The 72,089-nt window shown below is 35.6% G+C and overlaps 1 protein-coding gene across 1 annotated transcript; it reads left to right on the top strand.

Annotated features, from left to right (window-relative positions):
• Positions 1 to 13,031: 13,031 nt before the first annotated feature.
• Positions 13,032 to 66,645, top strand: GABRA1 (gamma-aminobutyric acid type A receptor subunit alpha1; the record flags this gene model as incomplete). The annotated part of the gene is made up of 9 exons (XM_080804420.1): positions 13,032 to 13,105; positions 16,499 to 16,611; positions 30,660 to 30,727; positions 37,693 to 37,913; positions 40,214 to 40,296; positions 47,797 to 47,940; positions 56,409 to 56,561; positions 60,594 to 60,796; positions 66,334 to 66,645. The coding sequence occupies 9 exons, from the start codon at positions 13,032 to 13,034 to the stop codon at positions 66,643 to 66,645; spliced, it is 1,371 nt and encodes a 456-aa protein (XP_080660546.1).
• Between the last annotated feature and the right edge of the window lie 5,444 nt (positions 66,646 to 72,089).

Below are 72,089 nucleotides of genomic sequence, written 5' to 3'. Positions count from 1 at the left end.
AAACAGTAATCATACTATTTATGTTTGCTTTTTGATGTAGCAGTACATGGCAAGTATCATTTTATGTGAATGGGTCAAAATTTACTTCATTTTTTAAAGTACTACATATAATTTCATGATATGAATGTACTAAAATTTATTCAATTTCTCCCCTATTTTTGGACATTTAAGATGCCTCTAATTTTAGGGGCATTTACAGATAATCCTACATTAAGCCTCCATCTGCATCTGGGCCAGAACTGTTTAGTTTATTTACTATAGTTTCTATAGTTTCTTCGTGTACATTTTTGTATCTGGTAGAACAATCTCTATCCTTAGAATTTTCTCTTAAAGTTTTTTTTGATGATTTTGTTCCTATATACTCCTCAGAAGAACTTTAAATGGATTTAAACAATTCTAAAAATAATCTGATTATTAGATTATTCAGTACATTTGTAAAGATTCTGTATGAAATAAATTCTGGAAACTCAAAGGCAGTAATACTTACAGACCTGAATTTTGCAAATGGGTATGAAAAAGTGAAAGTAGTAGGCCTGAGCAGGTGAGTCCTTTCATATAGTGTGCTGTTAAATGAGGAAATCTCAGATTTGGTTTCAGATTTGGAAACTAGATAAAAATAAAGATCTATGCAAAGGATGGTTACTGAGGCTTCTTTCAATAAAAATGGCATGAACAAATAATTACTTAATATTGTCCAGGAGTCTTTCTGTTAAGACTTATATAAAATTTTAGTTTTGCATGGTATTTGATGTGCTAAGCTCTGAAGACTATATTTCTCTTCACATCTTAATGTGCTTCAAAAGAGAAGGGAGTTTAACAACTTCAGAGTTAGCATGATTTTTCAAAGGGAAAGAATGATAAAATTGGGGATTACAATTGCAAATATTGCCAACACTTTTTCTACCTGTTCCCATATATTAGAGTAGAGGAACTGCTATACGGTTTAAACAAATTTAGTCCTAAAATATTTGGGTTTTCTCTTACATTTTTCTGGTGACTCACAAGCTCTTCTCAGGGAAAGTATTAGCCCATCTTCCATTTTTTTTTCCTTTTGTTTTTATTTATTGCTCACACAAAATCACACACTTATTTTAAAAAGTGTGAGGTGAGATATGCAAATCTTGTAATGGATTTTTTTTTTTTTTTTAATTTATGGGGCCTTCGATGAGTGTATAAATGGGAGATAGATGCTGTTTTATCTGGGGACAGGGCTTGTATTTGCATCCTCCTTAAGCCTTTGACAAAGGCTTCTGAACCTTGACTGACCTTCCCCAACCATGTTCTTCCAAAGCCACAAGGCAGTTCTCCTGAATTCGCTTTCTTGGGAGCCTGACAAAAATTTCTCCAGGCACTGAAATTATGATTTAAACATATGGCTGTCAGACTAACTTAGGACAGTTCAATCCCTAAAATAGCTAGTTTTCCTAGAGGTATCAAATCTCTCAAGGTCACCCAAATCAAGGTCACCCAGAGTAACTATAATATTTTAACATGGTTCACAGAACTAATAATGAAGGAAAAGAACAGAACAGCAATCTAGTGAAGCTGCTTTTCAAACACTTTTTTAACGTTCTGCCTTTATTCCACTTTGGCAGTTTAGAAAAGCATACTTCTAACTAAAATTAGCTTACAGAAAGAATTGTAAAACAAACAAAATGCTGTGCGTGATTTTTAATTCAGGAGTAGTTGATATTTACGTTTAATTTGAATTCTAAAATATTGATACGATTCAAATGGTCTGTTATGGAATGAACCTCCCTGATAAAATAAAATATTCCCACACAAATAAATAAAATAAAAAGCATGATACAAAAAGATGAATCTCTGCTAGACTTTTCCCTGACCCGTTCTTTGTCTAGTAAAAGTTACTTTTCAATTTCAGAATTTGCTGAATCCACAAGAAATAATTTGCCTTTTGGTGTTCCTTTCTAGAATTTCTGAACTGCTTAGTCCTTCAGGGGTGTCTACTCTGATTGTCAGAAAAAGAGTAAAACATAGTACGAATAGAACTTTTTTCTTAACTTCTAATTTGTTCATTGATTTTCATCCCATCTATTTTGTATTCCATTTTATCTGATTTTAATACTAAGCCATCCTGTATTTTGACTAAACCTACATCATCTTATTGGCAAAATAGTTGAGCAGAAGTTGGACAGAGAGAATTTTTCACCTCCTGTTGTGGGGTTATGCTTGAGTCTTGCAGTTGCTTCCGCCTTGAGCATTTTATGTCTTATGTTCTACCACCTGCTGAGTCGAATTTCTCTGAAATAATGAATTCACTTTCCTTGTAAAAGCCAGAGCTTTGTTTGCTTCAGGCAATAACTATATGATGAAAAAAAAAATCAAATGGTCAATCTGATATTTAATAAATTTTGGCTGAGTGAGTTGGTCCAACTGCAAAGCCATAACTTAATTGGTTGCTGTGTATTAAAACTTAATTTCAATATTTGAAAAGCTAAGAAATGTTCTAGGGAAAGTTACACATTATCACAATTGTTAAGGATTGTGTTAATAATAACCATAGTTACCAACTGCTGAAAATATTTTAATGTATTACCTACTTTATAACTATTATCTCATGAATATTCCACATAAAATGAAATTATTAATCCTCTGTTATAAAAAAAGAAATAGAAATTCAGAGAAATTAAGTGGCTGAACAGTAAGTAATTGACAGAGAAAGAAACTATCCAACTCCAAATTCCACTTTCTTAAATATGTTATTCTGCTTCCCCATAATAAACATTTTTTAAAAATTTTATTCATATAATTACATTTCTTCACAAATTGCAAATCTGTGGGGCACCTGGGTGGCTCAGTGGGTTAAAGCCTCTGCCTCCGGCTCAGGTCATGATCCCGGGGTCCTGCGGTCGAGCCCCACATCGGGCTCTCTGCTCAGCGGGGAGCCTGCTTCCCCTTCTCTCTCTCTGCCTGCCTCTGCCTACTTGTGATCTCTATCTGTCAAATAAATAAATAAAATCTTAAAAAAAATTGCAAATCTGTGATCAGAAATATTTTCATGAGTCTCTCATGACAGTTCTATTCCCAGCCTACAAGGAAGAAACTTACCTTCACTTACTTTATAATCATGAGTTTTTGGAAGCCACAAAATCAGTGTCTTCCTCAGGTTCAAATCTGGGCTCTGAATTATGAACCGGGTGTGTCTAGGAAAGTCCACTCTTCTTTTGAACCTAGGTTCTCTGTAAACAACATTACTGCAAGAATGCAATGGCAAAGATTATGTGGGGGGGGGCAGGAAATAAATATAGTTTCTGGTATACTTTAGCTACTAAATAGGAGATAATCTCTTTTATGGGGAGAGGGAGAGGCATTTGAGAATTCATTCTCGTTCATTCTCTCATGTCCTTAAATGAAATTTAAGAATGGTCTACTTTATGTTGAGATTCTAACACTAAATGTGAGTAGTGATGAACTGTAAGCCTGCTCTGTTGTTTTCAGAATCACTTCACCTCTTTCAAAGACAATTATGTCCTGTCATCTTTATAAGCAGATGATGTATGGAACAAGTAAATCTGTCTTCACTTGTCTTCTTGATCCTTTATGTTAAGTTGATATTGGTCTGTATGATTTCTGGTGTTTTATCTCTTTACCCATCCAATGCAATGCTTTCTGGGCTAAATCTCTAGTTCTCATGTGGAGCAGTCCACATTCCTGAGATTTGCATGGGCTGATTGTTTCATAAATGAAATTACTCAAGAGTAATTATCACTCATCTTTAAAACTCTTTTGTTACCCCCAAGCCCTGCCCAAGGCCATATATATAATTAAAATGGAAGTCGTGGAATTTTCTCCAAGAGAAAGCATGGTGAATGTTATTATAAGCAAAATTGGAAGTGAGTTAGGTTGAGATTGTTTAGCTGTAAATTACGGTGAAAAAATTAATTGGTTCTGTGTTCTACATTTAACACAGGGACATTAGATAATTTGGGATATATTTATGATCAACAATAATAAAAAATTCATCCATATCTACAAACTCATTTTCATTTCACTCCACAGAACACAATTATTGTAAACATCAAGAATTGGGAGCTACTGAACAGATGGGGCATTAGTGTCTTAATTCTTGATCTTTGTTCTAGTAAATCCTTCCATTTCATGTCCTTTCCACAAATCCTATGGCCATTCAGGGCATGATGAATGATTTTTTAAATGCTGCTTTAACGTTTGTGTCACTTTCTGTGTTTTATGATTGCAAACAGATATGTAAATGAAGCTGCCCAGCAGGATAATGAGGCCACATTAAAATCCTCAAATATTCTAAACTAGGTGTATCCTCATCATTTCAGAAGATACTGAATAAACTACATGCAATTTCTTGGTACCAACATGCCTATTTTTTAATTTTTTTTTACTGTTTCTGATAAGTCATCTTTCTAAATTGATTCCCCAACTCAGATCTTTATTTTTCCTTTCTGTATGCTAGACACTTAATAATTGATATTGACTGAAATATCTATTTATTATGTTCTCCTTAACAGAGAAAAATAAGGGCAAATGTGCATTCTAATAGGTTAGAGGAGTTTACCCAGAGACTATGTGTACATATACACACTTGAAGTTTACCAAAGAAAACATATCCTGAATGGCTTAAAGTTACCATAAAAATAGCAAATGCATGTTTCCTCAAGTCAAGTTATACAGGATATACCATTTTAAAATACCCAATCTAGAGTTGTGACAACATTGTGCTCATTTTCTTACCTCCCTCCTGACTTGCACTGCAGTCTTCACATTGCTAATGGAATCTACAGTCTAAAATCTTCTCAAAGTTTTTGATACTTGTTATTTGAAAATAAGTAATTCTTACAGCTATCAGCTTATTATCATTCCTCTGAACTCTGAATAAATCTGTTTTCCTGCCTGGGTTGATGTGTTTGACATCTGTGAAAAGAAAAGACTTTGAAAGAAAATGGGTGAATCTGGGTTACACGTGAGTTGCTGATAAACTGAAAACTGCCACAAAAGAAAACTGGATACTGTCCTACTTATGTAACTATTAAAAAGAGTCTGGCTCTCACATACATGTTTTATTCCTAAAGGGTATTTGTTGCATTTTTCTTAAATCTTATGTTGTATAATGTCTCTTGGAGGAAGGGGTGTGTAGCTGACTGTAGAAGCTGTGGTTGAAGCATGTGCTATGGTTGCTTCTATCTTGGAACTGTCTTCAAATTTCTTGGTTGAGAATATACGTAAAATACTAAGTGCTGGGGCGCCTGGGTGGCTCAATGGGTTGGGCCTCTGCCTTCTGCTCATGTCATGATCTCGGGGTCCTGGAATCGAGCCCCTCACTGGGCTCTCTGCTCGGCGGGGAGCCTGCTTTCCCCTCTCTCTCTGCCTGCCTGTCTGCCTACTTGTGATCTCTCTCTGCCAAATAAATAAATAAAATCTTAAAAAAAAAAACCAAAAACTCAGTGCCTAAGGCAGGTGTAGTCAGAAGCATTCTTCTCAGAGCACTTTAGAGATGAGTATGGGCCTAGGATTAAGCCTGGCATTTAAGCCAGCTTGTCGTGGTATCTTGTCTAATAACTGGGGGTTTTATGTTTCAGTTAAATCTAATGTGTAATAGGGATAATAGAAGCATTGTGCTATATGAATATGCTGTTAAGAGTGTACTATAGTGCTTGAAAAATAATGAATTTGTATTGAGATAGAAGAGAGAGAAGGAAAGTGGTTTTCATTGGGCGCCTACTAGGTGTATACAAGAAGACGATGTGATTCACATTTGTTTTCCCATATAACGCCACAATCAGCAAACGAGGCAGCATTACTTCATTTCATTTATTTTTAAAAAATATTTATTTATTTTAGAGAGTGAGACCGTGAGTGAGAGGAGCAGAAGGAGAGAATCTGAAGCAGACTCTGCGCTGAGCATGGAGCCCCATGTGGGGCTTGATTTCACAACCCCGAGATCACGACCTGAGCCGAAACCAAGGTCGGTCACTTAACCTTCTGTGCCACCCAGGTGCCCCTAACATTACCTCATCTTAAACCTTCAGAAAATAAGGTTCAGAAAAGTTCAGCAATATATCAGTGGTCATGAAGCTATTAGATACCAGTGACTTCATATATATATCCACGCATGACAATCACTGTGCCATGCTAACCTGAGTTCTACTTCTACAAAGATCACAGGAAAAATTACACCATCTTTGATCTGTTAAATTGGTTGGGGCAGACAATCTTTAAATCCCTCTAGAGTGCCAAACATTTATGACACAAATATGAGAAAATTTTGATTTTATTTCTATTATACATACTCTGTTTCTCACTATGCTGAGATGTCAAACTAGCCTTCTAGCATGGGCAAAAAGAATTTGTCTAAGTAACCCAGATGACAAAGGTGTCTAGGTGAAAGTACAAAAAGTACTCTTTTACTTAAGTCACAATTCTTTTTCCCACTGAGCTATTATTTCAGTACCAAATAGAATAGAAGGTATAGCGCTCTGGATATGCTCATATAGTTCATTAGCAAGATGGTCTGTATGATAAATAGGAATATTAGAAAAGGGGGACTAGTTTAGTAAGGGTAAAAATTCCATTTTAATATCCAACTGTATATGTAAATAAATGTAGGTGGTATCATGTTTAACTGCAACCTGTACATTATTGTTGCAGATTGATAACAGGCTTCCTACGTGTTAAAATGTACTTGCAGCATCCATATCTAAGCCATGCAAAGACATTTAAAAAGACCACTTTATTCTAGATTTCGGTTGATACTTATTTGATATTTCATTAGTTTGCTTCTTCTCCCTCACCCCAAATCATTTTATAAATGATAAAAAGCCACACTGAATTAATAAGAACACTCTTGCTATTTTTTTTTCTCATTTGGTTCACATTTAGTTGGAGAAAGTAAAAACATTTCTGTTGAAAAGAATCAGTACCACTTCTTCAATTAGGTCAGGGCTTCCTGCCATTTAAAATTGACAGAAAAAGCAAAATGTACCAGACTGCAACACTGGAAATAGAGCTGTTAGGCCTCCCCAGGATCTCTGGTCCTAGATTTGACCTCAAATCCCTTCTGCCTACAACCAGTGAGTGTTTGGAGGTCCTTTGAGAGAGTGGCCTTGTAAGAAGAAAAATAGCAGAAACCTCCAAAACACTGAAGTAAACCTGACCCTGTGTTGCAGTTTGAGGCACTAGACCAGCAAAAGAAGAATCTTGTCCTGAACAAATATTTTTTTTAAAGATTTTATTTATTTATTTGAGAGAGGAGGAGAGAGAGAGAGCATGAGAGGGGAGAAGGTCAGAGGGAGAAGCAGACTCCCCACAGAGCTGGGAGACTGATGTGGGACTCGATCCTGGAACTCCAGGATCATGACCTGAGCCAAAGGCAGTGGCTTAACCAACTGAGCCACGCGGGCATCCCCTGAACAAATATTTTTTTTTAAATGTTCAGAGGTAGGTTTTATGTAACTGATATGAAGATGGTAAGCATAGATGTAAGATGAATAAAACAGATTTTAATGTGAATTTACAACTGTGTAGTAATTAAGGAAATAAAGTAATTAGAAGGGTGGTTAAGAAAATAAGCTTTGAAGTCAGAAGATCTGGGTTTGCATTCTAGCACGAATATTCACTACTTATGTGACCTTTGGCAAATTTCACTCTCTCTAACCCATAATTTATTGGATGATTAGTAAAGCAGGTATATTAAGACTATCTCTCACAGACATGTTTTATAAATTAAATTGAATGGTTTATGCAAGTTTGTTAGCACATTACTTGGCACCAAGTAAACACTTTAAGAATACTAAATATCATGGTTATTACTATTATAAAAGCATTTCAATCAGATATAAGTTGCACACACTTTGAAGGAATTTATTCCCCTAGGTAGAGGAAAAAACAAGAGTGTCACCAATGATCTAAAAGATTCAATATAACAAGACAATATAAAGTAATTATTTCCTTGTCATTAATTTCTTATTTTTTTCTTGTATTTAGTCGTTGGTAATATGTGCATATGTTAATGATACCTTGATGGGAAATAATAAACACACTAATTTAGAGTTGCGATTGCTGTTTTTGGAGTAGTCAAATTATCAATATTTTAAATGGGCACTATTTATTAAATTCATTTATTTAAAACATATGTCTCAAAACAAATCAAACATAGATCATCTAGTAAAAACTGCCTTGTTTTACTTAGAAAATCATAGTATGGACATTTCCATTTCTATATGTACACTGTAGTTTTAAGATAAATCCAATCTTATTTATAAATATTTGTCTTAAAATGTATGGAAATGCTGTGCAGTTGCATCCTATTGGATAGTCACATAATATTTAATCTGAAGAAAGATGTGATTGGCATTGTTTTCAGAGATTATGGTACAAATGATAACGTTTCAGTAACTGATTGAAAAAAACATAATCAGTAGAGTGATTTGATTGTATGGCATTAGATATAGGATATAAAGTTATTTCCATTTGGAAGGAGAGTAGAAGGAGCTGTGACAGTTTTATCAGGAGGAAAAAAAAGATGAAAAGATTACATTTCTAGAACTATCTAGAAATAGTCTTTGTTGAATAGTCTTTGTTGAATCAAAGGAAAACTATGGAATTGCATTTTAAATAGATAAGAAAACAATATTTTCAAATTATTAACCCAGGGTTTCAAAATATCGCTGAAGTGAGTTTTATTCTCAGAACTGCTCAAGAAGTAAGTGATTAATGGATAAGCACATAAGTAAATAAAAATTGAGGAATCTCATATAGGGAAGCTATGATGATCCTCAATGGATATCTTTAAGAATGCATTGATCTTTGTCCTATCTGAACAGAGTAGGCAACATAAGATGGTCTTCAAATCTCTCTTCCTTGAAGATTTATTTCTGAAATAATTCCCCAGTAACATTTCCCTTTCAAAACTCATGATAACCAAGCCAAAATCTGAATGCGGTCATCATTTTTATTTTCCTTCATTTTTTTTCAATAAGATAGGTTTATTTTTAATTACCTGTCCTAAGTTTTAACCACCTAAGCTGATTGCATTGCAGCACCACGTCAAGGAAGGCTTCCAGCATCAAAAACTAGTGAGTGGTATAGACTTGCCATTTAGGGTTTTTTTCTTCTCTTTGCCAAGCTCCGCCCCTATTAAAAAAAAGAAAAAAGTCTCCTCTGCTAGAAGTCTTCGTGGTCAAAATGACTAGGGGCTCAAAGTTTGGACCTTACTCACCAGAAGAATTACCTGAAGGCACCCTATCTTTTCAGCGCCTCCCATCTAGTCTGGCACAAGTACAGAAGGGACAGTTTCCAGAGCTTCGGGTCATTTCAGAAACACCCATTTCTTCTGTGCTACAAACACCCATTCACAAAATCCGAAGAGAGAACTCAGTCGCCCCTGGCTCGTTGAAAATTTAGTTAGATTGATGTTGAAATACACCCTCCTTCCCTAAGTGTATAGTTTATTCGTGGGTGGAGAGCCACCAGGGAGGGTAACAGAAGAGGGCAGAGAGGAGGAAAAAAAAAAAAAAAAAGTAGAAGACGGTTTTGTCTTGACTTCTAAAAATCTTTTTGTTAATCTTCTCTCCTCCCCCTCTCCCATTTTCCTAATCCGGAGGATGATGGAGTTCGAGGCAAGGGAATGATTCCGGAAATGGAGCTATGACTCTCAAACCTAGAAATGATCTGGGTGCTTCATTTAAAGTTAAATACTCCTCGTCCTAGGGACCCAGCACAATTCTTACTTAAAGGAGCCCGTGTTTTCTCCTTCATAACGTAAACAGACAAACAGTTGCCTCCAGAGATTAAAAACGCGGTTCCGGAGCGCGTTTATTGCTGCCCTCCAAGCTACAGACGAAGGTGGGGTGAAAAGCGCTCACAACCTGTGAAAGTGCGAAAGCCTCGAAACGCGGTGGCCCGTTCCCTCCTGGCCAGAAACTCTTCCCCGCCATCCCTCATTATTCGTGACTCCGCAAGACACAGGGACTCAGACATGTGTGTGGGAGTGCGTGTGAGGGAGGCAGGCGAGAGGACAGTGGCTTTCCACATGTGCAACCCTGCAGCTCCCTGCATTCATTCATATGCATGCAGTGGTTGAATCTTTGATCAAAGGATTAGTTACACTGATGAGTTTTTTTTTTTTTAAATGGGCACACCTTAAAATAGTGTTCATAAATTGAAAGTATGAAAAGGTTCTGAGTGGAGTCCCTGGGTCTCTAACCCTGTCTACCCTTTGCTTCCCCATTTTTACTCCCCACCAAAAAAAAAAAAAAAAAAAGGAAAGCTTGCAGCAGATTGTAGAAGGATTTGAGTCTGCAGCCAGAGAGAAGGGGATTAGGGCCAGAGCGGTGCAAGTTAAATTGTGCTGCATATAAAAAATGGGCGGATTGGTCTCCAGATCCAGAAGCTGGTACCACCTTCCTTTCTAAAATAAAATCTCTCTGGCATGAAGTCACCGCCTATTTCACATCCGGTTTGCCCTGGGACGTATTACTACTGTCTTGGTAAAGAGAAATCTTTTGTTGTATAGCTGCAGATCGGATACTGGGAAGCAAATTTGGGTGTGAAATCTTCAGCAAAGGAGCACACAGAGTCCATGATGGCTCAGACCGAGTGAGTGAGAGGCAGAGCGAGGACGCCCCTCCGCTCCCGGCGCGCCCGGACTCGCGGACTCGCGCTGGTTCCAGGCTCTCCGCGATTTTCTCTCGCACACTTTTCCCGGGTCTTGAGCGATCCTGTGCCCAGAGGGGGCCCGAGGTAAGTGCGGCTTCAGACCGCTACACACTGAGCTTTGAACGTTGCTTTTCCTAGCTGGAGAGACAGGAATGCTAGAGAAAAAAGAGAAAGAGGAACAGGACAAGAGCCCGATCCCATAGCAGGTAGAAACAACGAATGTTTTTCTTTCAGGGTGAAAACCGCAGCGATATAGAAGCATTATTTTTGCCCCTCTGTATCTCTTCTTTTCATTCCCCCTTTCTTAGGCAGATATGAATTTATTCCGTGGGGTGGGTGGTGACATGTTGTTTTGATTTTTTTTTTTTTCAAGAGGGTGCTGGGATGAGCTGGGGAGGGGCTTTGGGGGGCATCATCTAAAGTTAAGATGCTGGGACAGAAAACCTGTCTTAATGTTCTGTCCTAGGGAAGGCACTCTCACATTCTGTCTGCAAAAATGCCTCTTTTCTCCCTTCCAGTGGACGCTGCTAAAATGCCCTCTGGTGTAGGGGTCTCTCTGGTTCTGAACATGAAAAACTCAACTTATCATTTGATATGAGTGGCATGGGATATGGGTGTTTGGAGGGTGTGTGTCTGGTGGGGGAAGGTGGAAAAGGGTAAGGAGGCAGCTTAGCATTTCTTTTAAACTATTATGTTTGTATTTGCAAGAAACTTTCTTACTCAACAACTCAAGTACCATGATAGGTTTGTTTTTCTCTTTAAAATGCCAGAGGAGGACAAAAAGCTATGGTACCTTGTCTTGGGATTTTGTTTCATTTACCCCTTTGGGAATACCCCCCCTTTTTTTTATAAAGACCAATAATTATTAATAGGGCAAGAGAAGTTGCTTTTCCTTCATAACATGTTGAAGATTAATGCAAAGGTGAATTATAAATGTGCAATTTAGATGCAGTATTTTAACATAATGATATTTATCCAATATTTCTTCTCGTCCGTGCCAAAACCAGTGACTAAATTAAGTAAAAACTATGAAGCTCACAGCTCTTATCTGTAGATCTAGACCATTTTACTCTAAACACATTAATTATGTTTCATTGCTTACATGCCTGTTTGTAATGGTTTTTACTGATATAAATGATCCCCAAGAGTGTGGAAAGCATTTGTGTAGATGTACTTAAAGGCATACCACATTAAACCATAGAGTGATTAATGAAAAACATGCTTTAAAAGACATGCAATCCATTAATCACTGTCTATACTAAGGAGTATAGATTCAGGGAAGTGCTAATAAATACCTTTAACCTTCTCATGTTATAACTGCCATTAATTATAGCACATGAAATAAAGTGTTACCATATCTGCTCCTTAACCAGGTAGTGCACTGATTTTTAAAAATTGACTCCACAAATAGAGCATGATTTTTTGAAATACTTAAGCTTTCCATACTCCTCCTTTCCTCCAGCATCCCACTATCAAGTCTAAAATTCAACAATCAGATGGTGATTGATTGCACTTTACCTAAGAGGGAAAAAAGATTCCCGTATTCATGTAAAGCAAAGCACTCCAGCTTCCATCTGTTTGAGATGAAACATTTTCTAGCAGCAACCTGGCAGAATTCAAGAGGGCTTAAAAGATATGTGTGGGAATGTTTGTATGCATTTATGTGAGTGTGGTTTGTGTGTATGAGAAAGATCAGCACATGGTTTGACTGTAAAGTATGTCCTTTAGCCTCGCAGAGGCATTAGTGAGCATATCTAACAAGGCAATCACAGGCAGAGAACATAAGCACGACTTCGGCATTCAACAGTGTGTTTCCTTTTTTTTTTTTTTTTTTTTAAAGATAAATACAGTTGCTTCTGAAATCAAGGTGCATCCAGAATTCAAAGATGAATTCAGTCATTGAAGCATATTAACCTACCCCATCTCAGCTCCAAAACATTTCTCCCTGTTACAGACACCAGCTTAAAAATTTCAATTCACAGTTTAGGCATGGAAACTCCAATCAGAAAGGTCAATATTTTCAGATCATAAACAACAAGAAGAGAGTAATTCACACTATATTGGAAATATAAAACGTAAAGGAAAAAAAAACAGTTTTTATGTTGGGCAATATTGGCACTTGAAAGCATTTCAACTTGTATTCTTTTACAGGAGAAATTAAGACACTGATATATTTCTGAATGGAGAAAAGGAAGGGATAGTGGAGAATGGATGGTCCAGGTTTCCATTGCTTCCAATGAGGTGTCATATCCCAGTGAGGTCATTTCCTGACTTCAAAGCATTCATCTGAACTGCCTCAGTCAGCCCTAGTGGTTATAACCTGATGTTTCTTGCAAGAGACATTGATCTCTACTTGTTCTACTTTTCAGCTGCACAAGCCCGCAATGAAGAAAAGTCCGGGTCTCTCTGAGTATCTTTGGGCCTGGACCCTCCTTCTGAGCACATTGACTGGAAGAAGGTGGGGGCACTTTATTTTAAATCTGCATGATAATTTCTGTAACTTTTCATTTATTCTTTCAGGGGGAAGAAAATTGTCCTTGGATGAATTCATGACTAAGGGAATTCAAAAAACTTAACGGCAATAAAATCCCAACTAAGAATAAAGAAGAGCAGTATGAAAAAATAGCCATCTTATTTGCATGATGTTTAGAATACACTTAACACGCTTTTGTTAAAGGAATGTATTAATTCAACATTTAAATCTTAAATTGAACTTTTCACTGTTCAGTTGTAACTGAATGAAATATGTAGTTTCCTAATTCATAGAGAAAGTTACCCCAATTAATATCTGCATACTCTATGAGTTGATTTTCCAACAAGAAAATTTCTAGCCAACTGTAAAGATCATAGAGTAACTTGTGACTGCATCAAAGTGGAAAGTTTAAAATAATATTTGTAATTTGAAAGTCCTAAGTCTCCATAAATGTGTGTGCATATTATGTTTTGAAACCATTCTTTGTATAATCGATAGAGGTAGAATATACTAAACAAACATTTAAGAACATTACATAAAATTGAACTTCTCTGAGCGTGACTACTGTGGGAAAAGTTATGAGAAAAATTTAAACATGCTTAACCATATTTGAAAATTTGCTGATGATCAAATCAAGCATGTAAACATATTGTAGTAGCAGTGATGTAAGTGACCAAAAATTATCAGATTCTTCTTTATCTGCTTTTATACTTCTTGCATGGTCTACTCCTGTGGCCCTTAAGACAGTCTTAGACATAAAAACCCAAGGTTCTTTGAGATGTAATGGAAGGTAAACTCTTAAAAAGTTAAGGTGGAGAGAAGGAATAATCTGGAAAGATGTGAATTTAGGAATTTTTTTTTAATTAAGACTTTGTTTTTATTTTTTGCTATTGTGTGTGGTAAGTAATGACTATCAGATGAAGAGGAGATCCACTATTGCCAGATACTCTTAATCCGAGGAGTTAAATGTTTTCCATTTCTTTTGAAAAATTATATGAAGTGTTACTATTGTAATGACCTGTAGATGGAGTTAGTGCACAGTGTTTTATTATAGAGTGGTTCATTCGGAATCAAAATCAGGTACTGTAACTGACATTTCTCTTCAAATTATATATTCTGTTTAGGAAACCTTACATTGGCATAAGTGTTTAAGAGCAATAAACAATCTTGATCTTTATCCTGGGGTTATTCTTTGACAGTTATAACTGGACATAGTAAATTAGAAGTGGAGATGAAAAATAACCTGATTAGAAAATCACAGGAAATAAAGATTACTATTCCAGCTGGGATAGCAGAACTAGTTTTCTGGAGGGATGGAAAAGTCTCTTTTGGCATTTGCATTCTGATGCATACAATTGGTGGAAACGGCACTTATAAAACCAGGGATGAAAGTTTTTCCTGAATTTGGTATAAGCTTCAACACACAGAAAATGCAGGAAAAGGTAATAGACAACTGCATATTCTAGGAATTGTATCCAGAATCGAATTGTGCTCTGTCACTTACCCCATCTCATCTTTACCCTTCTTATTTTGCTGCTTTCTTCCTTAGACTACTTGATCAGGCCCTCCTCACAATTTAAAGTGGACTAGCATTTCTTTTCCACCTTTATCAAGATGACCTTCCAATATCCTTGAAAGATGCATGCATGTGTGACAGTTCGTTTTGTGAAGACTTTTTATAAGTAATTACATTTAGACAACTATTTTTGCTTTACTGGTATCATCTGCTAATGAGACAACCTGGAAGGCTTAGTGAAAATTTGATTTCAAAAACTAGTAAGATGTTTAATTTTGCCAAAGGAGAATAAACTATCAAGCTGTGTGGTATTAATGTTGAATTTAGGAGAATGGGAAATTGTTCCATACAGTTGAATTTCATATATTTAACATCATGAAGAGCCTTTAGTTATAATAGTTTTAATTTTTAAATTAAAATTTTATCAGAAAGATGGCCATTGAATTTTGACAATATAAAACTAATTACCTTTTTAAAAATAGTGTTTGTTTTTGAAATGATACTTTCTTTATATTTCTTATTCCTGTCAAATAAGTGAATCCTGGTTTCGGATGTTACTATTTTTTTCGTTGATCAGTAATATAAACACACAAGAGTGAAGCCAAAAGCATATTAAACAGAGAGTATGAAAGTGATATTTTTGTGGCGTTTCTTAGTTTACACTCTCCATTTTTTTTTTTTTTTTTTTTTACTCAAGGTCAGAGCTGTCATTGAAATGTATCAGTGAGTGTGATCCACTGAGATAAAAAAACTTCTCTCAAAGGATTTTGGAGGTGTCATCCTAATCATTACATAAAGTATGATTCAACAACCATAAATGATAATGTGATTGTTATAAGAAATGCGCAGTATTTGAACTATGGTCACTATGTGGTTGAAACTCAAAGACTAGTAATGATAAGGGGTAGAAACGATAGCTGAAGCTAGAAAGATTTAAATAGGAACAATTAATCCATTATAGAAGAATAGAACTAAAGTTTTAGACTAAAAGTTGAAGAAAACAGGGTTCTAGTTCAAGCTCTGCTCACAGATTGCTATGTTTTCTTAAAACACTAATCTCACACTACAGTTCAATAAACCATAAATTAAGAATATTGGACCATATCTTTTCCAAGGTATCTCTTACTTTAAGACAGAAATGACAAAAATTCATTTAATTAGAGATTTGAATAGGCACATTGTAGAAATCAGTTCATAAAACTTAAGGGGAATGGAAATTACACACTTATTTGACTATAATTATCCTAAGAAACAAGTTTTAACTTTTTTTCTCATCTAAATATCCTAAAGGAACATCAAAAGAATAAATACAGATATATGTAGCTATTTCTACCTTTATATCTATATATATAGATATAAAGTGGATGAAAGAAGTAAATGTTGGTAGGTGAAATCTTAGGCTAATGCTATACGTTACATTAAATGAAAGCAAAACTACTAATTTGATAGCTCATAAATACGTTTTCTTTTTTTTTTTTTTTTTTTTTTTTCAGAAGTTTGCCAGAATTTTTTTTTTCTCCTTAGCATGCATTAACCTTCTTGCCCAGGGAAACATGCATTATAGCATTGTATACATGCTGAGATTTATACAGGTAAAGAGACAGAACTCATTTCCTATAATTCCCCTTCCATATTTAGAAATATTAGAATAAAGAGTTTATCATGTGTGATAACAAATATGAGAAAATGGTAAAAATTAAAATATGACTTTTTTTTTTTTTTTTTACTTTGCCGGAAGGAATTTTCAAATTAATATTCAATAGGAAAGAAGATAGGAAAATCTAGGGAAGGCTTTATTTGGAAAAAAGGTTTTAATAGAATTATATAATTTAGATTATTACCTGCCTTTATGTCTTTTTCAGCTATGGACAACCCTCATTACAAGATGAACTTAAAGACAACACTACTGTCTTCACCAGAATTTTGGACCGACTCCTAGATGGTTATGACAATCGTCTGAGACCAGGATTGGGAGGTGGGTTGCATTTATTGTGCTTTTATTTAAGAGAACAGTATCAAATCTTTACTAATGAAGCCTTGCTTTCCTTCTAAATGTAAAGTGGTAAGAATAGTAGCATGTAGTTTAAGGACTAATCCTATTTTTAATAGATTGCTCAATGTTAGTTCAATTTACTATGGTATTTCTGTGCACATACCTATATGTAGAAAAAGGCAGATACAAACATCTCATAATTACATTAAAAAATGTTACATTTACTTGGAAATCATAATGTTTTCTGTGTAATGATTTTATTATCCAGGGAATAAATGAAGTTAATATTCTCCCTGCTAGCCCAAAGAGTACATCTACTTCATTTGGCATTGCTATGTTTACACTGAATTCAAATAGATTATCTCTGAGCCTAATGCTCTAAACATTTATTTTGAATTTTACGTATTGATCCATTGTTTTGCATTAGATTAGTACCAACTCTGGGATAAAAAGTGAATGAGATAGATGGTAATTTTTTTAACCATGCATTTGAACTTAAACCCTAATTTTCTATAGTAAAAATTTGTTTTTCTTTATATACCAATTAATTATACTAATGGATTTCTACTTAGGAAGAAAAAAGCGCTAAATAATACAATATTTATTACAATAAGAATAAATAGTGCTAGATATTACTCACATATTTGAATAACCTTTGAATAAGATAATCCACCAATCTTATTTACTTAAGCAGAGACTAATAAAGCCAAAACAAAATACTGATCTCAGACTAAAACAAGGGAAGAAAGGAAATAAATTATTGTTTAAAGTCACACAGGAAACCAAGGTGAGAATCTATGATTCCCAACTATAGCTAATGCTGCACCTTCTCTGAAGCATTTGTTAAAAACTATTTGATAGCAATATTTAAATTCCAATTAAATAGCAATATTAAGAAAGTCAGCTCTCCTTCACTTAGGTAGCAAATATATACAAAAAAGAAGAAGCTTAGGAATCCAAATTTTGATTTTAAAACTGAACAGTAGCATGAATTTAGTCTTTATATATATATAGAGAGAGAGAGTAGTGTAATCACATGGATGTGGATCATAGGTCTGTTTTGAGGCTAACAAACACCATTAGTGCCTCAGAGGTTTAAGAGGAACTGCTTTGTCAAAGACACAATTCAAATATACATCAGAGGCCTTACCAGGTGTCCTTTCTTGTCAATTTCAAATGTCCATTCTTGGACATGCTATACAAATTCCTTCAGGTTTGAATTCCGCCTAGTGTTCCTTTACTACATTCTGAGAAAAAAAAATCTTAAGGAACAATGTTTTGGTCATTAAATGGAATGCATAATTGGGTATGCGATGTATTGCAGTAATATTTGTGTATATCTAAATGTTTAAATTGGCTTCAAGAAAATTGTTCTTAATTCATAAAATTTGAAATAAGTTGCAAAGATTTCAGGTAGGGAAGGAATGTACAAAAGGAAGAAACAGGATAGTGATACAACTTTTAAAAAATAAGGCTTTCCAAAGTACTAATGGGCATGCATCTGATTCCTTTACTTCCTACTCCATGATATCAGTCCTTACTAATCAACAGAATTTTATAATGCGTCTAGGAAACACTGTTTCCATTCTAGTTTAGGAAATCCCTTTTAATACTTTAACATGTGAATATGAGTAACCTCTATAAGCTTTATACATAATTTTCAGTTTGTTGAAGAATTTTAAACACACACACACACACACACACACATACCTTTAATGATCAGCTGTCTTGTTTGGAGTGTAAGTAACAAACCCAGAACTGCTCCTTGACATTTAATTATATATAATAATTTTTAAATAAATGTGTGTGTTAACTCTTTAATCAAATAGAGTGTAAACAGGAATCATTTTACCTACTTTTCATCTGCATACCTGGACCTTAGAGAGCCATAGAATTTGGGGATGTATAATGTAGGCTAAGAATGAATTGAAAAGCTAATTTTCAAGAAATGAGATAATGCTAGATATGTTAACAGAAACAACTGCATTGATTGAACCTGCACCATTACTGTTTTGGTAGAATCTACTTTTAATATCTATTTAATCCCCCCAAGTAAGAAAAAATAGACATGTGTTTAAAGAACAGAAATAGTAGTTGCCCAAATATAGTCGAAGTATATTCTTTTAAATTGAAATGGATATAATGTGCTATGATAATAGATAATTCAAGGACTCAAGAAAAGTTAAAGGAATGGGTGTGCTTTAATCTTTGCTAAAGATGACTTGTCTGATACCGGTGACTCCTAGAAACATTGATTTTGAGGATATGGTATACAAAACAAATTAAAAAGTAGCTCAAATATTTACCTCTGTTTCTATTTTATGTATCATCCTGGAGTGTACTACAATTAAATCTGATAAATTTGACAGTTATGAGGAAGCTTTAATACTAACTTAATTTTCATTAAATTTTTTTGGAGTGCATCTTATAACCTTAAGGGATATACTAACATATTTATTACATGTATCTCCAGAGTCATCAGTACTTTTATGTACATTTTGAGAATGTCTATCTTTAGAAAACTATACCTTAAAATATTAAATACAGTTTTTAGATATTTTCCAAAGCATTATCATCTATAGAATTAGAAAAATATTACCACAATGCTTTCTGAGTGCTATAAACTGAAATTACTTAATAAATATTTCTCTGTAGTTACTTAATTTCATTTCTTTACCATAGATTTCTCTTAAGTATGACATACATTCCAGTAGATCTTCATTGCAGAAATGGACCTTTCTTATTGTTGTTGTTGTTGTTGTTACAAGATCCATTTGCTTTTTTATCTATCTATTTTCATAGATGAAAAGCCCATGTAGAGCAAATACTTGAAATATTATCATTAGTTTATAAGAGGGTAAAAGTTTCCTTTTAATTGCTTCATGATCACCACTGAGTTAATCTTCTCTTATGAGAGAAATGGGCCCACTCTCTTCTCTATTATGACAAAAGTCTGTTTTTTTTTTTTTTTAAGAATAATGTTATGCAGAAGGAAGGGATATTTTGTTCTGAATGTCCTCAGAAGGTATAGAAATATGATAAGCTGAGACTCAAAACTAATGGAAGAAACTCTTTATGTGCAAATTCATCATGACCTGTTTTTCAGAAAAACATACTGCCACCCGAAGGCATAGCAATACTCTTTGGAGATATACACCATGGGTCCAATAACTAAGAAACAATATATATTAACTTGGTTCATCTAGTTGATAGAAACCAGTATGCAGATATTGTCTACCTTTTGAGAGCCCAGAGAGCAATCCTGAGAAGGTGAAAATGAAGGGTAACGTAAAGAGAGATATCCAGGAAGGGACTTGTTTTTCTGTTTCTTTTTCCTTTTCTTTTTTTTTCTTTTTCTTTTTTTTTTTCATTTTCTTTTTTCTTTTCTTTCTTTTTCTCTTTCTAGATAGGAGAGATGAAAAGGAATACAATATGTGGAATTCTAATGATGCAATGTCCTCTATTCAAGAACAAAAGAGAACAGTAATTTGGCCATGTTCATATTTTAAATACAAAGTTAATGAAGGAACCTTTATATAGACTTGAATTTAAATAATCAGTAGACGGAAAATACAAATCAAAATTGTCAGAAGTTGTGGAATTCATTCTCATTTAAAAGTCTCTTTTTTTGAGGGCGAGGTGTAGAGGGCTACTTCTCCCTTGCAACCAAGAACTAAAGAATGTTTTTGAAAGGCTTTTGCCTAAAGCCTGGTCAGTACAGAGGAATAAAATGGTAGGAGGAGGGGAAAAGGTAAAAGCCAGAAAGAACGGCAAGATAGGAAAGAGCAGGTTAGAGAAGAACAGAGAACAAAAGGGGGCATTGAAGATGAGGAGAGGGAAGTGAGAGGGATAGAGAATGTGAAAGGAGAGCAACACAGAGAAAGTGGTAAAGGAGAGGGATCTGTGATCTACAGATGAGTAGACTCAGGTGTTCCTTGATTAATCAAGATTCCTCTTCTCATTTTAAATCAGGACCAAACCAAGCACATTCTGAAATGATTCACTTTCTGAAGGTTTCTCCTTAACTGAATTTTCTTGAACTTCCTAAAAAGTTAAATGATACAGCCCCTGAACTGCAACCATCTAAGTTAAATTTTGGCCACCATCACATTGGTTCCCCCTGCGCTCTCGGTGGGGGCAAAAACAGCCTCTAAACACAGATCCCAAACTTAATTCTGAAGGGAGGTTTCAGGTTTTTAAAGATAAGTAATGCCCTTCCAGTGACATCTTACCCTTTCCTTTTGCCCAACCTTATGTACAGGCTACATTTAATCAATGATATGACACAATCCCAGGGTGAACCAGGTTGACATGTACAGTTTATTGTCTGGAACATACCAGCAAGCTGAGGGGTTACTGTCCCTCCCGTTCACAGGATTCTTCTTAAGCATCTTGCTTACAAAAGACCTTTTCTTCTATAAACAATTTTATTTTACTCCTTGGAAAACTGATTAGGGTAAAACCATTTTTAAATAGAAATCAAACAGGATAGTGTCAAAGGAATGAGATCTTGGTTGAGCCGCATTTTCAAGGGACTACAGAACTTTTCACTTGCTCCCTCCCTGCTAATGATAGTTTCTGGAAATATTTTTCTAAATTTCTAAATATTGCCTTAGGTTTAATCTCAGTAAGTAATATATAGGAGGATGGATGCCTCTCAAAGATTGTATCATCAAACCATAAAGATGAAGATGGTAAAGTTAAGAGAGTGAATTCATAATCATCATGTGACAAACCCAGGAGATGGGAGGAGAAGTAAATCAGTAAATGAGTAGATAGGAATGTAGGTAGACAATGGACTTTATTTATCCCTACCATACTCTTAACAGATAATTAGTTAAGATTTTCTTCTTTTTTCTGTAAGTCATACAGAGTTAGGATTTTTATTTATTTGTGTCATTTTTTACTCGAATGTATCAGTTAGATGAATAGTTGTAAGTGGAATATAATTGGGGTTTTCTCTCTAGTTATTTTAGCACTAACTGATGTTTAACAAACAATCATACGTCAAAGCAGACTTTCTCCTTATCTTCCTAATTTTCCCAATTTGGGATTCGTAATGCTATATAAGGCCTTTTAGACTTCCTTTAGCTTAATTATTGCAAGAGACCTCAGCGTTAAGATGTAAACATCTCCAGCTAAGCAAGGTGACTGGGTTGGATATGCATGCAGTTGGCAAAGTGGTGTTAACTCCTGGGGGAGTTAGCTTGGGATCTTTGGTTATGGGTTTTTGTTTTATTGTTTTTTTTTGTTTTTTTGGTTTTTTTACATCAGAAGAAGTAAAGGTGGAAAATTAAGCACTCTGGAAAAAAAGCAGATTAACTTTTGGGAAGTTTTTTGTGGCTTTGTAAAATTTAGGTGACTAGGGGCTGGAGAAAGAAGCATCATTTAATTCTTTTTCAAAATTCAACTTTGTTCTATCTCAGGATTCCAACGCATCCAATATTCATGTAATTTTTAAAATTATTAATTTATAATTTATTTATCCTATTATTATTATTATTATTTGTATCCTGTGTGATTCTGAGATCAGAGACAACCATTTTATTCATGTTCAACTGAAGTTAACACATACATTTTATATTTCTATTAAACAGCCAGAATTTCAAAACTTAAGAGGATGAGATATTAAGAGGACAATGTGATGGCTTTTGACAGAATGAAAAGATTCTAAATTAATAACAACATCCAAAAAATTTGAAAGGTTAGATTCGTCTAATATTTTTTGTTGGTGGAAGGGGTGTTATATTTCCTTTACCAGATCATGGCTTTAGTATTACCTTTTGAAATGTGACTCTGGAATCCTTCATTCTGAATTTGCTGTAGCCTTATCTGGTGCATTTAATGTGAGCTGTGGAGCGGATACTCAGACTCTGGCATAATGTAATCCATTTTCACAGAAATATTATATCTAGACATTCCCAAATTCAGTTGAAGTTTTGAGAAAAAGCAGTTACTAAAAACCCAAGAGGAACTGTTAAAATGAACAGAGAGCACCTTTTAACCTTCACTGGCTGGGATCTCTAGTCAGCTCCTGAAGCCAGCTTGTCTAATGAATCCAAACTAGATACCCAAAGGAATGTTGTAGCATGTTTAGAAACTTTCTACTCTCATCGTTTCCTGTTGTGTATAAATCATCGACTGATCAGTGCCAAGAATTTCCTGAGGTAAAATGTAGCCACTGAGACTATGCTCAAGTTATAAAGACCAAATTATTAGTAACAGCTTCAGTGTATTTTCTGTGCAGTTACTTTTGAACTTTTTATAGTTTTCACTTCCCATCTTGATTCTAGAAGCAATGTAGAATATTTTTTTAAAAGTTTTCTGTAATTTTTTTTTTCCAGGTAGAATCTGAATTCCTTGCTTGAAAAATAATGTTCTAGTGTTTCTGAGATGAGAAACTCTGCCGTTTTGGAAAACTTAAGAGAAAACACAGTCCTAAATAGATCCCATATTCCTCCAAAGATTGCTTTAGTGTTAGTCTTATGTAACTAAAATGCTGTGATGGGAACAGGAAGTATAATGCCTCAAAGCTATTACAGGTTATACATTTTTAAAAATATTTTATTTATTTATTTGACAGAGAGATCACAAGTGGGCAGAGAGACACGCAGAGAGAGAGGGGGAAGCAGGCTCTCTGCTGAGCAGAGAGCTCAATGTGGGGCTCGATCCCAAGACCCGGAGATCATGACCCAAGCCAAAGGCAGATGCCTAACTGACTGAGCCATCCAGGTGCCCCAGCTATACAATTTTGATCAAGACTTACATAGACCAAAAGAAACCCATTCTTCCAACACAGCCAACTCTCTATAGGTTACCACCTCTCAATAGAAATTGCCTATAACATAAGGAGGGAAGGAGGGAAATTCTCAATGGAAAATGAGATTCCTCTCTGCCATGGTAAACTTTCCCTTTTTTCCCCCCGGAAGATGCTTGTATCATTTGAGTACTTAGAATCTGAAAACACAAAAGGATCAGGGATTGTTTAGTTACCTCGAAATGTGGGTTTCTACCCCATATCCAGATTTAGTAGCTGAACACAGCCACAATTAAGTAGCTCTACATATCAGCTAGAGAAAGTTGACAATTATTTTAAAGAATTTAGGGAACGGAAATGAAGGACAGGGAGCAAAAATGTTGCCCCAGGCAGATTGGCAGGGAGCTGAAACATTGTCCATTCCAGGAGTACACACTGACAGTTATGTAGGGAGCCCAGAACATTTTCAGTTTCCAAACAGGACCATTTCCAAGTGGGGTTTTAAGATATACTTTATTATGATGACTAATATTAGTCCATTTAGTCTCCATACAGTGACTGCTTCTTTGAATTAACAGATAAAAATAACATAAACGAGACAATAAACCCCCTTCATAAGCTATAAGTCTACAGAATAGGGTCTAGTGAATATTACTCTGAGTTCCTCAGTAGACAGCATTTCCAGTGAAAATATGGCCAATACCATATTAAATAAATTGTTGTGATAGGCATTCTTAATAAAAACACCATCTTTAATTCTTCATTGTTGATTCCCTATTCCATTTTTTATGACACTCTTACAACGCATTATTCACACAGCATCAGCTATCTTCTTAAACCGTAAGTAACATCATTTCACTTCATTACCCAAAGGCTCTTTATTGCATTAGAATAAAGGTCAGCTGCGTAGTGAAATGCAGAATGCTCTTTAGGTGTGGTCCCACTCGCATCCAGAGTGTCGTCTTGTACCATGATCATTGGCATAACCAGGCTCCAGATATATTATCAGACTTTCTGTTTCTTTTTTTAAGATTTTATTTATTTGAGAGAGAGACAGAGCACAAATGAGCGAAGGGGTAGAGGGAGAAACAGGCTTTCCACTGAACAGGGAGACCAGTACAGGGCTCAATCTCAGGGACCCTGGGATCACGACCTGAGCCAAAGGAAGATGCTTATCTGACTGAGCCACCCAGGTGCCCCCTGGCTTTTTGTGTCTTAAATATCACACATTTGTTCTCACCTCAGATCTTGTTCTTTCCTCTCTTCCTTTAATCGTCTTTCTCTTTCTGCTCCTCCCTGAATTTTTTTCATCATTGAGGTCTCAGTTCAAATTTATCTCTTCAAAAGACATCCTTTCAGAGTACTTACAGAATTAGTATAATTCGTGTATGTGTTTGGATATAATTATATATGTAATTATATCTATCACCTTCCTGTCATCTACTACCAATTTGTGTGTCTAATCTATCATCTATTTATCTCTCCTATTTATGTTTCTAACCTATCTAAAATAGTTTTTCCCCAAGACTGTAAGATGTGCTACAGAATAGGAACATTTGCACTTTTGTTCACCAACCCATTATTATTACTTAGAGCCATGCCTGTGTGGCGTGTAGAAAATGCTCAGTAAACATTTGTTGGTTAAACTAACATACCCAACAAATATATTTCACAGTGTTTTTAGCATCTAATCTTATTCCACCCTTACTCTAGTGTGATGTACTCAACTTTGCAGGTGTTATTTCTTCACTGAAAAGGGGAAAAAACAGGCTCAGAAAGATTAAAGGCTTGTACCTAAAATCACACAGCTTGTTCTCCAGGAGAATCAGAGTTAAAATCTGAGTGTTTTGACTTTTAATCCAATGTGCTTACTACTTACTATACTATACTGCTTTTCTCATTTCTGCCTCAAGCACTAATCATCTTTTTGAATTATCACTTCAAAACATCTGTTATTTCAATACTTATCAGCAGGATATCCACATTATAAGAAATCTCTGTTAAAAACAGATTTAGTACTGTCTAACAGCTAAAGAGTATATAATACAGTATGTGTATGTGTGTGTATATATAGATATACATTTGTGTGTATATATATAAAAACATTTAAATATACACAAATCATATATATAAGCACATTAAGCATTTATATATGTCTATAAAGTATATGTTTGAAGGATATCTTCTTTAAAGACTGATTTTAATTGGTTTATTTATCATCAAAAATTTTGCTGACATTGATGTACTATTTTAAGGTATCCAAATTACTATAATAATAATCACCATCATTATAATTTCATTTTACAGAACTATTCCGTGATTATCCCTGTGACAGTCTAACATGTATATAAATTTATACAAATTTTAAAGACTATTGATTTTTTTTTATAATGGACAGGGAAGGATTACTCTGAAGAAAATACTTCAAAAATTATTTGTTAATTAATCTGCTCTTTGAACATTTCCTCTGAGTTATTTTAATTGATTTCCATTTTCAGACAATTTCCTAATTTCATAAGGGGTTCATTGATGTTTACCTTTGACTAACTGTAAAATCACTCTAGCTAAACTTCATTAGAAGTTCCTGACTCATGTTGTGTGGTCTTAAATAGAATATTTTAGAACATTAAAGTATCTTCACTTTTCCTCATGTGATCTGTAGAAAGGCCTTGAGTACTTTCTAGGTATTTCTAATAACACTAGAGCCCAGTGCTGAATCAATAAAGTCTGGTATTAGAGCATACACTTTGGATTTTAATGTTCTAATGTTCCTTAAATAATAAATAATTCCTTAAATAATAAATAACATCCTAAAATTATGTATCTATATATTTCTCCCCTTAATGGGGATTTGTGGGAATTTCAAGTTGGAAAGGAGGGGGGGAAAGATGACTAAATCTTCCCAGATTTGGAAAAAAGAAGGTTCCTCAACAATTCTCTTGAGATATCAGCCCAAGCACATACATATGAACATATCTTCCATTTAAGCCTGATCCTAGACCTAAATGGGTCTGGATTTCAGATAATCATTTCTTTACTGAAAAGGCAAGTTAACTTTTTATAATTTGACTAAAGTACATTCATAACAGTCCTCTATCTTGAACCTTTGCACTCTGAATTATAAATCTTCTGTCTAAAGAATGACTTCACATATCACTAAGGAAATTGCCTGTGAGTTGTAAGGAAAAACATAGTTTTGGTCAAAGGAACCTATTTCTTGTCACTGAAATTGTACTCAACTGAATTAGAATGTGGTTTAAGGATAGTTATTTGAATAGGAAAAAAAAAGGAGGAAAGGAATACATCAAGATATTAGCAGTAGATGTATGTGAATGAAGGTATTCTAAGGGGGTTAATTTTCTACATATTTTTCTTTTTGAAATTTCTGAACATACTTTCAAGTTAAAAAAATTTAAATAAACAACATGATAAATAACATTAGCCTTATGTTTACCATAAGGCTTTTGCAACATTTTAGAGTAACATTCCCAGATAAGTTTGGGAAATACAGGGATAAAAAAGGTTGATGACATTTATTTAAAACATGATTTCTTAGAGACATTGACATGCTAATTTTCATGATGAATCTTCCAGAGACACACATAATACGCAGAGTTTTTCAGCAGTGGAAACTGGCCACTCACAAACAGCTGATGACAAATCAAAGAAAACCGTTTGGGTATGTGGCAAGGAAAATACGTTAGAGGGAAAAATACAGAAATTGTTGTTCCCTTTCTTTAATTACCTTATCCCAAGTTCCAGATGGCTTCCTGGATGTCGTTGCACCATCGTCCTTTCTCTTCTGGTGCCATCACCCACCTCTTACGTTTAGTAGTTGAGTGTCCCTGCACCCCTCCCAACCCCCACCAGGTAACCTTCAGTTTGGAAATTTTGCTACCTTAACCTTAGGGTTTGTGAATATGTTTGGAGGAGAAACAGGATGAACAGAGAGCACAAATCAGAAACTCTTTAAGGATATCTGTATGATTAGAGTGCATGGTGAGAAGGTTGTCTGAAGGACTCAGGTGAGGGCTCTCAGTCAGGGTACATGCCTTGGAATATTACAGTGGTGATGTTTGGGAAGTATCAGAGGGAGAGAACTAGTAGAAAATAAGGTCAAGCACTTGAAGATGATGAACTGGTATGGTAAATATACTTAGGGGCAAGGATAGATAAAGGATTAAAGAAATAGATTTTTAAAGTGTGATTATAGCCATTTGTGTGAACTGCTTTGCATTTATTCCTAATCTTTCTATATGGCACACTAACAATTATGTTTGGCAGTTAATGTGTATAAACTTAACCATGTTTTACATTCCATTTTATTGGTACAGTAATCTTTATAAATAGGCTTTTTGGTCTTTATAATTTGTTAGTTATATGGCAACATCATTTACTAACAATTTAAAAACAGCAGAGGGAAATAGCCCATATATTTGGCAAGTGGGTATCTCATTTCTTTAGAGCACTTTATCATGCTAGATAAAACAGATTGGTTGCTCCTAAAACATCCACTAAGCCAATTTTTGTTAAGTTAGCTACCTTGGAGAGTTACCTTGAAGTGTAAAAATTATGCCCTCCCTACACTCAAGAAATAGATAATGGTGATAAAGGAGCTCAGGAAAGCTGTCCCAAACTGCAAAGCACTTGCAAGTATGCAGACAGGGATTCATACGTATTTCCCAAATGAACATGCATTTAATAGTAGATCCCTACCACAAAAATAAAAATGAAAGAATGGACATAGTTTTAATTCTGTAGATGTTACCCAGATCTGTAAGATATTCACCATAAGTCTTACAGTTTAAAATCTGCAGAGAATCAAAACTCAACCTTAGAAACAAAATTAGGTTGAATCAATCACTTAGAAAAATAAATAAAATAACAAGAGGATCCAACTATTTGAAGATTTTTGTAGAAAGAAAATATAAATATTAATTATCCTTGATCACATAATATAGGGTACTTTTAAAAGAAAGAATTAATCTACATAAATAACAAGAAATAAAATTATTACCAATAAGGAGCATACCTGGGATACTAGTAATTAGGATGAAAATGTACCCAATTCTCTATTACCTGATATCTTTCTTTTTGTACTATTTTCATGGCAATAAGTTCATTTTTTTTTTCATATCAAATGCTCCTTTGCTTAAACTAGAAAGGAAAATGCTGAAAAAGAAAGGACAAAAATGAGCTCAATTAATAAAATAAATTCCAGCTTTTGGGAATAGATAACATGCATTTTCTTTTTATTATTGTCTTAATTGAAAGTCAGTCCTGGTATTCTAATAAAGTGTGAGCTCTAGATGGAATCTTAAGAAATAACAGATGTTTAAACTAAGAAAAAGAGTTAATTGAATAAAGAATACATATGGAAAGAGGGTGCAGGAGAGAAAAAGATGTAAGCACTGGGCAAATACAGACAGAAAGAGGATGGAGACAGCCAGAACAGGCCAATGGTTACTCCAGCTAAGACATTGCTGATGGCTGTTCCTTTCAAGCTATTTAGTTGCTATAGAAGGTTAACACTGACTTTGGAAGGAAATGAGCTCTACAATTTTTTTTTTAATTTTCTTTATTTATTTGACAGAGATCACAAGTAGGCAGAGAGACAGGCAGAGAGAGAGGGGAAAGCAGGCTCCCTGCTGAGCAGAGAGCCCCATGTGGGGCTGGATCCCAGAACCCTGAGATCATGACCTGAAGGAAGGCAGAGGCTTAAGCCACTGAGCCACCCAGGTGCCCTAGGAAGTGAGTTCTAAAAACACAGCTCTATTTTCTTTGTCTTAAACTATGTCCTCCATTTTCAAGTTTTTTAAAGAGTAAATCTCAGGTAATTCTTACGTCAAGGGGCTCATTTAAACATTTTGAAGCCAATGAAATTGTTAGGGAGAAAAAAGGAAGAAAAGAAAGAAAGGGGGGAAGGGAAATGAGCCAAAAAATATTATATTGGTTATTGGAGGAATTATCTCTACCTCCAAGTTATATTCTCATTTGTGGTACACATTATGTACAGTATACAACATGACCTTCTTGAGAGAAATTTATACTGGAAGTATTAACTGTTTACAAGTGAATTGCTGAGAGATAAAATTCTTGATTTTCAAAAGAATTCATTACCGCATATACTGGATCACCTTTTTAATGTCCTACCTCAGAGATATAAATGTCCTGATAAATAAAATGAATTGCTTAAGATACTGGACCATTATTTCTCAGAGCTACAGTTTAAAATTACAAAGCCATCTTTTTCACTCTCACCTCTAAACAAATTGTGTCCTTTTATGAAAGCAGCATTTTTCTGTCATTTTTTTTGGGGGGGGGACTGAATTTCCTTGAAAATGCCTGTGTTGGGAACCTGGGTGGCTCAGTGGGTTAAAGCCTCTGCTTTCGGCTCAGGTCATGATCCCAGGGTCCTGGGATCGAGTCCCGCATCGGGCTCTCTGCTCAGCAGGGAGCCTGCTTCCTCCTCTCTCTCTCTCTTGGCCTGCCTCTCTGCCTACTTGTGATCTCTGTCTGTCAAATAAATAAATAAAATCTTTAAAAAAAAAAAAAAAAAAAAAAGAAAATGCCTGTGTTGAGTTGTCACCAGACTATAATGAATATGTTTTATTGGTTGATATATATGCCTCAGAGACTAATAAAATAAAATCGCATTGAACTTGAAATGGAATCTACTAAACTAACTTTTTCTGTGCCATAATATATTCTTCTCGTCCTCAAAATTGCAAGTATTGATATAGGTTGTCAGATTTTTCCTGGGGAGTAATTTGGATGATTCAGTTATGATTTAATGCCAGAAACCATCATTTACAAAACATGCCCTTGAGCCCTTAAGGAGTTAATAAAGCTTGCTACAGTATACTGTATACTTCCCAGAAGTATCCGAAATAGCTAGAGGATCTGTGAGCTCTGTAAGAGTATTTAAGCTTAAATGACACCCATATGCCAACATATTTTTTTATGACAATGTGAAATGGCTTGGTATCATTAGGAAAGTGTGCCCATTCTTGAGGAATTCGTTAAGCAACAGCTGACTTCTCCATAAAGTCAGCCTCCCAAAGTGGCATATTTAGGCTCCATTCTCCATTGAAAAATATTAACTGTGAAATTTCATGTGTAAGCAGTAAATTATCAGGACTACACAGTGGACCAATTTTAGAAATAGCTAATCAAAGCCAATAAATTTCCCATTTGGGTGTGAGTATGTGGTAGTGAGATCTAATAAGGACTGTTGATAGACATTCACTGTCCCAATTTCCTGCTTCATCAGAGCGTGTAACTGAAGTGAAGACTGACATCTTCGTCACCAGTTTCGGACCTGTTTCAGACCATGATATGGTAAGTGACACTGCATTTTTGGTTTTCTTGGTGTATTTCCTAAGTTTAACTTTTGAAAGGAAAATATAAACCAAGTACTTAGAGAACAACTTGAAATAGCTTAGCTATATCTTTGTGTTTTTCTGTATGCATAATATACAACATATACTAACATATAATATTTATATCATAGAAAATACCCGCTTACTTTCCAGACCAAACCCATTTATGATATCAACCACTGCAGTCTTCTTTTTTTCTACCCCTGAAATGATTGCTTTGACTTGGGTTATGTTCTGTAAGCCAAATAGTGTAATCTGCCTTACATTTTATTTAGGAGGGCATGTTGATTGAAAGATGCTATGTCTCTAGATAGCCAGCATTCTTATACAATAGCCATGAACATCATGATTTCTGAATTATTCTTGGCTAGAAAGGGGGATGTGAATATAAAAGCTGAGTGAGTAGTTGACCAGAATTAGAGAAATAGTTCAAATAAAACACATTGGTGGGAAATGTTTAGCTTCACTGCAAAAGAAATTCATTAATTATTACCAAGAATGAAAATAAAATTAGTGCATACCTGTTCTTTCTTTTCCCAACCCAATAAGCTAACATGAATTTCTCTTCTATCTGATGGCAATTGGTATAAGAGTAGAACTCTGATGTAATATTTGCATACTCATAATAGCCAATCTCCTATGTAATAAAAAAAAATCATAGAGTCCATGAAGACACACTGTTATGAAATATTTCAAAGATATATTTATTGAATATTATTTTTGAAATGCCTTTCTGTTGACACCATCTTTACATAAAAGTTCTCTGATTTCATAATAATTCAAGGGATTGAGAATAAAAGTTACAAAAAATATCAGTTGAAACCAGCATTTTTCAAAGTGTGGAAATTCACAAGTGTACCCACTTTGGCAGCTCTGACAAGTCCTGAAGTAAGGAAACCTGTTTAACTACATTTAATCTAGTGTTTTCCAGTCATATTTGTCTAAACCTTTAATATGGTACCTGTTGACATTCTGTAGAGCTAATCCTCTGCGAGCCAAACACTGGGAAATGCTGGCTCAGGATAATTAGATAGGTTAAATCTTAACATAGGTTATGAAATGTACGAACTATGCAAATCAGAGTCACCAAGCATAAGAGAGTGTTAGGTAAGAATATAGATTTCTGAACCAGAATGCTGTCTGCTGGCTGTCAACTTCTGTGCCTATAAGGGTGTGTTAAGTTCCTTAACATCTCTTTGCCTCAGTTTCTTCATGTGTAACATGGGAGTGATGATAATACCTCATGGGGTTATCATAAATATTAAATGAATTCATACATGAAAAGCTTGTAAAAGTTCTTAGCATATAGGAAGCACTCAATGAATGTCAGCCATTATTACTATGCAAGAAATAGAAATATAATAATTAGCCATAAGTGTGTATTTATTTCTTTGGCAACTTATTATAGTGGTTGATCTGTAGACCACTTTCTTGAAATATTGTTATACACTATTTTTTGCTAAACTATTCACCCCGAGGACTTCTTGTGATTCTCCCATGTTGGAATTCTGTCTTAAAGCACTATTCTCTCGTGCTACTTTTCTAATTAAGAACATTTAATAGATCCCAGTTAGGTTTAAGGTCAAATTTAAATTCCTCTGCCTGTATTCCATACAGTTCACAGATGATGTTACCACCTGTCCTCTCTTGTTCCTAATATTGACAATTTACTTTAGTCATTTGCTTAAGTACTACTTTCTGTGAGGCCATAGCACTTGGGGGTGAGCTGAACTTGTCTAGGATCCAGGCTGGCTGAATTTACATCTCACCACTGTTGATAGCATGACCTTGGGCAAATCACTAAAGTGTGTAAGCCTCAAAGTCTCTACAATGGCTGTATTATTGTAATAACCTCTCCTTGTAAGATAGTTAGGAATTTTAAATGAGCAATGTAAATAAAGTGTTTATAGATAGTGCTCAATAAACTCAATAAACTCTCAGTAAACTCAATAGTTATTACTTTTGCCTCTGAACTCCTTATCATGCTGTGTATCCTTCATGGAAAATTCCCTCTGTTTCCCACCCATCTAAATTCTACATTTCCACAAAGGCCCAAATCAAGACCCAAAAGCTTAGTGAAAACCTTTTTTTTTTTTTTTGATTAATCCGATAATGGATGAGGTTTACCTTTCTGTATTCTAGTCACATTTGTTGTCTATAAAATAATAGCTTAGCTTTTGGCGTCATTTATAACACTGCTTTGTAAAGTTATTTCTCTTATATAAATGTCTTATTTTCCTAAAGTAATGCCGAAAAATGTAAAGATACATTTGCCTCACATCCCTCAGAGTATCAGCGCATGGTTGCCTTATAGTAAGTGTTGAATTACTACTTACTTAATGATAGGTTTAGGTGTCTCTATTGTCTTTACAACAAAGTCTTGTGAGACTCAACAAATAATACCCTCTTTCCTGAGTTCTGAACCTTTTGAGAAATAAGATAATAAAATAAGGGATTTAGAAATTGAGAATAATCATCTTCATTACTAATTATTAAGGTCCTGTGAAAGGTGCTTTATTTCTGTAGACAAGTGAGTTTCCAGAGAGTAAACATCAGAATCGATCTGATTAACCCACCCAGTCACCTGGCAAGACTTTGGCCTCCATTTGTTAGGGCAGAGACTGTCCATATAAAACTTCTAGCATGGAGAATCAACAGAATTTGTGAGTCTTGTGAACAGAGCAGCAAGAAGAGGCTGAGATAGGCAAGATTGATTTCTCCTTCCAGATTTACCCATCAAATGAAATTATTCTTCCCTCTTCCCCTCCCTAAATAATAGGGATTGGAGAGCATTCAGAAGTTTTGCACCAGTGAAGCTCTCTTCTCATAAATGGAAACATCAAGAGGGGATGAAGCATTACAAACATCACACATTGATAATGATATTATTCCTCCTCCTCATTATCATTATTATCATTATCATCATCATAATTAAAAATGAATATTCTCTATCGGTGGCATCTTTCATAATGCCTCACATAGATTAGATGCTCAATACGAGTTGTTACAGGACAGTGCTCAAATAAAGGCATATTTTCTCTTGACAATATTTGGCATACCTTTGAGTTATTTGCTTAGATTGTCATTTAAGGAAACACTGATTTTTTTTTTCTTGGACTAAAGGTGTATGTTGGGGTTTTTGATACACCATTAAGTCTATGACTTGTGCATTACTTTTCATAAATGGCCTTTGGTCGAAAATCAGATAGGAAGAAGGAATAGAGTGTCTAAGCCAGTTATACTTCCTGGTGCCTAAAATTTCTGAACAAGATAATGTTTGAATTGTTCTTTCAGAGGACCAAATTACCCAGGTCTACAACTGATATGCTAAGTGGCTACCTGGCCAATTCATTGAAGATTACTCATTTAAACCACATTATGGGTGAATTACAAATAAAGAGCAGTATGATTTAGAGTCTATCAAAATTAGAAGGCCAATGACAAAGCTATTTTTCAAGACAAAAGCTTTGTAGTTTTTAAAGTGATAACTAATAAAATATCTAATAAGGATAACCGTAATAACAGAATTCAATAGTAATGAATGCTTACAATACGTCAAGCACCATGCTAATAGGTTTATAGAACATATTTCATCTAGTACTCATGATTTTACCTAGGCATTGTTATTATCCGCATTTTCCAGAGGAGGAAAGTGACCTAGCTAAGTAGCAACTTGAACTCAGGCTGTGTGCCCCTAGAGGTTCCACAGCTCCCAAGGCATCTGACTTCATCTGGAATAGAAAACAAAATTAGGGCAACTCCTTAACTTTATTTTAAAAACCATTAATTGGCAATCAAACGGCACAATCCCAGGGCACTAGGTTCTGACAGAAATATCCAGGTAGCACAATTGCAGAGCCCTGTTTTCCATGCTGGTGAAAACGTATGAAGTCAAAGCACACAGAGATGATAGTAGATGATGCAAGTGGGAACACTTCAAAACAATATTTATTTAGGAACATAATGAATGTTTTGTCCAGTCTTCAGAGTAAGACTCACATTCTCTAGCGGCCTACTGTATTGAACAAGGTAACGTGGAGAGACTTGTCACTTGAATGGTGGCCGCTAGAACACTGAACCTTGAACAGCATCTTTGTCAGAGCTTCCTACTTGTTCAGTCTTCTGTAGAGTCTTTTCCTTTGCCTTCAGATTTTACTTAACTTGGTTATGACCACCTCACTTTCCTGAGGTTTCCTATCCTGCTACCAGTCCAAACAAAGAGCACTTTTATCATTCTCAGCTACATTGAAATCTAATATAAATTTGTGTTGATAAGCAAAGAAGTGGGGAGACAAATAACTTCTAATGTTTACTGAGAACTTCCTGTGTTTCAGACATTCTTGTAAACTGTTCACTTGCATCATTAACTCTCTTCTTACAATAGGCAAGTGAAATCACTGCTGTCTGATCCCCACTTTATAGAGTGGAAACTGGAGTATAGAGAATGACCTAAGGTCACACATCTGGCAGACAGACAATTCAGTTCTAGTTAGCAGGTTTAGAACTTACATCCATAACCATTATGTTGTGGCTTCTGCTCTCCTTCCTCATATTCCAGCTTCCTAAAGAAGGAGCTCTGACCCATCCTGGTCTAGTGCACTATGACCCCAAGGGTGAGGTCATGCTGAGAACCTCCTGCTGCTACCATGGCAATGTTGCAAGGGCAGTTCTTAGAAAATGGGACACCAAAGATTTACACTCTTGCTTAGATAGGATCTAATCGTTATTGTTTCACTTTTCATTTCCACTTCCAGCTGAAGGCAACATGGAAATGAAAGCTTATCCAGTTAGTTTTGCAGTGTGTGTGTGCATGCTTGTGTGGCCAGTATAGTATTTGGAGGGAGAATATCATATGAATTTGGGAATTTCAGTGTCTGCCATTAGCGCAGGTAAGTAAAGCTGGTTGTAAACATGACAAATATGTAAATATGAAGAATTTGGCGAGTTTTGACATAATTTTTGGAATCACTGACTTTGGGATGTATCTTATCAAAGATTTGATAATAAATCTATTTTAAGGTTTTTAAAATATTTAACATTTACTTCATTTTCAAAAATCTCCTTGGAGCAAATGAACAAATCAACCAAATAAAATTTTTGGATTCATAGGTATATGGTCAGTTGGGCATCTTGATTTAACAAGTGACTGTTCTTCTACTATTTGACAGGCTAAAGTAGTTCAGTTGGATAGAAAATAGAGTTTATGTGGCTGATTCCTGAGTAATAGAAATGTCCTGACTATCATACCCATATCTCATAAGCCTGTCATCCAGAGAAGAGAACATACAGAGCTCAGGGTAAATCCATCCCTTTGCTTCCTGGCAAAGCACTGCTCCTGTGTATCATTTCCCAGTGTAGTCCATAGGTTCCCACCCCATCTCTCCCCTCATGGAAAATACCATTGTATGCCCAACCTACTCCATGAGTTTTCTTTACAGCATCCAAGTTTAAGCAATTTCTCCCTCTGCTAAATTTAAAGATGCTTAACACATGTTTCCTGGTGAGTAAATTCCTATGTCATGTGTCTCAGTGCCTTTTCATGTCACACTTCCAGACAAGAGACGCTTTCCTAAGCAACAAACAAGATAGTTTGTCTTGCCCACAAACATAAACTGACATAATGTTACACTTCCTTGTTGCTGTTTCAGTCAAGATATAACGGTATGCCCGGTTCCCTGTAAACTATCCAATAATTATTATTAGTTACTTGATCAGAAGGTCTCAGCTATACCAAACATGTGGCAGAAGGATAAACCTTTCTTCAGTCTTTACCCAATCTTACTTAAAGCTTGAGAAAAAAGCAGATAGTTAAATTCATGCAAAATATGCCTAGACACAGACATTATTTTTTCTGCATGTTCTAAAGATGATATGTGTAAGATTTAAAAAAAAAAGCCACAGCTTTCTAATGCATTAGAGTTTAGGGGATTAAGAAAATGTAGCGTGATGTTTTCAAGTTAGTCTTCCTTCCAGTTTGGAGCTGCTAAGATTAATGGAGAATGTGGTAATCTTTATTTCAAACCATTAAGTTCCAAATTTAGTGTCAGTGTAGCAAGTGCTGCAAGGAAGATGGATATTACCCTTTTCAGTTTTAGGAGCTGGTAAGTCACATTGCTTGTTTTCAGATTAGCAGATGTTTGTCTCTGGGTATTGCCATAAGGAATGCTGTGTTTATTCAAATAAATAGGTTCCCTGGCTGTGAATGATGATGAGCTTCACACATTTCTCATGTGTCTTCTACACACATATACTCAGATACACACTCATACACACCCTCATATTCTGCCTTTTTTTTTTTTTGGCAAAGATCCCAATTAACAGTGAAACAGATTATTTTCATAATCTTCTTTATTGTGGAAAATTGAAAGACTATAAACATTATCTGTAAAAAAAATTTTTTTTGCTTATCCATAAAAGAGATGGGATTACCAGGCTAGTATTAGAACCATGGATGATTTGAAGAAAAAAAAAAAAAAGATCCATGGATGATTTGAAATTGACTGTGAGGTTTTCAGACTATGGAAGGGCCCCCCAAAATACTATATCTAAATAGCTATCATTATCTAATTTAAACATTTTTCTGTATACAGTAAGCTCCAGCATGAGTTTTGTTTTTACACGTACTGTATTCTATTTTTTTGAGTGCTGATGTGGTAGAGGTATAGGGAGAAGGGCATGATTTTCTTTTCACATACTTGAGATAATTGTGGATTTTTTCTGACCAAGGAATATTTCTGGCATTTTAGATATTTTAAAAAATGATTCACCTGAGACCACTATGTACAGACCACCACAAGTTTACTTTTGAAAACGTCACCTAGCTCATATTTTGCTTTTAAAGTTGTAAAAATTACGCATTTTCTGAGTATTTGCATTGCAAAATACAGCTCCGTGAACTCTTTGCCATTTTCCAAAATTATCTAGGAATATACAATAGATGTATTTTTCCGTCAAAGCTGGAAGGATGAAAGATTAAAATTTAAAGGACCCATGACAGTTCTCCGGTTAAATAACCTAATGGCAAGTAAGATTTGGACTCCGGATACCTTTTTTCACAATGGAAAGAAGTCAGTGGCACACAACATGACCATGCCCAACAAACTCCTGAGGATCACAGAGGATGGCACCTTGTTATACACCATGAGGTAAGGATGACTGTGTTTCTCTGTGATTCTTTCTGTACTTCTCTTCCACATATATGTGATCATGAAGCTGATGGGCCATGGTGGAGCATCTGGTTTCATCTTTGCCCTCTTTTTTCAACCTTAATAATTACTCCGCTATGAAAAATAAACAGACTGTTTAATGCAAGCATTAAAGCATTAAGTAAAATGATTAGGTAAAGTTGGGGGGGGCTTATAATGTATATTAAGTAATATGTCGCAAGTATCTCTCCAACTTGCTCTAATTCAGTATGAGGAACTTCTACTCCTACTACTAACTTCATATATTGCTGCATCCCATAAGTTCTAGATCAGATTTCTAGAAACAGTCTCAAGGTATGTATCCGAAAATGTTTCTACTTAGAAAAGGAGAGAGAAAAAAAAAAGAACAGTTCAAGTATCTTAAAAACTGTAGATTCATGTGGAAGTATGCACTTAGAAGAAGTATCTGAATTTATAGTGTTATTATTAGTTAGACTGAGAATATAAATATTCTTTATTTTGCTTACATTGAAAAGTATTTACATATATAAAGAATATACATGTGTATGTGTATATATGTGTGTATATATATGCATATATATATATATATATATATATATAATTCCTGCTTAGTAAACATTTCTCCATTTTGAGATTATTGGAAAACCTGACAGCTAGATATCTTTAGTCATTTATGGTTCAATGAAGAAAATATGAAACAAAAAACATTGTGAATACTTTTAAAGAAAAAAATGTTTAAAGTATTCCTAATTTGTAAGCAATTAAAAACTGTCCAGAACTCATTCTTAAGGGAAGCAGTTATTTCATACCCAAGTGACTTGTTAGAGTGTTGTTTTTGTAGACCTGGACAGTACTTGGTAATTCAGACCGTCCCAAGTATTCCTCTGGCACAAAAAGGTAATGGAGGCAAAATCCTAGACTTGGTGGATTTTGTTTAATGTGGGAATAAAGTGATTCTTGCTTTTGAAGAAAGCTGCCAGAATTTCTACCTTTTTATAAAAAATATCCAAATGAAAAAGAAAGGGAAAAAATGCTTCAAGAGACGCTTTCGATGTTGGACTCAACTAGTAAACATGTAATAGAATTAAAAAATGACAAATTTCTAAAAAAAAGAGAGAAAAAATGGAGGCTCAGTGGACAGACGTGCTGAGACCTTTCCAGATCATCCAAGTAGGATCTATTTATAATTGAGACTTGAAATATTCTCCTCTTAAAAAACACCCTACACTTGTTTTTGAGCCTAAGTTCCATATTTATTCCTCGCAGCTGACAGTTTTCTGGGGCAAGATTTGTACCTACTGAAAAGTTGCCCAAGTCATACTACCTGGTGTGTGCTGTGTTCTTCGTCAATAACTAGCCTGTTACTGCCCATCTCCTGAACTCCTAAACTCCTAAACCACCTTTGCTAATATGTCATCACTTTCCTTAATATTTTGATTTTAAGATGCAAGTTTGATCATTAATTTATACATTTCATATTTGCTTTAATCAACATTGTAACTTAATGAGTTTACTGACTATAAAGCCATCCCTACCACATTTCTTGAGCTACTTATTAATATGAGTGAATATATTTTATAAGAACCATGTGAGGAATTTGACATAAATTCCCTCATAATTCCACCAAACAAAATCAAATATATTTCTGTGAAATATATTTTTCAAATGTAAATAGAACTGAAGATAGGGACTAAAGAGAAGCCAAGAAGAGTCCTGGCTTCCATTACACAGTAAATTTGTATAAAAAGAAATGGTGGGAATATAGTGATATAGTGAATATAGGGAATATATCTCCTTTGCCTATTTCCTGTGTTGGTTTATCCCATTTGGTGCTGTTTTAAAGAAGGAGATAGGGAGAGCTGCCCTGAGCAGAGGAGACATCCTCTTCTCTTCCTAGTTATCCATGTCTTCTTCTCCACCAAGTCTTTATTCAAGTATTTATTTGCTTACATCTAGTTTTAGTCTTGAGAGATTTTCTGGGTCTAGGTGGATTAAGTAATGATGCTTGTCCTCGGAAACATAACAAATGCTTGCCCATCATACAAAATCTGATGTCAATGTTTTTCTCAAAACAAAAACAAATAAAATCAAATCGTTGTTGTAAATAATTCCTTTTAGATACTTTGGTTAAGAGCTCAGTATCATGCTGCTATTTGTGCCTGCCTCTCTTGCTTTTCTTAATATATTTGCTATAGTTAATAACATTGAGTCGTATTTATCAGTAAGTGCCCAATCTATAGGGCTCTTGTTTATATCCTCTGTTTTCCTCAACTGATAAGGCTGACGGTGAGAGCTGAGTGTCCAATGCATTTGGAGGACTTCCCTATGGATGCACATGCCTGCCCACTAAAATTTGGAAGCTGTGAGTAAATTTTTAATTTTAATTTTTCTTTATTCTTATGAGAGACCTAAGTCTTTTATTTTTTTTTAAGATTTTATTTATCCATTTACTTATCTGAGACAGAGAGCAGGGGGAGGAATAGAGGGAGACGGACAAACAGATTCCATACTAAGTGCAGAGCTTGATGCGGGGCTCGATCTCACAACTCTGAGATAATGAACTGAACCAAAATCAAGAGTAGGATGCTTAACTGACTGAGCCACCCAGGCACCCCTGAGAAACCTAAGTCTTTAAGCAAGAAACCTCCAATTAGTAAAACCTGTTAGAAGACAGATAAAAAAAAGATAAAAATGAAGAAAGTTCAGTGATTTGCTGCAAATACTTTCTAGGGGTGCCTGGATGACTTGGTACATTAAGATTGTCTGCCTTCAGCTCAGGTCATGACCTCCAAGTCCTAGGATCAAGCCTTAATCAGGATTCCTGCTCAGTCTCTTTCTCCCCGCCCCCAACCCCGACATCCCCCTCCTCATTCTCTCTCTCTCCTTCTCTTTCTCAAATGAATACATAAAAACTTTCTATAAGTAATAATCTTTAATTTCATTTTTAATGTTATTTCAGGAAGAGATTATTGTAAGAAAGAGTGGATTTAATTAATTAGTGGAAAAATTCTACTTTTGTTAAAGCTGTATTCATAGAAAAACAAGTGGAGTATGGATGCTTTTACCACATAGATAATAACTCCCTGCCAATAGATGGAGATCACTGTGCTTATTTTGTATCATTGCTGACATTTGCTTTACCTTAAGAATATTGCAAGTTGTTTATCAGATGAAAATATTGGTAGGTGGCAGCAGTGGATGATAATCGTTTCTTCATAATGAAGCCTATACCTAACAAATATTGCCTGATGAGAATTTACCCTAATCATAACCTTTCGAAAAGTTCTAGATCTGTTTGGATATCCCATGAAATTTATGTGTCTATTAGTGCTTTTGAAGATATCCTAGATACCCTTTATGATAACTGTTGAGACTTCTGCTATTTGAAACTATGCAGGCACACATTAGAGTAGCCAAGAGAACAGAACTCTGCCCAGCAGAGTCAGGTTCTCTTGTCTTCCTCTAGCCTTCTGCTTTTGACTAGTATGCATATATAAAGGGAGTAAGAAGTAAGAACAATGTATTCCTGGTTTCCTGCAGGAGAGTTACTTTTGGACTGAGTCAGCTCCTGGACTACCTAACCATCTTTCTGTTCCCACTAGACAGACAGTCTAAGCAACTATTTTGGTGAAGATATGATTCATAGGAAAAAAAAAAATAGTGGTGGTGTAGGAAGACAGCAAGCAAAGAAAATAGCAAAGGGCCTTCAGGCTCCTAGCAGCTCTAGTCATGGAAAGACAAGTTTATTTATAAATCAAATTCTATACTGAAACCCAAGGACAAACTACTTCAAAAATTGTCAGCCAAACAGGCCTTTGGTGATAACTCCCTCCTCCTCACTCTTTTCCCAATTTAATGTATATTCTGTGTTACAGACTACTATATTTTCTCCTGATTACCACCTCCATTTTTAACAATATTATGTATTATGTATTACTTATATGCCAGGCAGTATATTAAACATTTGTATATGTATCAGCTCATCTAATCCACAAAATCTTATACTTGGGAAGATCATGCATTATAGGTTGCCGGGGGAAGTACTTACTTTTGCCTAATATCCTGGTATAACTACTAATAGTGCCCCCTTTTACCTTCAAAAATACCTTGTTTTGAGCAACAAATTACTTGTTTAGTGTACTAGTCAGGAATGCTTTCAAGCCGTGAGTATAGCTAGCTGAAAAAGAAGAGGCATTTATATTTTTATACAAGATGAATGGTGGTAAGTGATTGTTGGTTGATTGTTGTTTTGTCAGCATCTTAACAACGATGATGTTTTAAGATGCCCTTAGATGTTCTTCCTGATCACAAAATAGTTGCTGCAACTCCAGCAATTGCATCTGCTTTCAAAATAAAGAATAGTGGACTAAGAAGAAAGAATGAGCACCTGTACTGAAGAGATAAAAGCTTTCCCTAAAATCCTAGCAGACATTTACGTATATCTCATTAATCAAAGATGTGTCTCATTGTCAATGCTGACTACAAATGAGGCTGGGAAGAAATATTCTTAAACTAAGCACATTGTTAGCCTGAAGAAAATAGGAGGTATTTTAGGAAGGAGGAAATGGATAGCAAGTAGAAAACACATAATGTCTCATGTAAGAAAACTGAAGTTAAATAAAAATCTGCTTTCTACCTCAGAGCCTTTATACATGCTCTTTTCTCTACTTGGGTTACTCTTCCCTTGGTTCTTCATGTAAGTGTCTTCTTTTATTTTTCACTTCTCAGCATAAATGTCATCTTCTGGGGCTTCCCTAATGACCTTATCTAAGTTTACATATAGTCCCACCCATCTTCTTGATTATAATACATGTTTAATTTAGATGTATTATAGCAATAATTATTAGTTTTATTTATTGGTTGACATTTTTATTGTCTGGAGACTGTAAAACTCCCGTGAAAGCACAACCTATTTTGTTCAGCATTTCCTAGTACAGAGCCTAATATGATGTAGACACTCAATAAATATTTATTGAATAGATAAAAATTATAGTAATCAGGTTTTAAAAGCCCCTTTAATGTTTAAGTCTCAGAGAAGATTGCTTCAGAAAAGGGTTTAAGACCTGTGGGTAATTAAACAGAGAAGATTTGAAATTGAAAATAAGCATCTGAGCTCAGTGGGAGCGTGCCATGACTAATTATCATCACCTGCCATTGGCTTGAGAAGAAGGAGTGGTGGTTGATTTATTGTATAGTTAGTTCTCTGTCCTGGCCTAATTAGCATACTTCTGAAATGAAGAAACTGAGGCAAAAGTGGGCTAAAAATGCATTGACCCAGTTTTTGAAGCAAACATCTTGCCAGAATCACACAGAAGAAAATAATCAATAGATAAGCTAGAAGATTTTGTAATAATTTAGTAGAATACTATGTAATAAATGTTTATAAAGCAAAATCATCCATATGTTGATAGGGACTAACCTCAGAAAAGCAGATGTTTTCCACTTTCCATTACCACTTTCCATTCGACCCTGATTGTCAGTGTTATATCACTCTTTTTGCTTATTGGGGATAAAGCCATCTTCATAAGGCCATATAACCAGAAGACAATGTGCATGATTTAGTTGACATCTTTTAACTGCTTTTGAGGAAAATACAAAGAAGGCTTTGATTCTAAATGAAGAGATTCAGATGATACTCTGACAATAAGATCTAGGCAAGTGCTAGATCTAGTTATGGACTCAATAAATGATGGTTTCCTGGCTGATTATCAAGCATAGTGCCTTGTAAATAAGGAGAGAGGGATAAGTAGAAATTTAAATGAATTCTGAATAATAAATAACTTTGGAAATTATTTAGTGCACTTGCTTCATACAAATGAAAAGACAAAGGCCCGTAAAAGTGAAGAGATAGTGTCTATTAGCAGATGCTCTTCTGATACCAAGTCTATGCTCCCAGTGTTGTAGCACCACAGAGTTCTTTCATAAGCCCAACCGAAGTTTTTTGTCTTCTTTTTAAAATTTTTCTGAGGTAATCTGCTAATTTGTTTTAAATATGAGCTCAACATTTTGACTAAGTAGCTGAAGACTCTTTTTAACCTTATCTTCTTTATGCTGATTAGTCTCAAATGAAGGAAGCAGTCATAGGACCTACTTTCTAAGTACTAAAATGAAGAAATAAGGTATATCACTTTTTGTGATGCCTTATATCATGAAACACCAACTTTCTTTTTTTTTTTTTTTTAAGTTTTTATTTAAATTCCATTTAGTTCGTTGGGGCACCTGGGTGGCTCAGTCTGTTGAGTGTCTGCCTTCAGCTCAAGTCATGATCCCGGGGTCTTGGGATCAAGCCCCACATTGGGTTCCCTGCTCAGTGGGAAGTCTGCTTCTCCGTCTGCGCCTCCCTCTGCTTATGCTCTCTCATGCTCTTTCTCTCTCTCGTCCCCTAAATATTTTTTTTAATCTTTAAAAAAATAAATTCCAGTTAGTTAACATACAGTGTAATATTATTTTCAGGTATACAATGTAGTCAATCCACTCTTCCATAAAACACCTGGTACTCCTCACAACAAGTGCTCTCCTTCATCCCCATCCCCTGTTTAACCTTGTGGGTCCACTCTGCATTTGGGGAGATTTCCATTGAGAGACATGGACAATATGTCATCTCCACTTTCACAACAACGCTGAGTTTATTGTAGATTTCATACACAGTGGAGTTTCTAAGAGATTGCAAGTGTGAGACATTGAATTATATGAAGTGAAAAGGGGATGGTAACAAATTTTTTCGTCTAAAACTATATTAGCAGCCTATCAGCAACACATGATGAAGTTCAAAAAAGTAGAGTCCAGGCACTACTGCTAATGATAGTGCAATACAGTAGCAAGAGTTTTTTCATTTGTTACAAAAATGACACGAGGTTTAGAATTGGTTTCATCCCAAATTACTTGACCACTAAGTATCCCCTTGCTTGGATTTTGAGCATATAATAAACAGTTTTTGCCTAGGAAATCCTTATTAATAACAGTAGTCTAGAAAGAATGTCATTCTATGCTCTTCACTAAATAGCTATTTAAATATTTAAGCCCTTAAATAAGCCATTCAATGTTTCTGTGCTTTAGTTTATCATCTGTAAAATGAGACAAACTATATAACCTCTAAAGTCCTTCCATGTTAACAATCAATGATTCTGTGGTACCATAAACTTGAGATGTGTTCTTAGGTTAGACCTTTCCATTAAAAAAAGAAAAATTTATCATGATGGGAAAAATATTTTACTGAATATAAGTTCCTACAAATCGTGAGCAATATGGTTCTTCTCAACTAGTGCTCTGCACTTCTTTGAGGGATTTTTAAAAATAAACATGTTTTAGATGCTAACAAATGCAGTCCTCCTCCTTAAGAAATGCAGTGCTGAAATGATTCAAAATTTAAGTTAATGAGACATGTTAGCTCAATGGTAGGAATTATTTCACAATGTATATGTATATCAAATCTTCATGTTGTATACTTTAAATACCTTATAATTTTATTTGTCAATTTTACCTTAAAGCCATATATGCGTGTGTGTGTGTGTATGTGTATATATATATATATATATATATGTATGTCAGTGAGGACAGCCACAATTAAAAAAGAAAAATCAATGAGAACAAATTCCAAAACCACTCGTTTATCAGTCTTACACATTTATGAAAGAAGCAGTAACCGCTAATTTAGTTCCTAGTATATTCTCTCAAACTTCTGAAAAATATTTATTAAAAAATAGATGATTGTAAATTGGTCCGGAAATGATGCCGGAGCACACCAGACATCCACATAAAATCAAGAGAATACTGACCACACCTTTGTGCAAAACCCATCCCAGAGATAAGAGGAAGTTTTGTTTCAGAGAATGAGGGGCATGGCTCTCATCTTTCTTGTGGCACCTTCACATGTGTGTAAAAATGCCACCATTACTTCACATCTCATAATGTCTTAGCTTGGACAAACACAGATTTGAACAAAACACAAGATTTGGTTACCTTGGGATGGACATTGGGTGAAGCAGGGATGCATTACAACTTTTACCGGCTCTAGGCACTTGTGTTTGTGAACAATTCCTCAAAAAATATATTTAAACTATATTCTAGGGGCACCTGGGTGGCTCAGTTGGTTGGGGAGCTGCCTTTGGCTTGGGTCATGATCCCAGGGTCCTGGGATCAAGTCCCGTATTGGGCTCCTTGCTCAGTGGGGAGCCTGCTTCTCCCTCTCCGTCTGCCTGATGCTCTCTCTCTTGTGCTCTCTGTCAAATAAATAAAATTTATAAAAAAAATAAATAATTCTATTTTAATTTATAATTTTATATTTTTAACTTATATATTTTAGGTTAATATACTCCAAGCAGGGTTATAGCCACTTTTTTCTGATTTTAAAAGTAATTAACACATTCTTGGCCACCTAGAAGTGCTGTGGACCCTGGATACTTTGTCTACTGTGCCTAATGCAGACGTTGGCCAACAGGTAAAGCCTTCACAGTAAAGCCAACTTTTGCTATCATATCGGCCTCTCAAACACCCTGGAAACTCTGCTTTTGCTAATGTGCTGTTCTTTTAACTCTTAATATCACTCTACATCTAACAGCATATACTGTCATTCCACCCCATGTGTAGTGGGTATTCTGTGACTAGAAACCAGAAAAGCTATGGAACCCCTTCTTCTTCTCCTTCTCACTTGTTCTGTACAGCTCTTCCCCCAACCTTCCTGAACTACGGATCAGGATTATGACCTCATCTCTCACGTAGAAGGATGGCTAGGTTAAAAGTAACATGGAGGGACGCCTGGGTGGCTCAACTGGTTAAGCGGCTGCCTTCGGTTCAGGTCATGATCCCAGCATCCTGGGATCGAGTCCCGCATCAGGCTCCTTGCTCAGCAGGGAGCCTGCTTCTCCCTCTGCCTCTGCCTGCCACTCTGTCTGCCTGTGCTCACTCTCTCTAACAAATAAATAAATAAAATCTTAAAAAAAAAAAAAAAAAGAATTAGGAACTCCTGTGTGTCCTTTAGAAACACGTTTGTTTTAAAAATAAATAAAATAAAAAAATAAAAGTAACATGGAGAATGAAAATGATTGAGAAGTGCAATGAGCTAAATGGTGTAACTCATCAACATCATCATCGTGATAGTAAACATCCATAAAAAGGAGAATTAATTAAAAGGAAGTAAAGTTACACTTCCTTTAAAAATGGTGCTTGGTAGAATTTCTGGTGTTATATTTCACATTTATCATGACCTTCCCTTGGCCTGACACAATCCAGACCCAGGCTTCTGCCTCTAACCGTATTTCATCTCTCATGTACACAGATTTAGTCACAATGGTATTCCTGCTCTTCCCCAAACATATCAAGCTTTTACCTGGACCAGAGGAAGAAACTTCTTTGTTCACCTATCTAGCAAACTCTTCCCCAAGACATACCCTACTCTCATTTCTGTCATGCATTTAACTGTCATTTCCTCAAGCACCTTCTCTGAGTCCTTCATCTAAAATAGGCCTACATCCTTCATTCTCTACTCCCTTAGCCTATTGTGTATGGCTTTACTGCATTTAACACTACTTGAAATTATGTGTTTATTAGCTTATGTGTTTTTGTCCCCATTACTGCCGTGCATATTCCACACCATCAGGGAAACTTGTTTGTTACGGATCTTTTCAGCAAGGTCCTTTGTCTTTTGTAGATGCTTAATAACCATTTGTTGTAAAAGTGAACAGATGACTGAACAAATCTGGAAAACGTGTTTTAATTTTCCTAAGCTGAGGGACATGGGCTCTTTTTTTCCTGGCCTGCTCTCCGGAACCATGCAATTGAAAATAGGAAACTAATAGCACTTACCAGCTAGTGAGGAGTATCAAAGTAACATGACACATGGACATTTTCCTTCCTTTCCTTTCAGATGCCTATACCAGAGCAGAAGTTGTTTATGAGTGGACCAGAGAGCCAGCACGCTCGGTGGTTGTAGCAGAAGATGGGTCACGCCTAAACCAGTATGATCTTCTTGGGCAAACAGTAGACTCAGGAATTGTTCAGTCTAGCACAGGTAAGTGCCAGTTGATTATTCCAGATATGTCAGAAGAAATATAAACAGTTTTTGGGAGAATGTGAGAATTCAGTAAGTTCTTCAATAACACAAGTAGAGAGAGAGAGAGAAAACTTCACTAACCTGAGACCAGCTAAGCTAGGAACTAAATGTAAATTCTACAGATTTGTGCCCTTGTATTCCTCATTTAATGTCTGTTGGCCTCTGTTTCTTGGTTTGCAAAATAAGTTGCTAGTTCTTTGTGATCAGGGTAGCAGAGTATTTAGAAATGTGAACTCTGGGGAAGAATGTATGGATTAAATTCTTACTCTTCCACTTTGTTGATTGTGGTCACCTCACAAGGTTGTTAGAAGGCATAAATTAAATCCATGAAGAGTACTTTAATAGCTTCTGGCATATAAAAAAAACTCTCAAAAAATGTTAGCTATTAATATTATCTAGGCCTGATTTATTATAATGAGTCAGTGAATCTTGGTGAATTTGTAGCAGTGATCATTATACATAAGAACTAGAGCAGATACTATTAAGCAGCTAGACCCAAATTTTAAATTTTGAAGTTGTTTCAAGAAATAAGAGTTTAGTTATGCAAATATCCATTTGTGACTAAATGTAATGTGATCCTTGGGCTGGAAAACTTTTTATAGTTTTTTTTTTTTTACATTTTTATATGTGGATTTTAACCCTCCCTCAATCCCAATAATTTTAATTATGTTCAATCAATGAAAGCTTAACAAGAGCCAGAAGTTTTTATAGCTGTCTTTAAAATTTTTAATTAGTTCATCCACTTTGGTAATTTCTTTAAAAAAAAAATGCCATTTGGTAATAATATATAAGGGCAGATGTGCTATTCTTGTCAGAAAAAAATTTCTTCCTTAGATTTCAGATTTTATATCAGGACCCTGATAATTCTAACAAGTTCAAGTAATAGGTCAGTATATCTTATTCTGGCTATTGGAAAATCCCTGTTTAATGGGATCCACATTTTGCTTAATTTGTTGCAACCATGGCTACTCTGGAAGCCCAAATATTTATGTTTCTTCTTTTGAAAAATGGAGACGATTGTTGCTCAGTTTTGCCCATGTTAAAAATGCATGTGGCATAGTGGAAAGATTTTAGGCTTTGTAGTGAGAAAGATACGCACTCAAGTCCTGGTCCTGCCACGGAGAAGTCTTGTGACTTTGGGAAAGTCATTTATCCAACTAGATACTCTGGTCTCCTCTAAAATGTGGGCATTTTATACTTTTGCATTAAAGATGAGATGATATAAAACACTAGGCAGAACATGTATGGTAAGTGCTCAAAATGGTATGTAGTCTGAGATCCCAGAACATAGAAAAATACTGAAAATTTCTCTCCCTCATAAGTTATGTGGGAAAACATTCTAAAATGAGCATTGTTCACCTTTAAAAATCAAATGCTATTATAAACTGGATATTGTGGTAGACACCAGAGAGTCGATCATAGACAAGGCAGAGAGCTTGCTGTCATGGAATCTAAAGTCTAAGGGAAAACAAACACATAAACTATAATTATCAAAATGGGTGGTAAATGCTGTGATTAACATTTTTGTGAGGGCAGGGACCATATCTGTCTTCTCTATCCCTATCATTTACTATAGTAGCTAAAACAGAAGAGGCACTAAATAAATATTGTGAACTAATGAATAAAACAATAAATGTACCCAGCCTAGAATAATCAAGGAGGAATTGCTGCAGGGGTTGACTTTCATGTTGTTAATCTGTATTTGTTGGAAACCAAATAATCACTGTTTTAGGCCCAGAACATTGAAAATAATAAACATGGAACTTTCCCTCAAGAAATTCTCCATTATCATTAGAATAAAGGCTGAGGGATGTGAAAGCAACAATAACTCAAACCCAGTGGCATGCATTCAATAGCTGAAGTAGACACAAGCCAGGAGGGTTACCCAAAGAAAGGAGTGCCTCCACTCTAGTTGTAGTGCTAGTGACCTTGACATGTCATTGCATCCCTCTTTATGACCAATTTCCATGTCAGCAAAGTGAGTGGCTCATTCTGATAAACTTGGAGATGTTTCTGGCTTCATCAGGATTTAGCCTACATACGCTGTAGTTATTCAGAAATTATATACAGGCATACATGGAGCTAGGAGATGAGAGGCAGTGGCCCAACCCCCCATCACCAAACTGGCTGGACCTCATACTCTGGGTCTGTTAAAAGTACTCACTCTGTGCTAAAGCAGCAAGTTTACCTGTACAAATAAGAGCTCTTTCTTGTCATTCCCATAATGGATATTGGTGGGGAGGAGGGTAAGGGAGGTGAGGAAAATAGTGAGCAAATTCTCAGATGTAGGGGCTCAGTTTGGTGTACACTTTCATCCTCACAATAAAACACTGAACTAAACACTTCCTCTGGGTCCACTTTAGCTCATCAAAAATCCACCCTGATAGATGTCTGTGGGAAGAAACAAAGATCTTTTTAAAGTCTTCAATTCCATATTTCACATATCCTTGCGGAGTCCTAAAAATATTAAGATAAATGGCATTGAGTGCTTTACCTCCCTGTTTTTGCCAGAAGACTAGGAATGACAGCAAGAAAGAGCACCACATGGAGAATGATTAGGTAAAAAACCATCTTCCTCTACCTTAAAATTCTCTGCAGGGAGAGAAGCAGTTCACATCTCCTCTTAGAAGGGGTTTCCCTACTTGCCTGAGCCAACTTACATGTGAACACACATTCATAGGTACTACCAGCATTCTCTTTTAAGTCAAATACCTCCAGATCACTTCAGTGACATAGGAGGGGGGAATATGAGGCTCGATCCAATGCTTGGATTTTTCAATTCAGTACAAAACCATTAAAGCCCCAATATCTTTCCTGAGGTCTGCCACCAGATTTGGGAGAAGACAGTAAGTTGGAGAGTTAGTTTGAAGTACACCTACTCACCTGGCAGAGAAAAACCTTTACAGTCACATGGAAGGATGAGTCCAGTGAGCTCTCAAATCCAATACAATTCTATGTTATCCAATACAATTTATCCACTAATTCCTTCAGCCATTTACTCACTTTCTGTGTTTGACATTGTAATTGGGCCTGGGAAAGATAGATGAAGGACATTTAATTCCTGCCCTCAAGAAATTCATAATTGATTGCTGTAAGTAGCTAACATGCTCATGGCATTGTTCTAATACGACAATCCCAGGATGTAGGTATTAACTTTATTATATCCATTTTGTAGATGGGACATAATTGAAGCCAGAGAGATTCAACTGCTTTTCCTAGGTCACACAGCGAGGAAATGGCAGAGCTGAGATTTGAACCTGGGGGTAGTCTAGCTGCAGAGTGCTCAACAGTGCTAGTAACAGGCAACATAGACATGTGTGAAATGCAAGGCTGTGGTACAGCATGGATTTAAGAGTGTGGACTTCGGAATTATACTGTGAGGGTTTAAATGCTGGTTATACTACTTATTAACTGTCTGACCTTTGGCAAGACATTTCTCTGTTCATCTTTCTCTTGTACAATTTGTAGATGATAAAAGTATCTACTTCATGAGCTGCTGTGAGATTGAAATAAGAAAAATGCATGTAACCTGCTTAGCAGAGTATCTGACATATAAAAATTATGTAATAAATATTAGATATTACTATTAATAATGATGATAGAGTTAGTGCAAGGGAGTCATTTCTGCTTGAAGTATCAGAGAAGACAGTTTGGAACTGGACCCCAGACATTGCCCCTTATCTCATTGTACTATACTGCATTATGTTTCCTAAGTAATTTTTTAAGGAGAGCCTGTGCAGAAATTATAACAATGACTAAAAAGCATGAAAATATGACTTATACAGAGAAATATAATAATTAAATTAGTGACCAGGCATAATGATAATATCATGGCCAGAAAATAATAAGAATATAATAATGTGCAATGCCTTTTTAAAATACATAGTGGTGCCTGTAAAACCTTCATGTTTACCAAAGTCAAAGACAGATTTGATCAAAGGAATTTTAGATTAGCCTTGCTGAATAAGAATGTTTCTTCTTTATGAGTGGCTGTCATTTATCCTTAGAACAAATGACCAAGAGAAATTGTGAGATCCTCTTTCTTAAAGATAGTCTTTTCTGGATGAGTTGATTTAAGAATGACACTGCCTGCTCAAAATGAATGAGGAAAACATTTTCCCTGACCAGGGGGCAATAAGAGTGATCAGCATTCATCCAAGGATCCTTAGAGCCCCCATTTACAAAGCCTAGTACATGATCTCCAGAGAAATAACTGTACCCATAAAATGTAAAAACTAGGGGTTGGGGGTAGGGTAAAGAGACTTCTATAGTTATCTGGTCAACCTATTCATATTTCAGATGAAGAGACAGGTCTAGAAAGATTCAGTGGCCTAGAACTCTAGCCATTTTTTTTTTCTTATTTCTATTCCAGAACTCTTTGACACAGATATTAAAATACCAGTTCCTTCCTCAATGGTATTTTTGATTTCTCATTCCTATTAAAAAAACAGCATAAAAACTTAGGAAACACATAGCTTAGAAAACACAAAGTTAAGAATACTTGGAAGGCAAGTGATCTATTAGGAACCTATTATAGGTTTATAGGGACCTAATGTTCACTACAACTTTCTTGACGTGAATGGTTGCTTTCTAGAGCTGGAGAGAATATATTTCTATCGTTTCTATCTTGCACTCTCAATTTGCACATGACTCAATTTTTTTTAAATGACTTTCCTATCTATCATTTCATTGTATCCTCCCAGCATACTAGGAAATAGTTAAGTAAAGCACTATTATTTTAATCGAACAAATGAGGAAACTGAAGTCAAATAAAGTTAAGCAAAGTATTTACTCTTCAAGTAAATGGAAGCCATTTACTAAACAAACCCTCGAAGCTCCTTTATAGAATTCTATCCCTGCTCCTTTTCTTTCTTTCTCCTTAATTTTGTATGGTAATGTATCAGAAATATTGTCACATCTAATTTACAAGCTTCCCTGAGGGTTACATGATATGCGAGGATATTTGAATTATAATTCTTCTAGACTGTTGAATTAGAGGAAAAGAATTTGACATGCTTAGTGTATAAGCACTTGATGTCTAGAGATTTCTTTCAATTCAATTTAGGAGATTGATTTTTTTTGTTGTTGTGTTCTTCTTTTTTTTTTAAACTATTACAACATGATTCTGATTTTGCTGCCTTTTTTTCTCCTTACTTACATGTTCTGTGCCAAAACTTCTTAGATTTTTTTTTAATTTAGGAAAATGATTTCAATAGATTTGAAATCCTCCTATTCTTTCTCTAACTTGTTAGTGAGGAAGTGGTTTATAGAACAAATATAATGTGGAATAATAGCTCCTCCAAAATAATATTCTCTGCAGAATCTTCCTAAAATGTCACATTGTGAACAACAAAAGATGATAATGGAATATGTATAGACACTCATCTTTCTGACATTATATGAAAGATGGAATTCTTTCTTTGAGCTAGTGACATTTTGTAAACCATAGCTGAATGAATGGTTAGGAATAATAATGCATACTCCTGAGAGGGTGAAATGTAACATGGCCATGTCCACGCAAGACTACATTTTAGTAGTCCTGGAAAAATTGGTTTTCTGCCTTCTTCTCAAATTTGAATCACTCATTTCTTTCAGATGACCTTGGAGTCATCACCCAGAGTATCTACAGAAACCAAGAAGAAATTAGTAAACATTGTATTTACCCTCCCAAATAGAGAGTCTCATGGATGTTAATTTAAGTGAGTGCCCTTAAACCTCAATGCGTCCCTTTTCACCATGCACAGATGTTGAATACTTAAAGTATGTAAAACCATGCTATATTCAAAGAACTGTCCTCTTCCAAATTAACTCTCAGTTTGATGAGAGGGATATAAGGATATAAGTTAGCTAAAATAAGAAGTGTGAGATTTTATTATAAATATAAACAGAAACTATAAATAAATTTGAAGTTACTTACTAGTGATCAGTCAATGGCAATTGTTCTTAACAATTAGCAGTGAAAGCATACTTGTGTGTGTGGATGATTTTCTCCTATAAAGAGCAAATGCATTTATTTTACCAATATTTTTACCAATTCTGATTGGAGGGAAAAGAGAAGAAAATGGAGAAGGGAACCAAAATTTATTTTGAAACTCTTACATAGCATTATCTTAATTAGAGCCCTTATTCTTTATTCTCCCCACAGTATACTTCTCACATTTTTATAGATTAGGAAACTGAGGATTAGAGACTGTAGGCAAGTTACCCATGGCTATCCAGAAAGAAAATAGTATATCTAAGTTTTGAACCCAAATCCATTTGCTTCCAAAGCTAATAAACTTTCCTTTACAGCACATTTCTTCCTATTCTGCTATGGACTGAACCCAACCCAAAGATGAACAAAGTATTCAGCAATAATAGATGTGAAGTAGAGAATTTTGTTGGTCATGATACTGAGATGTGAAAATGCATGGTAAGGCAAGAAACATGGCACTGAAATGCTTATTAGAGCTATGATATGGAGAGTCTTAAATCCAGGTAACAGAGTTTACTTGTCAGTAGGAACACTGGAGACTGTTGATTGTCACACTGGAGAAGGGTGGGGCATTTGCTAGTAGCATCTAGTGAGTAGAGGTCAAATAATCCAAAAACATATGGGACAGCCCCCACAACAAACAATTATCTGGTCTGAAATGTCAGTAGTGCTGAGGCTGAGGAATCTTAATGTAGATAATGGATCCACTAAGGTATTTTAAGATTTTATGTACACTTTAAAAAGATTACTCTGACATTAAATTTTAGGGAAAACTCGAATGAGGAAGTGATTGGAGATAAACAAGGCAGTTAATAGATCTACAAAAGAGATAAGAGCAGTGACCATGAGATAAGAGATAGACTGAAAGATACTGCACAGGAGAAATTAAAATTGTGATGATCAACTGATTCCTTTCTCTCTCTCTCAGAAACCGTACTTAACATCCAAGGTTTGATCCCAGGATTTTAGTCTGAGTGAGCAGACAGATGAGAGAGTATCATGAATTTAGAGATAGACTCTAAATGGGAAAGCAGCACAGATATATGCTGGTCATTATTTTTTTTATGGGAAAGGTTAACTAATGTCAATTTTTGAACATATTTAGTTGATGATGTCAATGAAAAATCAGTATTTCTGAGATATCCAGTAGATATTTGGGGATACAGGTTGATTTTTAAAGCAGTGTCACTTAGGGCTGTGGATTTGGCAGCCCTTTAGATACAAATGAGTCTAGGGGCAGGAGGAGAAGGGAAATTCCTGGTTAGAGCAAAAAAAAAAAAAAAAAAGAAAAAGAAAAAAAAGGAAGAAACCTAAAAGCAGAACTACACCAGGAACCTCTATGATTACTTTGCAGAAAGATGAAGAGTGGGATATTAAGAGGTCGTGAACAGTTTTAGCCACATTGTAGGGGCTGAAGCTAGATGGTCATGGGCTGAGACATAAATCACAGGTTGCATAGGGCAAAATTTGGAGTTTGAAAGGAAGGAGAAAGGAGAAGTAATGTGAATACCAAAGAAAGTTGTGTTTTCTTAGTAAGAATACACCTATTTCTCTCCTACCCACCCACAGAAGCTAAGTATGTACTCAGAGTGGATAAAGCTAAAATTTTCTAAGATTTGTAATTGAAAAAATATAATATCAGTTTAAAAAAAAAAACCTCCTATAATTTGGGTTGCAAGTCAATCGCTTTGGTAAATGAAACTGCTTTTCTGAATGAAATCAGACTTTGATATATATAAAGACATTAAGTGTGTCCAGCTCCAAACCAGGCTATGAATTGGAACAGTTCAAAAGCTATATTGAAGTGGATTTTCCTTGGCCTCCCTTAAAGAATGGTTTGTGTATCTAGGTGGGACCTGAAGAACTGAATGTTTCAAAACCTTCCCAGGTGATTCTGGTGGAGGTATTCCTCAAAATAAATTTTGAGAAACCATGGATTATATCTCACTCTCCTCATTCCAAAGATCAGGCTAAGCTAAATGAGTTACCCGGGGTCACAGAGCAGCTGAAAGGAAGTGCTGGCATTAGAACTGGAATTCCCCCAAAGTTGGACACCAAAGCTCCTTCATGAGCCTGAATGTCCTCCGCAGTGGTAAACTGGGGATTTGATCTGTTCTAATCCATTACTATGTTTCATTAGGATATTGCACTTTGCCTTCATGGTCATTAGAGCCATTCTGTAAATAGATGCTCTATGTCTCAAATGTTTGATACACTAGGATAAGGGTGTAGCAATATCCATAAGATCTCTGGCACCTCAGTCTTATCCTCAAATCCATTTTGGTGTTTTTATAATGTCTCTGTTCTTTCCTCGATAAACGTTTTCTCTTCAGGAACCAGATGTCACATGGGACATGTTTTAAGTCTAAGATTTTGCTGTTGATGGAAAAATCCAGAGATAACTTCTTTTCAGGGTCAAATTGCTCACTTTACTCTCTGTTTCACCCTCTAGGAGAATATGTTGTTATGACCACTCATTTCCACCTGAAGAGAAAAATTGGCTATTTTGTTATTCAAACGTACCTGCCATGCATAATGACAGTTATTCTCTCCCAAGTTTCATTCTGGCTCAACAGAGAGTCTGTACCAGCGAGGACTGTCTTTGGTAAGTACCAATCAAGACGTACAAGCAAGGGTCTGGAGGGCAAGTTATATTATGCTGGTGACGTTGCAAGTGGAATGAAAAAATAATTGTGCATTAAAATCTGAAGTTAGCACAATAGAAAGGTTCAAAGAATTACCATTCTCATTGTGGTGTGATTTTAAAACAAACAAACAAACAAACAAACACCTCTTTCCTTAAACAGAAAGCTGTTTTAATATATGTAGATAAATGCATGTGAATATCAACTAGGCATGTGCTATGTTTAAGACTCTTTACTATGGAATAAAAAGCCTTAAGATGTTTATAATCTAATCTGAAGATTATTCATGTGCAGAGATCCCTTTGGTATCATTCTTCAAGAATAGGCAAGGTATGGAAAATCAGTTATCTCAGGAAAAAAGCAAGACTTTGCTACAAGTGCCCTGAAAAGAGTCTTTTCTTCTGAATTTAGCAAAGTTCTTCCAGGTTGAAACTGCCAAATCTTTGCTCTGACAGTAGCCTAGGAGCACAGGTATATTAAGATCCAGAATGATTCCAGCTGCAGAGCACAAGAGTAGTTCATTTCAAACTCTTTTTTTTAAATTATCATTTGTTAATATTAACTAGTGTTGAAGCCACCTACTAGCACTAAATGCTGAACTCGTGTCAAGATGCTTATTTCTAAGGGCGCCTGGGTGACTCAGTGGGTTAAAGCCTCTGCCTTCGGCTCAGGTCATGATCCCAGGGTCTTGGGATCGAGCCCCACATCGGGCTCTCTGCTCAGTGGGGGGTCTGCTTCCTCCTCTCTCTCTGCCTGCTTCTCTGCCTACTTGTGATCTCTGTCAAATAAAAAAAAAAAATCTTTAAAAAAAAAAGATGCTTATTTCTATATGTATATTCAGTTTGAGCCCTTTATTCACTGAAAATTAAGAAAAATAGAATAGAGAGCATATGTTTTATTTTTATTTTTGTAAGAATGAACAATAGTGCTATAGTGAAAAAGATTTTTTTAAATGCTCACTCTTCCCCCTTCTTACCCTAATAAATCTTACTCTTCCTTTTTGAAAATTCTCTAAAGCATTTGGAATGTTTAATAAGTCAAAAACCTTGCTCTTAACATTTTCAACAATCTGATGTCTCAGCCAACTCATGCCCTTTTGGTGAGCATAACTACATATCTGTAAACTCAAATGTGGCAAGTATTTCTGTGTATCAAGTTATATATTTCTAATGTTTTAAGTTCAGTACAATCACAAATACAATTTCCCAAGACCTTTAGCCTTTTAACATTTACTTAGAACACATGTTTCTATTGTTTTTAGTCTCAACTCAGCACTTTCCTCTGTGCTGAGTGAGAAGTCTGAGAGGGTCACAGATATTTAAAGAAACAATACACAGAGGAAAAAGAAAAAGGTACAAAAGTTGTACTTTGTAACAGTTTAGTATAAGGCATCCAGAATGCAGCAAAGCTGAAGCCTGTTTGATGACTTCAAAAGTCATCTTCTTGCTGCTCCATGCACTCTGTCATTCAGAGGCAAGGTGGTTGTGTAATTTTGTTGCCAGATAGATCCAAGTTTTAGGTTCCATCTTCATTTTTGTAAGATTCAGTTGCCTAAAAGTAAGGGGTTTGGGGGGTAGGGAAGGAAAAATGAAACAAGATGGGATTGGGAGGGAGACGAATCATAAGAGACTCTTAATTTCACAGAACAAACTGAGGGTTGCCAGGGGGAAGGGGGTAGGGAGAGGGTGGTTGGACATTGGGAAGGGTATGTGCTATGGTGAGTGCTGTGAAGTGTGTAAGCCTGACAATTCACAGACCTGTACCCCTGGGGCTAATAATACATTATATATTAATAAAAAAATTTTTTTTAAGATTCAGTTGCCTATAAAATGAGAGTACAGTTAAAGTAAAATAGTGCTGTTTAAAAGATTGAGAAGAATAAAATAAAATATGTAAATTGTCAGTTTGAATTCTTGGAACTCAGTAGATGCTCAACACATTTTTTCCTTTTTCCTGTCCCTATAGCAGGAATTGTAAGACAACAAACACACGCACACGTGCATGTGAGCATACACACACACGCTCTCTTTATGCCCTTCTTAATTTATGGATACATTTAGTTTAAGAGCATACATTTCCAAATTACTTCTGACAGTTGCCTACATGAACCAAATTTTGAAAAAAAAAAAAATGGAATTCACTCTAGCAGAGATTTATTAACAAGGACTGAAGTTGTCAATAATAATAGCCATTAACTTTGTTCGTGGTATCAGGTTCAATGCTAAACACTTTATTACAGTAGTTTATTTAATACTCATAATAGCCCTCTGAGTTAGACTTATTAATTTATTAAAAAATAAAAAAAAAAAACAACAGAAGTTCAGAATTGTGAGGCAGTTTTCTCAAACTCATTCAGCAATTAAAGAACTGGGATTTGAAACTGAGTTGTTCTGTTCCTCAAATACTGACATTTAATTACCTTGCTCTTTGCTCATGTTAATATTGATATGTAAATTTAAGGGCTGTTTACCAGTCACTATTTCTTAAACCATTTGTTGGTTATATAATACAGATAATGCCCCAGAACTTTCTGTAACATCTCCAAAGTTTAAAGTAAGTCCATTCCCTACATCTGTGATCGTGTATCAAAAATATGATTTAATAGAAGTCTCTGTGTTTCTTCTTAATCTTATCACTTCCTAACGTAGGAAGTGTTACAAAGATCATCTACCTTAAAATTCATGGAAAACTAGGGAATATTGGATGGTTTAAAAAAGCTATGAAAAATGAACCACCTACCAGCTTTGTTATACTACTGATTCTCTAAAAAATTAATCAAAAAGGGTAATCATAGACACAAGTTTTATACGTATCTGATGACAAAATCTTCCATAGCAATAATTTATCATCTTTAAAATGTTTTATATATTGTTAAATTTAATCCTCAAATAATCTTGTGAAAGCTGTGCAGAAATTTTTCTTAGAATTTCAGCAATGATAGGTAGTTGAGAGAATGAAATCTAAATGAACCCTCTTAGAGATATGGAGACTGGGGTCCCTAGACCTGAATTTTCCTATGTGGCCATTGAGTTAGTAAGTGGTGAGTTTGGGACTAGTCATGGGAAGAGGTGAGAAGTTTTTCCATACCATATAGCCTGCTGGGTTACTGTGAATTTTTTAATACACTTTCAAATAGCTTACAAGGTATCTTACAATATTCTATTCCTACTGCATCACATATACTAATTATCCAAATAAGCTAAAAACAACTGACTTGAAAACTGCTTTGAATATTAGTAACTTTAATCACTAGGGATGGATGTGCAGACTAAGGGCAGATGAGGCAGCATTAACAGAGAAAAGGAGATTGTGCTCCAAGGTTTGTTTTGTCACTTCTGTACTGTGTGCCCTCAAGGAAGTGACGCGCAACATATTTCAGGAGTTTCTTCAAAAGAGGAGCTATATCAGAATTAGCAGGGAAAGAGAGTATAAAAGCAGAAGAGTTTGTAACAAAATATTATCCTCAAATTATTAATTTAAAATAATGTAACAAAATACTATCCTAAAACAATTCAATTATCTATCAATGATTAACAAAAAGCTGTTGGCTTCTTGGTTTATACATTTAGGATATGCAGATAGAATATTAAATAGAGCTGAGCATCCAGCAATTTCTTGCGGGTCAGAGGCAATGACAATCAGTGCTTTGTGTTTCAAAGAGTTAGGGACAGTAAGACAGTATTACTTTCTTTTCTGCTGAGGATACCTTATTCAAGACACCCATTTAAAGGAATTCACAATCTTATTAACAGCTTCTCGATAGCAGAACAGTTTATCCCTCCAAGAGATACCCCTCCATACTGCTGTACAGTGAACTGCCCACTACACTGGGATTAAGTTAAAACTCATCCATCTCAAACCAAAATGGGATAAACTAAAAAACACACTGTATCTATGGTCCTGCTGGTTTCCCTTTGCACAAGTAGGCTGACCTTCAGTGATAAAATTTTGTGACTTGAACCTACAGATTCACCTAATTTCTTTCTTTACAGGAGTAACAACTGTGCTCACCATGACAACTTTGAGTATCAGTGCCAGAAATTCCCTCCCTAAGGTGGCTTACGCCACTGCTATGGACTGGTTCATTGCAGTGTGCTATGCCTTTGTGTTCTCAGCTCTGATCGAGTTTGCCACGGTCAATTATTTCACCAAGAGAGGTTATGCATGGGATGGCAAAAGTGTGGTTCCAGAAAAGGTAAGTACTTTAATATCCCCTATGATCTGTCACTGGTATGTTTTATTCAATCTGCGAGATGGCATGTTTGGACTTTGGGAAATGGATGAAGAGTGCAGACACAGAGTAATGAGGATTCTCCGTTTCTTAAATCATAAGTGACTGTCTGCTGTGGCAATTTTGGTACTGCTAAAGAGAGAGGTTGTTTAAGTGGGCCGATGTGCAGAGTAGAGTGAAGGAGATAAAAGAGAGATGAACGTAAACATTTATTCTCAAATATGTTTTCCTGGGGTCTCTATTGATTTAAGAACAGTTTTGTTTTTTTTTTAAGATTTTATTTATTTATTTGACAGACAGAGACCACAAGTAGGCAGAGAGGCAGAGAGAGAGGAGGGAGCAGGCTCCCCGCTGAGCAGAGAGCCCAATGCAGGGCTCGATCCCAGGACCCTGGGATCATGACCTGAGCCGAAGGCAGAGACTTTAACCCACTGAGCCACCCAGGCACCCCATGAAGAACAGTTTTAATCAACTTGACATTAGGTGCAAATAAATTTATGCCATTGTAATTTGAACTTGAAAATAATAGTCTTTTTGTTGTTTTCAGAGCTTAATCACTTTGGTCATAAAAATTATTAACTATAATGCCTCTGTTGAACTTAGTTTACAAAATGTGTTATCTCCAATTTCAGTGAAGTAAAGGACAGGAAATATATTTCCTTTCCAAATTAAAGGTTTGCTTTAAGGATCATACACAAATCACAGAAAAATTCTTCATTATAGAAAATTATCAAGTCAAGCTCATTACTGTTTCTCTAAATTAGAACCTAATTTGGAGTGTATTTTAAAGCACATGTGGTGAGGATATTTCTACTTCTATGGCTTGAAGGAAAAATATGTCAAAATGCAAGTGAGTCTTGGGATGGTAGAAAGAAGGTCAAAGTCAGAGACAAAGAGATTGTAAGATGTCTAGAAAAAAATCTAGGAGGAATCACTCTATAGCAGCTTTTTCCCAAAATTCTATTCCTCAGAGTACTAGTGTCATGAGTTAGTCCCTAAGAATAAAGTCTGGTTGAATACTCCCGAATAATGCTGCGTTCTATATCACAGAGTCTCAGGATATTCAAGAATCTGAAAGGGTCTATAGTAAAGAGATTAACTATGGTATTTTTCTCAGGGCTCCACAGATGTACTAGAAAAGAGAATCCTTTGTGGTGGAAACATCTACCATATTTAAGCTAATTTAAAGTGTTACCTATTATAGGATGGGATATTAATATATGCATAAGTAGGAAAGAAAAGATGCTGCTAAGTAAAAGCTCCTTTAGATTTACCCCTCAGGCACAGATGAATCCTCTGAACCCCCCAGTGATCTCCTACACAAGTAAAAGCAAAAGAAAGTCTGTGTAGAATGCATTATGGCAGCCAACAGAACCTGAACCAGGCCCTCGAAATTCACTTGTCTTAAAACATGCTTGCTAAGTATGGAAAAAAAAAATTTTTTTTTCTCTTAATTTGCAAACCAAGGACCTTGGCTCAGGTTCAGTAGAGAGAAAGGACAAGATGAAGGGATTCGCATTTACCAGTTGGAGAGAGGAGTGAAAGAGTGAAGACAGAGTGACTGTCAGATACGTAATTTAGCCATTGATGGTCTCCATTTGTACTAGAACAGAGGGCAGCCCAAAGGAGAGTGAGCCAAACATGGAAAATAGTTAATCATAAGACACTACCAAGTGTAAGACATAGCCCAGAATTACAAATGTGAACATTTTTAAATGCACATCTCAGAATCGGGGCAATAGTCTGCTAAAGTGCTTCAGAATTAATGGTACGCAAACATGGGTGATAGACAACTGAAAAGTGATATGCCAACCGTGGGAAAAATTGCTTTTCTAGCTGAATACTTTCTTTGTTGCAAGAGGCCAGTGTCTTTCTGATTCTGTCTCATCAGTGTCAGTATCAGTATCATGAATTTGGTCTGAAAAACATACATTTGGATTGAGGCATTGGTTGAGCTCACAGTCCACTTTATATTTATCTCTGTCTGACCCTGTATTTTTTTTTTCAAGTGCTGTGTCTCATCGAAAATACTCTGATCTCCATCAATCTACAGTCCATGTTATTCAGCATATAAATATAGATGTAGGTAGTGTCATTATCCTATCTATATATATGCATATATATTTATCAGTAATTCATCTAAGCTCATCCTAATGAGAAAGATAACACTTTCTGTAAATTATCTATGCCTCTAAAATAATCTTCCCCAGGGCCTTGCCAGTTTCATTTGCTTATATCAGGGAGTGTGAGCACAGTGTGATCCAGGTTTCATTTTGACATTCAGAGAAGATGAATAAAATTTGTTTTCTTTGACCAGGTGAGTGTTTTCAGGAGAGTTAAATTTTCAGTCTCTAACATGGTATAACTTGAAAATAAAAAGCAAATTTCTGTAAGTCATCGCATTATCAACTGAGGATTCAGGAGCCTGCTTAAGATCCATGTTCATATGGTAAATTGCTAAAAGAAATACCAATTTCTTGAAGGATATGGGGGAACTCAACATTCTCAAAAATTTAGAAAGATAATTAAGTATTCTTTCCTGATAAGCCAACCACATATTTCTCAATATTGTATTCAACATGATGTCGCCAAAAAAAAGTTCTTAACTTGAGAAGCGTTAGTATTGGAGTATTATAATAATTTGAGACTAGGAAAAATGAAATATATCAATAATATAAACTCTTCTCCAAGAATCATTCCTGCTGCAGATTATTTGTTTCAGTTTATCTAACAGAATGTCTGTCACTCAACAAGTTTTGATTATATTGGAACCCATTGCCTCTCTTCCACAATAGAGTACATAAACATTTTATCTAAAGGACATGCATGGTTTTTAATGTATTCTGTAACGTTGGAACTTTTATTTTTAAGAAATGGACTAATACAAGTACCATTTGGCTGTTTAACTGTGTTGAAATAAACCATATCTATTCTTTCATTCCAGTAAAGATGATACAAAATGTTACATTAATTTCAGGTGTACAACCTAGTGATTCCCCAACTGTATACATTAATGCTGTGCTCACCAAAAGTGTAGCTACCAATGGTCACCATACAATGCTGTTACAATACCATTGACTATATTCCCAATGCTGTGCCTTTTAATCCTATGATGTATTCATTCTGTAACTAGAAGCCTATATTTCTCACTTCCCTTCACCCATTTTGCCTATCCACCCCTGTGCCCTCCCCTCTGGCAACCAATAATTTGTTCTCTGTATTTATGGTTCTGTTTCTGCTTTGTGTTTATTTATTCATTTGTTTTGTTTATTAGATTCCACATATAAGTGAAATCATATGGTATTAGTCTTTCCCTGTTTGACATACTAAACCATATCTATTTTTGACCTGTAGTCACTTTGACATTGAAAGAGAAAATCACTTTTACTTGCATTATTTTTGTACAAATAATTATGGAAATTTCTGTCACTCTTGATAAAGCTTAACCAAATCTGTCTTCACTATAAAATAGGAGTACATCTGAAGTAAGTGGCCTTGCTTTTTTTTTAACGATTTATTTATTTACTTGAGAGAGAGAGAGAGTAGGGGGAGGGGCAGAGAGAGGGAGAAAGAGAATCTCAAGCAGACTCCACACTGAGCAGGGAGCCTGATGTGGGGCTTGATCTCAGGACTCTGAGACTACGACCTGAGCCAAAACCCAGAGTTGGACGCTGAATTAACTGAGCCACCCAGTGCCCCTAAGTGGCCTTAGTTTTAATGACGTTATACTAGAAAGAAAAAATTCTGGGCTTTTTGTCATGTCCTAATATAATTCTTAAGGATTTGGAGAGGGGGAAAAAATTCCAGGTTACAGGGCTGGAAAAAAAAAAAAAAATTAAACTGTTAAAATTCCTGACTGGTGTGCCTTGTGAAAAGCAGCAGGTCTTCTGGTAGTGATATTTTATTCTGATTCAATAATAAAAATATAAATTTTCCAGAGAGCACTGAGTCTGGTTGGTCAAGTTTTGCTGCTCATCAGTATTCTCTGTATACCCTTTTGCAGTTTCTGTAACCAGACTCTGCTCCTGAGGAATTCTGATTCAAAATGCGAGATTGTGCACAAGAGATTTGCCCTTTAAAAATTTTTAACTAGTGGTTTAGTGTGCACAAAAGAAAGAGAACTGCACTGTTAGGCCAGTGCTGTCCAGCAGAAATATGTGAGTCACAAATGTGAACCATATATATAATTTAAAATTTTCTAATTAGCCTTAATTAAAAAGTACAAACCAATGAATCTAAATTTTCTTTTTTTTCTTTCTCAAGTTTTTATTTGACTTCTAGTTCATGTACAGTATGATACTAATTTCAAGTGTAGAATTAGTGACTTATTAATATGCTTTAACCAATATACCAAAAATATTATATTTATAATAGGCCTTCAGAATCCTATACATATTTTATACTAACACACTAGTCACATCTCAAGTTCTCAATAGTCACAAGTGACTAGTGGCAACTGTATCAGACCACGTAGCTGTAAACAATGATCTGCTTCAGTTTTTAGAAGTTTCTTTATGACAGAAACCCCAAGAAATGCTGCAGTTGTGACTCATGGTACAGGTAACATGGACAAGCAGCTGCCATGGAACAAGAACTGACTTCCGGATACCCTGAATAACTCTGCTTTATCATTTGCCCACTGACAACATGGGGAGAAGGAGCAAATAATAGTTAGTTCAGCACCTTACTATTGTAAAACAAACCACTCCAAAACTTAGTGCCTTAAACCACCACACCTTTGGGGCTGGGAACAACTTGGTGGTAGTTCCATTAGTAGACTATGGGCTCAGCAACATGGTTGCAGTACACAGGAGGCTCCACCAGGGGGAGATCATCTGCAGTAGCCACTCATTCGTCTGGGGCCTGATACTGGCTGGGCCTCTCACTGCACGTGAGGTCTGGCCACCCAATTTTCCAGTCCAGACTTCTTCATGAGGCAGTAGTATGTCTCCAGAGGGTAAAGGCTGAGGCTACAAAGCTTCTTGAGAATAGGCTCCTAAACTGGCATCATATCACTCTACCTCCTGAAGGGAATGCCAGGAAAATACTGGGTACTTTTTTCCAGCTTTATTGAGGTACGTGACACATGACATTGTGTAAGTTTAAGGTATACAGTGTGGTTCATATGATACACTTATATGTTGTGAAGTCATCACTACCATAGCATCAGTTACCATCTCCATCCTGTCACATAGTTACCGTTTCTTTTTTGTGGTGAGAACATTTAAGACCTATTCTTATCAACATTCAAGTCTAGAATATGTATTATTAGCTGTAAACACTGTGCTGTACGGTAGATGCCCAAACTTGTCAATTTTATAACTGGGCATTTGTGTCTGCTTTTTTAAATTATCTCCATAATACAGTCATATATCACATTTCTCACATTTTAAACAAATAATAGGTTTGGGTTCCAAAGTAAAGGTCACTTTGCTCAGCAACTTATAAACTTCCTTCCCACAGTTGACTGAACAAAATGCTTTTACTCTTTCCTTCTACAGCCAAAGAAAGTGAAGGATCCTCTCATTAAGAAAAACAACACTTATGCTCCAACAGCAACCAGCTACACCCCTAATTTGGCCAGGGGTGACCCTGGCTTAGCCACCATTGCTAAAAGTGCAACCATAGAACCAAAAGAAGTCAAGCCGGAAACAAAACCACCAGAACCCAAGAAAACCTTTAACAGCGTCAGCAAAATTGACCGACTGTCAAGAATAGCTTTCCCGCTGCTATTTGGAATCTTTAACTTGGTCTATTGGGCTACATATTTAAACAGAGAGCCTCAGCTAAAAGCCCCCACCCCACATCAATAGGTCCTTTCATTCACATTCTGTTGTTCAGTCCTCTGCACTGGGAATTGCTTTCTGTTCTCAACGCGGTGATTCCCACCTGCTTTATTGCCTCTGTCTTAAAGAATTTGAAGGTTTCCTTATTTCCATAATTCATACAAGAACAACAGACCCCTGTCCAGCAGTCCTGAGCAAAGCAGAGCATACAGCTGAGAGACAGGATTCTGAGAGAGGAAGCAAGAGAGAAAAGTCATGACAGAAGGAGACAGAATGGAAGAGAGAGGAAAGGTGGGGGACTAGGTCCAGGCTAAGAGGAAAAGTAGAAGGAAAATAAAACTTTAACTCTATTAACTCCAGGTCATTTGTAGATATATATTTCCAAGTATTCTAAAAAAAAAAGAGAGAGAGATACTGTATATGTCAAAAATATTTTTATGTGGAGGTGTTTCAAGGAATAAATTATAAATGTTTAATGAAATTTTAAAAATCTATGTCTTTATTGCACAAACTGCAGTGTGGTTTACATTTTGTTTTGTTTTTTAAAATGATGTATAGCTTTAACACTTTGTTCCCAAAGCTAAAGATCCCCGTTTTTTCCTGTTTAAAAATGGCTAATGCATTATTCTGTTGTTAAAGACTATTTTAAAATTCATGAAAATTGCATAGGCAAACATGCAGTTCCTTACTGTTAACTACATTTAATCCAAAAGACAGAAATGGTTTAATAAATAGGTTACTTCACCATCATCTGAGCTTTTATCACTAGATTCAATGAGGAATCATTTTAACAGAGACATACACTCATTAAAACCAAAAACTAAAAAAAAAATAATAAAACTTAAATAAAACAATTAAAAAATACTCCCTTTGCCACCCCATCTATATGCAGATAGCACATGGGTCCAATGATCACTTGATTCTCATTACGAAAAGATGTTTTCAGAGGGGCAAAGATATTTTGCAAGCTCTAGAATTGTTGAATGTATTATTTTATATAACAATACATTAAAAGCTTTAGATTGAAATCTATGATTAGTAAATATAGATTATATAAATTATGTATGTAAATATACAGCATGAGATTGTACATTTTTTACTTTTTTAAAGTTGTGTTCTTACAATATTGTGTAGGACTCACCGCTCTTAGCTGTTAGAATGTTGTGAAGTGCTACGGAAATACCTTAGAGCCTGCATTAAAAACAGAACAGCCTGTGGGAATCAGATGGAATTTAAAATAGATGGGTATAAAGTCCACTTATATAGAGAAAGCCTATAATTGTAAACTATCATCCGGTGTGCAATAGTAAATCGGTTGCTCTCTGCTCAAGTCATGCCACATTTCCCTATTTGAGGCTCTTATAAAATAGAAAATGGAAAAGCATTAGTTGGAGCTAGAAAATCAGCTGTATAATATTGCTATAATTGCTGATACCAACTATCTCAATAAGTGTTGTACCATATGTAGCATTAAATATAAAAACACATGAAAGAATGTACAGGAAATAGCTTTTATTGAGTAACATTATTACATTTCATTTATACTGTAGCAATATATTTGTAGGTTTACTATGTAAGGGCTTTAACTACAAGAGGTCCATTAATACTCCCTATAAAAATTCTGGTCTGTTTCATTACTTCCCAGATGTTTTAGAGATGAATATTTATGCAGAAGGTATTTTTGAAGTCTCCTTTTGTCTGATAGAATTTCAGAGATGTTTAAAATTAGCATCCAGAATCCGCAGGTCATAGTCTAACCACATTTAGAATACTACGACATAAACCTATCAGCATAATTGCCAAATAAGTCTGTTGGGATTTGTACCCAAGTTTTGAGCAATGTTTCTTTCAAAAAGCTGCTATCCAATGATATAGGAAAAAACAGTTTGTGTTTTCCTAAACAAACTCTGGTTTTCTTTTTAAATGTGCTTTATTGTTTGATTTGGTCCTGCCTAAATTCAATGAGCTAGGCCAATAAAGACTGAACCAAGGACGTTTCATCCTCTGGTATCATGTGTAGATATCATGTATAGAAAATAAAATGAAATATGGCTCTAACCTCTGTGTTGCTGTTTATATCTGTTATTTTTCGGCGTTAACCCAATGTGTTTATTAAGAGCATTTTACCTTCCAGACTCCTCATGGCTAACATTTTGTCTGTATTTTGCTTATTAGATGTGAATATTTCTTATTAGTCTGCTTTCTGCTATGCAATGATTGCATTTCTATAATTTCTTAGTTTGTTAGTATGTGTGGATAGTATTCTATTGTATAAATTGATTGCACAGTTTATCAAAGACAAATTATTCTATGTAGCTTTTCTACAGTGCTTTGCTAAACCATGTAATACTAGTTAAGTCTTCCTTGAAAATAAAGATACACTCTTATAGAGGACAGTTCCTGTTTACTCCCAGGAACATTTTTTAAAAGATGACACTGAATGTTTATTGCACCTTAGTGCAGTGAAGTGGCAATAAAACCAACATGAATCGAGATTGTTTATGGCAGATGCATGTATTGCTTTACAGAGTTTAGCAAAAGCTCTTAATTTTATGTCATACTGTATTCTATTCTAATAATAAAGCTAACATTATTCAATAACCAAATGGAATGCTTGACTCTCTTTTCATATTATCCATAGGACCTACCACTGACCTGCTTTAAACATTTTCACATGGGAGCACCTTAAAGTGCCAAGTGCTAACAAGAATCTAGGATACAGAGAAGAGTTTTGAAGCTGTGTCAATAGTCTGACCCTAAACTAAGAATGAATCACTTTGTAAAGAGGAATTAGGACGCCTGTGTGGCTCAGTTGGTTAAGCCACTGCCTTCGGCTCAGGTCTTGATCCCGGGGTCCTGGGATTGAGTCCCACATCGGGCTCCCCGCTCAGCAGGAGGTCTGCTTCTCCCTCTGACCTTCTCCCCTGTCATGCTCTCTCTCACTCTCTCTCTCTCTCAAACAAATAAATAAAATCTTTAAAAAGAGAGAGAGAGAAATTATTAAACACCCAGTATCTGGTGCAACCAGTAGCACTTCAGCTCAATATTTATAAAACATAAATAGAACAGAATCAAAATGCTGAAATGATAGTAGACTATCTATTGTCAATACTGCAGATCTATTTTCTGATCTACTTCGCAGAGACTGTGGTTTAATTGTTTTGAGGGGGGCATCTGAGCATTGTCATTTGAAAAGCTCCCTTGGGGCTATTCCATTCCTCAATGTTTCTGTGATCATGAAATCAGATTAAAGTACAAAATACTTACAATCACTTGAAAGACAATAGAAAAATGATTTCAGTGACAAGCATAAAACTGTACCAGGTTTCTACAGACAAGACTATGCAAGGCAAAATCTTTCTGTGTCAGATGGTGGCCAGGCAAAAACAAAATAAATTCTATCTCTACAAATAATCGCTAAAAATAATGAGGGTTTAGCAATATTAATAATTTTTAAATCCTCCAACCAAATTGCTTATTCAATCCAAATAAAACTGCTCATGTAAACCAACTGAATCCACATTCACTGATTTCTTGGCTCTCACAAAAATGAATGTAGTGGACGATGGTAATTTTGGCTATCAAAATATACCCATGTCGGGGCTCACCATAATAATTAGCTAAGGAATCAAAATCAGAATGGACTTGGCATAATTGCTGACCATCTGTTTGAATTTCATTATACCTGTTTGTTAAGACCTTCTGTTGGAGTTTTCTAAAATCTCTCCAACTCTGGTAACCAACAAGAACAAGCATCTGACTCGGTTATGTTATAGCCACATTTCGGCCAAATAAACTCCAAATGTTAATTTAATTAAGTTAAATTCTGCTAACATTTGCTGAGTCTCTATCCTGTATTAAGTATTGTGCTCCATGATAGGGATGTAGCCATAAATATTTCATGACTTTTTTTCCTTAAGGAAATTGCAGTTACGATAGGAAAGGAAGACAGAGTATCAAGGAAAGATAATATAAATAGTGTGAGAAGAGTAGAGGATGCTAAGAGACAATAGCAGGGATTACAGCACTCTTCATAAGTGACATAGTTGTATCTGTAGGAACTAATCACGCCCAAGCTAAAACCTGAACTGTAAGAAGAATTGAAGTTGTCCCGGAACATTTGTCAATGGCCTGGGGTTATGAGGCCCTATGTTTTGTGAGCCACTTAACCACCATCTAACACAGGAGACCTCTTTGAATTCTTCAGCTACTGTGGTAGGTCCTGAGATGACAGAAGTGAAGATGATGGGATGATCTTGGAAAGTTCGTAATTCACAGAGAATCCAAGTGAAGCTAAAGTTACAACACTTTAAAAAAGATGTACATCTACCAATAAATGTACACGGTATAGGGTATTTAATACTTGGGCAGTTTTGTGAGTTTGTTTTTTTTTTTAAAGATTTCATTCATTTATTTGACAGAGAGATCACAGGCAGGCAGAGAGACAGGCAGAGAGAAAGATATGGGGAAACAGGGTCCCCACCTAGCAGAAAGACCGATGTGGGGCTCAGATCCCAGGACACTGGGATCATGACCTGAGCCGAAGGCATAGGCCTCAACCCACTGAGCCACCCAGGTGCCCCTGCAGTTTTGTGAGTTTTTAAAAGATGACTCAATATTTATCAGGCAATCTGTTGTTGGGGATGGTTGATGATGATGAGGGACAGGCCTTTCATTGAACGATGATAATAACATGATAACACTTAACTCAGCGAGTCACAAAGGCTATTGCCAGGGAACTAACACCTGTGTGTAAAGTAGACCATATACTACACTAGAGCAAGCACTCAGGCTTGTGAGAAACAGGCCACATGCCCAGTCTCCTTAGCCTCAGCCCAGCTACTTTGTACCATGTGAAGGGGTCTGTATATTCCTGCAGATATCCCAATGATACAAAAAACAAAAACAAAAAACAAATTCTTTTTAACTCCAATTTTGAAGCTTACTGTATTTGCCAAATATATGATCCAGTTGAATCTGACTAAGTCAACTGACTAATGATCTCTGTTTTTCAGAAAATCAAGACAGATTCATACATTAATTTGAAAATCATTAATTGAGCAGGTATACTATGTTTGGTGCAAGAATTACTTCCAGAGAAAGGAAAGGTGTTCCTCCTTATTAATAGCAAACTTTAAAACTGTATTTGAAACAATGTTGATTACCTACATTTTCTAAAGTCACATTATTTTTCAATAAAACATATGTGGCCTAAAAAGAAGTCGTTTTCTGCATGGGGCTGTGAAATATTAAGGGATTTTTTTTGTTTGTTTCCGTTGGTAATTTACCTGTATTTCTCTAACTGAAACATGGAACACGTTTTATTATGGAAAGTATGATTTCTTCATTAATAGTCCATCAAAGTATAATTATGGATATTACTTTCTTTGATTCTTTCCACAAACAGTGTACTTATAAAAGAAGAAATTTATGTAGGTCTGTTGATTTGCCTAAAACACTGTGTAAGTAAT

Source organism: Martes martes (assembly GCF_963455335.1).
Source record: "Martes martes genome assembly, chromosome: 5".
Taxonomy (NCBI): domain Eukaryota; kingdom Metazoa; phylum Chordata; class Mammalia; order Carnivora; family Mustelidae; genus Martes; species Martes martes.
The sequence above is the reverse complement of the archived record's forward strand: the minus strand, read 5'-3'. Positions and strand labels throughout refer to the sequence as shown.